Consider the following 72,089-nt stretch of genomic DNA (forward strand, 5'->3'; position numbering starts at 1 on the left):
GCTTTTATTTGTATGAGATTCTTGCCCAGCTCCCAAAGACCTGCTCAAGCTAAGACTAGTTGATACCTGTATGTAGTTTTTTTTTCGCATGCCCTCCAACCGCCACGAATTCTACTGTGTAATATCATTAGAGCACTATTCACGTCCAAAAGGAAATGCAGCCGGTAATTGGCCTGCCTAAGGTTTGCGGCCCGGCGGCAGCTCCCCTCCCCCGCTTCCGTTGACAAGTTAGGGGGAGGGGTCTACAGCAACATTACACACCCTCCGCACAGTGGCGTTGCCAGAAAGCTTTTCGTGTGAGGGGGGGGGGGGGTGGGTGGAGGGGAAGGTCCCAATTGACCGTGGAGGGGGAAGGAGCTGGGCCAGTGCCATAGTAGCAAAAATTTTACTGTTAGTAAGCGTTAAAAGTGCCCGGCGTGCCCCCCTTGACTAATCCCCCCTCCCCGCAATCGACGCAATCGAGTTATCAGAACGTTCATGACACGCATGTATGACATAACATGAATGACATGCCCCGAAGCTGACATGGATGTCGTGACATCATCATCATCAACCTATTTTGATGTCCATTGCAGGACGAGAGCATCTCCAGCGATCTCCAATACCCCTGTTTTGTGCTAACTGGTTCCACGTGTCTTGAAATTTTCTAATTCCATCACGCCCACCTTATTCTCTGCCGTCCTCGACTGTGCTTCTCTTCCCTTAGCACCCATTCTGCAACTCCAATAGATCAGCGGTTCTCTCTTACGCATTGCATGGTCTGCCCAGCAGGACTTCTTCCTGCTAATGTCAACTACAATATCAGCTATCCCTCCCTTTTCGCTCTCTAATCCACATCGCTGTCTTCCCGTCTATTATCGTCACGCCTAACATTTTTCATTGCGTCTATCGTTGCGTGGTCCTCAACGTCTTCCCCAGCTTCTTTGGTAACCTTGAAGTTTCGGCCCCATATGTTCGTAACGGTAGAAAACAATGATTAGCAGTAAGCTCCATGGTCGTGATTTAGTAATGCCTGCCGTAAGCTCTCCAAATATTTTTTTTATTTTTGTTAATTTCCTTGATCAGATGCTCCTGCGAGTAATTAACCTCAATAAACGTATTCATGCGCAGGTTCTAGAGGCTGATTGCCGATCATGACATTTCGTTCTCTCGTCAGGCTGTGGAACATTACTTTTCTCTTCTGAATACTAACCTTCAATCAGGCTCTTACACTTTCTTCGCTAAGGTCCTCAAACGTTTGTTGCAAATAGTCTGCAGCGTTGCTGAGTATGCCAATGTCATCTACAAACCGTAAATTGGTGAGCTATTTACCATTATCCCTCACTCCTAACCATTCCCAACCTGACTGCTTCCACACCTTTAAGTATTCAGTGATAGCATTGTAAAGATTTTGTCATTGATCATGCGAAGCCGTTTGCAGATATCTGGTTATGCAAAGTCGGCGCGTTAGTGTCGTCCGTTCAACATCAACATTCGTTGGAAACTTCAATTTTGACCGCTGTTCGGAGTCAAAGCGCTGCTGCCTAGATGCCCGATGTAATCATTCCACTACAATTAAAGCGCACGGAGCACGCGTTTCATGCATAGCCAATATCAAAGCGTAAACTGTCAGTGTTCATTTATCATATACTGTAAGCTTGTTCACTTCCGTAAAATTATGGTTTAAATTAGAACGACTGGGGTGTTCCAAGGGTGTTCTATTAATAAACACTCTTTTCTGTTAAAAGGGGCGTTTCAAGGGTGTAAAGATAAATACAACCGCATTACACCCATAAGGGTGTGAACATGTTAAGAATAGATCTAAATGGAGAACGGCTATCTGTGAGCCATTAACACAAATTTCTAGAGATCCTTTTAGACAGTAAGCACACCTTTGTACCACACCTGAAGTATCTTAAGGCAAAGTGCCTCAAGACTATGAACCTGCTGAAGCTCTTGTCACGTACATCATGGGGAAGCGACAGGAGATGCCTTTTAAAGCTGTACAAAAGTCTTAAGATTAACACGGCTTGACTACGGAGCAATAGTCTATAATTCTGCTGGACCTAGTGCTCTGAAAATGCTAGATCCTATTCACCACTAGGCATCCGCCTTGCTACAGGCGCCTTTAGGACTAGCCCTGTGCAAAGCCTCTACGTCGAATCAAACGAATGGTCATTGCACTACCAAAGGACATATTTAACTTTCTCCTACACTCTAAGCCGCAAAGGAGGAAAACGGGAGCAACTGCGGCAGTTAGTCCTCGGGATGAGCGGTTAGGTGCCGTGTCACGTACCCGAGCACACGACGGTTGGACCCTCCCGCGTGTAGCCGTGCGCGGCTTAGCCGTGTCTGGGGAAAGGGGGATCCTGGGGGTTGGTCTGATGCTGGGTGTTTGGACCTTTAAGGCCCCCCGGCGGAGGCAACACACCCCTTTGGCCTCTGCTTCACATAGAGGGCACCCCCGGACTGACCCACCCGGGGGAAATCGGTAGTTGCCTTTTCCTGTCTCTCTCTCGCTTCAGCCTTCGTCTTTCTCTGACTTTTCATCTTTCCTGTCTCCTTCTCATTTCTTTATTACTTCCGATCTTCCTGGCAGCAAGGGTTAACCTTGTGTGAGTAGCCAACCTGGGTTATGTCATATTTGGTTATAGTGGTAGCGTACAGCTGGCGTTTGTAGGCCCTGTTTTACAGGCCCTGCAGCGTCCCCCTGTTGGGCTCCATGGTGGGTGGCTGGCGCTACTGCCGAAAAATACACTCCCACTTATGGCTAGTTCTTTCCCTTCACTATCTGATCGCTCCCTGAAAAGGGGGCGCACCGAAGAAATCTGAATTTTTTGGACGCCAAAAAGAAACTTTCCCGCGATTTCGTGTAATCCATTCTGAAAAACAAGGAAAACAAGCACGAAAAATCTCACCTTTTGTTGTTTCAAAAACCCTAACTCAGGCATTTGCACCAGGTTATAAAGCATCAAAGATGGCTAGCGGTGGAGCTCCGCGACAGAGAGCAACACAAGAAACTGCCTAACCTTCTATCATTTGGAGATGTCCCAGTGACAGTTACCCCGCACCGCACGATGAACACCACCCGTGGTGTAGTTTCGTATGATGACTTGATGGAGCTTACTGACATTGAACTATTAGAAGGCTGGAGCGATCAAAACGTAGTCAATGTTAAGAGAATTCTGCTAAGGCTCGATGGAAAAGAGATTAAAACAAAACATCTAATTCTTACCTTTGGTTCACGTGTGCTCCCGAGAGTATTGAGACAGGATATGTGAAGCTCCGGGTCAGACCATATGTCCCAAACCCTCTGAGATGTTTTAAATGTCAGCGATTTGGCCACAGCTCATCGAACTGCCGCGGCAGCCAAACCTGTGCAAAATTCAGTGCTCATGAGTACTCCGCTGAATCGTGTGAAAACACTCTCCACTGTGTGAACTGTGATGGGGAGCACGCCACGTACTCGCGGTCATGCCCATCTTGGAAAAAAGAGAAGGAGATTGTAATGATCAAAGTAAAGGGAAATATAAGTTTCAAGGAAGCACGCAGGCGGGTGTCCTTCCTGCCAAAGAACACCTTTGCCGAAGTGGCGCGTCAGGGGGCAGCGCCACAACGGTCTCCGGCGGCTGACCGTCCCACACCGAGTGAGGCGGCAGTGACGCCATCCGCCCCCCCCCCCCCCCTCCCGGCGGCTGCAGCTAGCGCTGCTACGCCAACCCAGCAGACGGGGCCATCTACCTCCGGGCAGGTGACCTCAAGGGCCTCGTCCAACGTACCGAGGCCTTCACGCCAAACAAAGCGCTCTGAAAAGCGCGTGTCCAGCGCCTCGCAGGAGGCGATGGACACAACCACCAGCAACACGGCGCCACTAGCGCCTAAGGAGCGGCGAGGCACTCTCGATCTCTCCAAAAGAGACAAAACTCCCGTCACCGCGCCTCAAAAATGCCCGTGAGCTAATCCTCGTCTCTTCAACACACAGCACCCAACATATGTAGCATAATGAATACACAAATACTACAATCGAATGTGAGAGGACTTCTCCATAACCTCGACGACATTACAGAACTCCTACATAAATACAATCCCAAGTTGCTGTGTGTTCAAGAGACACACCTAAAATTAACACACATCAGCTTTCTAAGGCAATATGCCATTTTCCGCAAAGACCGTGATGATGCACTCACCTCGTCAGGGGGTGTAGCCATAATAGTCGATAAGGGCGTAGCATGTCAGCAAATAAATCTCCGGACCCCCCTCGAGGCATTTGCAGTACGAGCTGTGCTATTCGGTAAGCTAATCACGGTTAGGTCGATGTACGTCTCTCCTTCTTGTCAACTTACTAAAAGAGAGTTCGAAAGCTTCGTCGATGAACTTCCTCCGCCATATATAGTCGGTGGTGATCTAAATGCACATAGCCCCCTGCGAGGTGACACGCGTTCCGATGCTCGTGGGCGCCTGATAGAAAATTTTCTGTTTTCTTGAAGTACATGTTTATTGAACAAAAAGGAACCAACGTACTACAATGTTACACATAAAACATACTCGTCCATAGTCTTGAGCATAGCATCCAGCTCATTATTTCCGTACCTGGAGTGGTCTGTTCTCAAGAACCCCTGTGGGAGTGAACACTTCCCAATTGCATTAAATCTAACAAAACCGGATACATGCTCGCCCCATTTCCCTCGATGGAACCTCGAATCAGCAAACTGGGAACTGTTTCGAGAACTCACATATTTAGGCGAGGACGACATTTCTGATTTTAATGTAGACGATGCTGTGGCATACCTAACTGGTTTTATTATTGACGCTGCAACGAAATGCATTAAACAATTAACGGACTGGCAAAGAACCGTCGCATCCCATGGTGGAATGACGAATGTCGAAAAGCACGCAAAAATCAAAACAAAGCTTCGGGATTGCTTCGCAATTCTCCAACAGCTGAAATTCTTATTATTCGCTGTTAGTCCCTCACTTTAGGCGGCAGCTTCACTGCTGTCGATTATATGATTTGAGCGTTGGCATATGCTTGTTATTATTACCCACTGTTGGCTCAATGGTTGTAGCCTTCAGCTGTTAAACACGAGGTCGCGGCTTTGTTTCCCGGTCGTGGATGCTGCAGCACATTCCATGTGGAGGTGTAATTCAACGAGATGTATTTACGGTTGCGTACCGTGTGCATTGGGTCACGTTAAAGAGCCCCAGGTGGTCAAAATTATTATGGTGGTCTCCACTGCGGCGCCCCTTGTAAAAGAACTCAAAGCTGAGTGAGTCAGCAGTATTTCAATATGAAATTGGAGCACGCACACAGCAACCTACAACGTATGTGTCCTTTGTTGTCTTCCGTCCTGGTTTGTTGCGTGTACGCTTGAATTCCTAATAAAGTTCCACTGTAGAGTGGCCGGTGGGGATGGGGAGAGGCCGCCCTCCTAAAATAATATCTTGACTACTTCTTCCCCCCCCCCCCCCCCCCGCACCTTGTCGCACTTCTTTGAAACTTAACATATAAAGGCATGGGGCACTCCTCCTACACCAAGGTGGGCGTGGGGGACGAAAGCCCTGCGTTGTCCCTTGTGAAATGTGATGTATTATTTTTTTTTGCTTTTTATGTTATGTGATTAATATGAATTGCCTGTCCCCCAATTTCCCAGAATCTGCTAAAAAGAATTCAGCAGACAACTTTTCATGACCAGCCAACCAAAATAAGGTCTGTTAAGCTATTTAAAATTTTTAGCATATGTATCATTATACTGTGTAAAACTTGGAATGGAAATGCCACTGTATACATATACCTTGGTTAAGACTGTCCCAGGCACAGTTACTGGTCAATTCAATAATGAAAATTTCTGTGAAGTCTACTTGCTAGAATCTACTTGCTGAAATCCAATGTCTTGACATGTGCACTTGTTGGAATACTGGCTACACAGTAACAATCCCTGTTCTACAACTGTGCATTGTTTCAGGCCCCATCTTCCTCAAAACTGTTTTGTATGTAATAGTTGGACATTTTAAAAATCTGGCTGTGAATATTGGAGCACACGTTACGTATTCCATGAAGGCATGAAAAGAAAGATTGAAAACATCTGGTAAAGAAAACTAAGTTACCAATTTTTTTTTTCTTTCAGCTCATCACACGCCTTCTCAACATAAGATCTCAATAACCTGTGAGAAAATTTGCAGGTTTTTTTCGTTTTAGTGCACCCAATACAAGGGAGCAAAAAGAAAGGAACAGGACACACACGAAGCATTAACTGCAAACAACAGTATTTATTTCTGGGACAGAACAACACTTTATGACGTAACAGTTCTGCGGAAAACCCGCAAGGTGGAGAGAAGTAATTAATCAAGGGAAAATGAGACATCCACCCAAATGAGCTAAGTGCTACAAAGGAAACCCATACGGGTTCCTCGAAAGAAAAGTTCGCAGTTGAAGAAAAACCAAACACGGGTGGATGTCTCATTTTCCATTGATTAACAACACTTTATACGTGGCATTTATCATCATGAGCACGTGTATACAAACCATGATAACGGAAAGCACCCCGACAATAAAATGTTGCAAACAAAACCAAGCATTCATATAATGCCTCAAACATGTACAGGAATTCCATTTCTTTCATGGAGAATGACAAAGACGATTTATTTACACATGTATCGCCAAATACCCCAATCTCAGTGCTTTAAATTATTAAGACTGGTTGTTTGCAATGATGTCTGTTTCTTTAAAGCAGGGAATGCAATCATACGTCGTGACAGTTAAGTGCAAGAAAACCATCCACCAAGAATTTGCTCACTTAATTAGAGCGTTACCTGACACTCTCATTCATGCAACTGCTGGTTTGTTAGATGTAATTTTTTCCACAGAATAACATAACTCAATAAGTGACACAGGTGCTTTTTTATTATACTTATTTCGGTTCTTGTTTCCATATGTGTTTCTAATTGCACTTACAGTTTCTTTTTGCTAAGGTAGCCATTCAGAGCAGCAAACACTACTTTCACCTTTCCACGCAGCCCCATTTTCTTCAGTTTATATGAAAGGCGGTGGACATACGAGATAACAGCAATATTTGTCTTCCTTGCGGACTCCGTGCTAGCTGCCATGGAGTATACAGCCCTTCCTATCTGTGCCTCTCTGAGCAGCCTTTCAACAACCGACAGCATCACATTGATCGAGAACCTTGCCTCGTCTAATCATGCTAAATGTTGCTGAATGCTTAGCGTTTCACACATTCTTGCTATTCGCCTTTGAAAAAGCGTAGAATGCCATAAACCTATCCACCTGAGCGAGGCAGCTTCAAATCACAATAAATAAATTTACACAATGGCCAGACAAAAAGTTCCCACTTTTCCACCCGAAAAAAAAACGGTTTCTGCTATATATATTATGCAAAAAGAGGAATACACTTGGACCCTTCTCTGAAATTAAGTGAAATCACAGTGGCAGTAAAACAAGAACACAAGTTTCTTGGAGTAACGTTCAAGAAAAAGCAAACGTTTCCAGCTCTCATGGCAGATAGAGTGCACAACATTCTCAAAGTATTATCAAATAAGCACTGGGCTTCCTATCACCTATGTTCGCTACTCATTTACCGTTCTATGGTACGCTGCATTTTAGACTATAGTTGTATCATTTATGGTTCAGCATGGCAGTCCTACCCATTTGGCATCTTCATCCTGTGCCCAATCTCGGACTATGACTGTCAAATGGCACTTCATAACATTGCCGATGCAAATTTTACACAATGACTGCAACGAACCTCCTCTATGTCACGGAAGAGTGCTGTTAACCGTGTCATATATGTTTTAAGAATTAAGTCATCACCTTAACACATATGCTACAACATTTACAGTGTAACTCATGCTCATTAATTATTCAAGCAAACCGCACACAATCAAACCACTTGTTTTACGAGTTAAATACTGTCGTGTATACGGTATCCCTGACGAGACACCCAATGTCACTAAGACACCACCAAGACTGCCGCCACGATCTTATATGACATAGTCTTGTGATCTTTCACTAATTCTGTCTAAATAATGAATGCAACATAATGCAAGAATTTCCGCCTCTCCAGGAGAAATGTAACAACTTAGAATTTTACCATGATGGCTCGAAAACAAGAAACCATGTGGGCATCGGGTTCGTGAAAAAAGAGTGCATAATGAGTGTTAGAGTGCCTGTCTTTTTCCATATTGAATGCTGAAGTCTATGCCATATCGGAAGCAGTACCAAAATTCGTCATTAATCAACACAGAAAAGCAATCGCCTACACTAATACATAATTAAGTGCATTAAAGGCTGTACACCTAAAATAGATGTATGAACTTCTACTTCTTGGTACTTTAAACATGCTTGTTTTAAACAAACAAGATATAGATTCATCCAATTATGCCGAGTCCCAAACCAGTTTGGGATACTAGGCAACAGAAAGGCAGATAAATGTACATGCTTAGCAGCATACAGAGGCATACAAAGGAGTTAAATATGATAAAACCACTGAATGAGTCTCCGAACGATTTGTATGGTGGTGCCATCAAAATGGCAGCACCATTGAGATTACTACAAAGGTAACAGTTTTCATCTAATTGAACCCGCACTTGGTGAATGGAAGATGCGCCATCACCAAGAATGGTTTATTGATGTTTTATTATGGCGACTTTAAACACGGCAGGCACGTCTCAAACATAACTTTTTACTTAGAAAGAAAGAACCGACATGTAACAAATGCTAGGAAAGGTAAACAGTAATGTATGTCCCAATGAAGTGTCCTTGTATCACAACACAGACAAGCTGCACATACCTCTACACCCTACCTTGATTCTAAGAGATGACCCACTTGTACACGCCTGTCGTGCTAAACATTTTACAGGAAACTGATGTCTTAAATAAATCTTAGAACAATGCAGCTCTTACTATTCATTATCTAACACCTTGCGGCTCACGCAGCATAGCCTTAGTCACTTTTGTGCCACTAAAACCCAATTAACTAACTCATTCATTTTCTGATTCCACTTGACATGGTTTGCCAAGAGCTTTGCCTGTTCTGTGAGCAGGCAGCTCTGAAGTGTCCTATAAAAAAGTGCACATCACCTTGAAAAAGGTCCCTACCACAAGCTATACATTGTGGCACCCTGCAAATAATGCAAATTGTCAGGGTGTCTCCCCATCAGCACAGCTGAACAGCAAATACTTCAGTGTCACTAGACATTTTGTGTGCTTCGCGCTGAACAGCTCAATAAAGTTGCTCCTGCTGTCACTACTCTACTTCCTTGAGCCAGTGCTTTGTGCTTTTCAGCGGCAGCATCGCATCCATCTGAAGAGCTTCGCATAACTTTGTATTATACACTTTGCCTCCCGCGTTTCGGCACGGAGGCTGGCCAGCAGAGCAACATGGTGCCATTCGGCCTGGTAGTCTCAAGCATTCTCTAACTCACATCTGGCTGATCTTATTCCCCACCAGCGGCTGTGACAAGCCTTTGCTACGTGTGCCACAACAAAAGCTCCCCGCCGGCGCTCAGCATGATGAAAGCATATGTACAAAACAGGTGCAGAGAGCTAAAAGAGAAACTATTACATGAGGGGCAGTTTATTTAATGTTTGTTGGGAAGTCCAGGCAGAGTCCGTGTTAATGTAAAAGAGGGGTATGAGCACTCAGGTGGTCGAGGCTGGGAATTCCACAGTGGAGAAGCAGCGTGGGGCATCGACGTATAAAGTGTGGGCAGGAGCAGACGTTGCAGAAGTGGTGTGTAACCAAAGAAAGCACGGAAGCATGTCGCGATCCCATAGGTCATGGTGTCCTGGCGTGTCCGGGAACCACGCGCCAGACTGGGGACGCAGCCGTGGGCGGAGTAATGCTGCTGTCATACCCGACCAGGATAAAATTGTGCACTGGAAGCGTTGTCTCAGGTAAATGTTGAGTGCACCCTCATTGGACGATGCTCAGTGGTGGCAGGAAGCAAGTTGACCTGACTGCATACGGTGTTGTGGGGCCTAGTGCCAGTGTCGTTGCCGGAGGACGTTATTTTAGGCCCTTGGCCAGATGCTCAATCGAGTTTCAAGGCCATTCAGGCATTACTGAACTTTTTAAAAACTACGGGCCTGGATTGCAGACTTTGAGCATGCCAAATTGCTTGCGATATGTTCTACATCTTCCTTCTATCGTCATCGTCACCTATCATGCACCTCTTCCCTCTTTCTTTCCCTCTTCCCCTTCCCCCAATGCCGAGTAGCTGGCTAGAGGAATATACCTCAGGCCGGCCTCTCAGCATTTCGTATCATTAAACTTCTCTCTCTGTCTAGTGCCAGTGTGGTTATGCAGTGCAGTGGATCCCGCTGACCAACAAAAGTTTGGTCTTGGTACAGCGTGGTCGCTGCTGTGGCCGAGCACTTCCTGCTTATGGTGCGCGCGTTGTCACCGTAGCGAAGGTCGTCAGGATAGATATATCTCGTGGGTGTGGACGGAGGCGGCATAGGACGGGCAGTCACTGCTGCCCTCTTGCTGTCGTTTGCAGATTCGGTGGTGCAGGATCGAGCTCAGGTATTGATGCCGTTGTGACCGGTGTGCCTACATATGATTGCTCACCCAGTAGTTGGTGTTACACATCAATGGCTCGTGAAGAAGTATGTTTTGGGTTACAGGAGGCATGCACTCTGCAGGAAGTTAGGACGGCACGCCTGTGGTTGTGGAATGACTTTGGGTAGCTAATGCAAAAAACCATGAGGGCAGGGCGACATGCTGGTTGTCTGTCTGCTGGCCAATGTGGCATATGCAGGCAAAGTAGCTGCGTTGTCCTCAGTCGCCCTTTCCTGGTGGCAGCCTCACTGAAGACGGCACCTGACGTTAAAAAGCTGGCAGCCGATGCCGCAGGAGACTTAATCGTGTCTGTTGTGCAGCAGTAAGCCGAAATGGATGAAGAAGGCGCCCTTTAGGCCATCGAATATGCTCCCATCAAGGAGCAGGAGATGGAGAGCCGCGATAACACCTGCTGGAATCTCCCACTTGCAGAGCCGGTACCGTCACAGCTGAGAATACAGAATATTGACGAATAGCTGGGCCTAGACTTGTACGAACCGCACGAGAAGGCTGTGAGGGCGGCAGCTGCAGAAGCCAAGAGTTGTAAAGCGTCGTTGAGCACTATTCTTCATCAGCTGACTGGTTCACGTCTGCACGCAGGGTTCGGCGGCAGCACTGCAGAGCCTGTTGCTTTTCCCTGTGTTCGAAGTCACCAATTGTACGAGGCTGGTTGATGGAGGCAGTGTACCACAGAATTTATTTGTACAAGGAATAAACAGCACCGGCTGGTCAGCAGAGCAGCATGGTATCATTCAGCCTGGTTGTCTGAAGCATTCTCTAGCTCGTGCCTGACCGATCTTCTTCGTCCTCGGCAGGCATCGCAAGCCTTTGCTACTAGTGCCGCTACAGGCACCAAAACACCATGTGGCAAAAGGTCCGTCTGCGGGCTTTATTGGTGCCAAGCGTGATACTGTTCAGATATGCCATGCATTACAGTCGAAGCTTCGCTAGCTCAACCCCATGTGCTTGGCCCTTTCCTTCGTCTTCTTCCAGGCGTGCCACAATTTCCAACAGGCCCATCACTAATCGGTCAAAAACCATTCACTCCTTTCATCAAAAAGGTCATTAGTAGTTATAATGCAAACATCACAGACTTGTTAACCACATAATAATTCGAGTTCTATTTGAACAAGTTGATAAGCTTGAAGTTGCTGCATGCTGGTCATCGCATTATGTGTAGAAATGTGTGAACCTGAGCCTCTTGAGTCTGTTCATTTCATCAGCAGGAAAACGGTAATCAACGTCCTTCACTGAACGAATTATTTCTAATGACAAGTGATGTTTTACTATGAATTAAATATGTGAATGAAACCTGTAAATTGGCCCTGGTCAATGAGAAACAACCCCGACGACTTCAAATTGGCAAGTTCCTACAGTCACAGATGTGCAATGTAACGCAGCAGCATACACATCACGAAAGAACTTGATAATACAAACACTACACACAAAAACTTGTTCTCTCCAGAGACTTCAAATGCATATAAGGTTACCATATTTCCCATTTTGGGTCAGTGTTTCTGCCATGGTACAGGTCCAGCATGTAGGGCTTAAACTGGCCTGCAGCATCCATCATTTGCAACTGCCCTGAACATTTAACGCAAAAGCAGTATGTATGGCGATCAAAATGTTCAATTTCCATAATTCTTGTTAGTACATAAAGCTTGCCTCTTGCAACAAAGAGAGACTCAATTCTGTAAAACTCTGGTCCTGTATTTTGTTTCACAAGGACGCTTCCACATCTATAATGGCAATGATCAAGGGTTGCATTGTGCACTTGAGCAGTTGTTGGCAAAACCTCTCTTGCACACTCTGAAAGAGCATCCCACACAACTAGCTTGCTCTGTACTGTCGAAAGACCCTCATACAACTGGTAGCTCTGCAGTTGGTAGCTTTGCTTCAGCTGGTGCCGCATAGCAAGTGTAAATGTAAGGTTCTTAAAATTTTTTTACGGCTGTGGCCAGTTTCTTGAACTGTTGATGCTTTGCCTCAAACCTCATCGACCACATATGTTTAAGAGGTCCCACCTCACGCAAAAATCTTGGGTAGTGCACAAGAAAATGCAACTTTGGTATTACTGAATCTCGGCCATAGCGCTTCACAAATTCAGTGAGGAATGCCTGCACCAGCACCCTCAAGTATGCGAGGCTTTCAGCTGGGATTTCTGGTGAAAACACAATGTCAAGGATTTTTCTGAACTGCAACAGCAGCTCCCACTCCTCATTGCTCTCTGGTATCTTTACTCTCAGGATCAATGTAATGAACCTGAGCAGGCACCACTTATTTGAAGCTGTTCCTGTTAAACCATCATTGCCAGGGATGAAAGTCGTGTTGAACGGCACGGGCTTGTTTTTCAAGTCATTAGGTACATATTCAAATGCAGACAGATCAGACAAGTCTTGCTTGGAGAGCAAGCCAGAAGAAAGACGTCCTCTCAGAGCATGACGCAGCACACACTCTGCTCCTCCTTCTAAGATGTCATGCGTTATATCGGGGGGTAGCTGACGGGTTACGTCAAAGTATGGAAGTGTTAAAAGTGGGGATACATCATTTACTCCATATAGGCGTTCGTTGGTAGTGCTGTTAACAGCAATGGCTGCAAGATGCATCTTGTGCCTTTTTGCAGCACGCAGTTTGCACATGTCTTCCGATGTTTTATCTGTCAGCTGGTTCTTAAACACCATACATAATCTGCACACTCGGCCACGGCTGAAACAGCAGAAGCCGCCAAGGCGATTCAAAGACAAATTGTCGCCACAGATGCCAAAAACTAGCACTTGAGCACATTTTTTTTGATCCTCTGTACTCGAAGTTGCGGCCATGCTCATACAATTTATTCAAGTCATCTAGCAAAGGCTGCAAGATGGCTGTCAGGCCATAAGTCTTGACATAGGTGTAGCGCACCAGCAACAATAAATAAATGTTCGGCAGCTGTGATCTGTACTTCACATGAAGGTTTAGCAAGCTACAGTATACAGCCAGTAGCTTATGCATGCCTCGCTTTGGTCCCAAAGGGTTTGTAACTTCAACCTCATCTGTGTAGAGGAGTAGCAGTTTGGTGCAGTCACTCCCTTCTCGCATTATGTCTTTGAAATGTTCTTTGTATATGTGATGTGTGTGGCACGCGACATGGTGCGGTGGTTGGGACGGACAGAAGCAGACGACAAGGAGTGCGCGTGCCGAGGCGAATTCCGTGCTGGAGGAAAACGAAGACGCCGAAGAGCGTCCGGCACGTGAAAGCGTGGCGCAAGAAAAGAAAACAAGAGTAAAATGCCAACCAATAAGGAAAGACCACGGGGCGTCAGGCAGCCACTCGGAAAATGACTAATCGGCCAGAGCGAAAGAAAAAGACGAGGCGCGCTGGCAGAATGGGGAGACGCCGGGAGAGTTCCAGGAAGCGACGCCAGGAGAAGGTCGGCCACCGGACTGGGAGTTGACGACGGGCCGTCGGGTTCCGGACCCGAGCCACCAGGACTTCACCCGACCGGGGCCTCCTGCCAACCCGTTCCTGACTGTCACCAGTCTACCCGAGCGTGCCGCCAGCTGCTCAAGGCCGGCGAGCTTCTGCGCCCGTGGGCAGGACGAGAGCAGTCGGGCTACGGGCCCGAGTTCTACGTTCAGCTGCCCGGCCAGAACGCCGCAGCCATCTATTCGTGCCGCTTAGCCGCCTGCCTCTATCTTCAAGCCAGAGCAAGGGCGCTCCGGTCGCCCGGTCAACCATACTATACCCCGAGCTTCGGTGAGACCGGTGCAACTCCTTTCATCAACTTGTCGCCGCGTCTCCGCGTCGAGACTGGTATGCGTCCCTGCCGTCGTGGCAAGCCCGGACACACCACTAGTTAACTTCATATTAACCCCAAGTGTGTTTCTTACTGCCGTGATGTCTATTTGAGTGTTTAATTTATGCTTTCTATTTCCTTCTATTTATTTTAAGGCTCTTTCTAGTTTCATTAGAAGTTTGTGTATGTGTTCTCGAAACCAACGGCTTTGTCCTCAATTAGGTTCTCGGAGGCTCCGCCTAAGAGAACCGTTGAAACCTTTGAGTACACGAACCTTGCATCACAGTATATAAGGCCATCATTGAAGTCTTTGTACACAGTAGGTTCTGAAGCCATGGACTCAGGTGTGGTCAAATGAGACACAATGTCTGGCGCTTTGCACAAAGCGTTCAGCAGCTTTGGTAGCGGCACATAGTGATACGCGGCATTCTGGCCAACCAGTTGCTGCTCTGGCTCAACAAAGGGGAAATTCTCTTTGGCATACGTCTCCCTTTGTCGTCTGCCCTTAATACCATTTAATAGTTGTGACACAAAGGAGCATTGGAGCAGACACTTAAGCTCAGCTGCTGTCTGTGGTGCTTTCATAGCATGAGTGATTTCTTCAGAATAAGCTTTGAGCACCAGCTCAAAGACGAACTACAACTCGGTAAACAGCATCTCCACAGCAGTATGAGACAAACTGTGCTGCCCAGTTACTTTTAAAAAAAAGTTCCAGATAGTTGACTTCGTCTGCTGGAGAAACTGATGAAACCCGTGAACTTGTGGCTTTTGCTTGTCTGATGAATCACTTGACGGCGCGTGGTCATCAATGTGGCAAAAGTCACTCTCTGAAGCTTGCCGATTTGGAGGAGATTCCCCGTGCTGAGATTCTACTGCGTCATTTTCCTGCACTTGGAATACACGTTGGAAGTTACTCCCGTTTTCTTCGAGCACAATCCTGTGACTACGATACAACTGCGATCGGTAAGAAGAAAAGTTCGCGTACGTACTCGCACAGCCGTTGATACCACAAAACACACTAAAATTCGGTTCGGCGCTGTGGGTTATGCCTATGTGGTTCACAACTTTTGTCAGCTGACAAGAGAAGTGCGGGCACTTAGGGCAATACTTAGCGTCTATCGTTGTCTTTACAGAAAGGCACACAGCAGGTTTTTCAAGTTTGCCTCAGACCACTGCCTAGACGTAGTTCTGCATTTACGTTTTTCCTTTCAGTTATTGCAAGGTCGCCAAAAATATTTAGTAGTCTGGTGATATATTTTGCATAATAATTTGTCATTAATAAAATGGAAATAATGCTTCATACAACACGGGCCGGCCCAACACGTGTTGTCAACTACTCTACCTCGGCGAGGAATATCTTCGCTTCACTGGCTACCGATGCCATATAGGTCTGTTTTCACGCGCTCGACCACCTCCTGTCTGTCAACACCTATATCGCGAGCACTGCTTGACCCGCTAAAGTAGTCACTTATTCGATAGCGACGCCGACATATCTTATAACGCTTATCGGGCTATCTTATCTGCTTCTTGCTGTGAAGGTGTGTGTCAGGCCATGGCATGCAAATGTTTGGTGACGTTTGGCGACAGGAACGTCGTCGTGCCTTTTGTTGGCCCTTGGAAGCGCGCACAGCTCTTCGAATGCCTGAAGCGTGAGCGGGCATTCGCCGGTATAGACTTCGGCAGCGCAACACTGACGGTAAGTGTAATTTCAGTATATATTTGCAGTGTCTCCAGTCACGTTCCATTGTTTGCCTTCAACTCGGGAGATTGTGAGGGTTGCATTCAGTTACCTACGGCTAGCTCAAAGTTAAAACATTCCATGCGGTTGTGATTACTGATGTATTACGCAGTGTCAGGCAAAGCTAAGATGCAACCGATGGCAGAAAGAAAAGTTAGACAGGTTACAGCGGAAAGAGTGTTCTAGACGCTGTTTCTTGTCCTGAACTTTTTCCTCCCGTGGTGGAATCTTTGCGTAATAAGATGAACCTACTGGCCCAGCAACAAGCATTGATATGGTAGGAAAATAACTGACAGGGTTTCAGACAACAGGAGCACTGGCTCAACTGAACGCTTTATCGCATTGACAAGAATTTATATACATATACAAGAATGACACGTGTCGTATGCCAGATAGGCAAGGCACATCAAGACAACATGCTGCCCATGAATTCTTCATTGTAATAAAGGGCAATAAATATTTGATGAATGCAAAAGGTACGACCTTAGTGCATATGGCATGTTTCTACTATGTCCTCATGCGCCATGCTTAGCTGGCATGAACCACGTGTCTTTGTTTGCATACCAGCTCTTAATAAAGTTTACTGGCCTAAACCGACAATGGTAAACAGTCGCACAATACTGTTAAGAACTGCACATAATGATTTTAAGGCGTGCAAAATATATGCACTCCTCATAAATAAACCTAAGTGGCGAGTGAGACTTTTTTTCGAAAGTCTTGTTAACATTTTGACATTTACATATGCTGTGACTTCATATATAAAATTTGACCGCTATGGATGCTCTGTGAACACAGCCTGCAGAACTTTGATAACCATTTGATGCAGAGTTAGATTTGTAAACCTCGAGCTGCTTTCCTTTAGCAATTTTTGTTTCTTTTTATGAAACCTCAAAGGCCCTTACTCAAAATTATACTGCCCACAGTTACTAGACTGTAGCTTTCTCTCCCAAATGGAGCATATTTCATTTAAATTGGTCCTTGGGTTATCTCAAAACCTTTTCTGGATATTACGTGTCTATGACCACTGTAGTGGGCCCCGAGCTAGGGCTTCCTCATAAATTGGCATTTTTTTTTCGGACGCTTAAACTTGGGTCAAGGCTGCGTGGAAGTGTTTGCTCATTTGCCACAAACATTTTTGACAGGTTTTTGATGCCGACTTTGGATTGCATGTCGATGTGACCGATGACTTTATCATTGAGGACAAGTCGAAGTTGGAGATAAAAGAAGGGAGCCAATATGGGTAAGTATTGTGCTGTATTTAGGAATTGACAATTTGAAGAGAACGTCCTTTAGGGGTGAAAAGATAAACAGCATGCCCATATGCTTTCGTTAAATTGATGAAATTTTTTACATGCACCTAACATGTTAAGGTTTTTATGAACAAATTGTGCAGTATCAATCATTATTCTAAATGCATTGCAGAATTGTTGATGTTATTGATGTGGAGGTCCTGCCAGCTGCACCACATGAACCACCTGCACGAAGAGTTTACACCCTGCCGTCTGTGCCTGTAGATATCAGGTTAAGCATTGAGAAGCACCAGCCAGGCCGCTACTTTGCAAATCGACGCAGAGTGGTTGAGTGGCTGTACCACGACCTCTGCACCTACACAATGTAAGCTGGCTAACCCTTACAACTTCAGCTCATAATGCATTGCTCAGTAGGGTGCGTTATAGTATATATATACATATATATATATATATATATATATATATATATATATATATATATATATATATAGAGAGAGAGAGAGAGAGAGAGAGAGAGAGAGAGCAATGTTTAATGATATGAAATGCAGACAGGTCGGCCTGCGGTACATTCCTTTAGCCAGCTATTCTGTGTTGGGGGAAGGGGAGGGGGAAAGAAAGAGGGAAGAAAAAGGCGCATGGTGGGTGACAATGATGAGGAAATATGTAAAACATACAGTAAGCTATTTGCACTCTGCATTACCACTACAGGCCACGTTTAGCAGCATGCTGTGGAATACTAGTGGCACTGCCCACATTTGAGTATGGTAACAGCTGTTAGTTCGATCATACTTTGATTCGCCTCTGACGTGGTGAAATTACATTCAGTGAACTGTTAATCTAACTAAACTGTACAATGACGAAGGAATGTAAAGATGTTATGAATGTTTCTACTTAATTACCCAATTTCTTAAAGCAACTTTCTGAAGCTATTCTTTTTGTATACATGAGATTCATGCATTTGCCGACAGGGAAAATTGTCATCCGTTCATTTGTGGCATGAAGCTACTAGAAAGAGAGCTTCGCAGTTGACGAAAAATTCTTCCTATGCGAAAAAAACTCCTGGACTGTGCAAGTGCAAATTAGGTGGCATACTTGACACGGTAACTATGCTGCCCATTAAGTTGCTGTTTGAGAGCTTACCCCCGAATGCAGAGATCTGACTTGGCTCGAACGTGACTCCTGGCAGTCTCAAGACAGCTGCGCCGAGCATCTTAAATTGTTCTCGAGCTTGCGAACAACTTGGCTGGGTCGAAGTCCCCCCAAGTTTCAAGTCTGCTCCCGGGCTAGCTTGAAACTGACTTCGTGCGTTATTCCAACATGGCAGCCTCCTGAACGGACGTTGCGCGGAGGTTAGTTGCTTTCGAGTTTGCTTGCCATGCCATGGATACAACATCTTCAGAGGCGCAGCCCTTGCTGAAAATTCCGCGACCCGCTCTACGTGACCAAGGGAATCCGATGTAGCTGTACGACGACGAACAATTCCTTGGTCGCTGCAGATTCACGAAGAACGCCGTGCGACAACTTCTCGCTATGTTGCCTATTCGGAAAGGACAGCATGTGTGCCTCTCATGCTGCAGTTGCTGATGGCTCTGATGTTTTACGGTGCTGGCACGTTTCAAGCAGTCACCGTGAGTCTGGTCCGCATTCCTTACTCAACAGTGTGCCGCGCAGTTGGAAAGATGACCCTGCTCATCGCGAAGCACCTGCGCCCGATGCTGGTGCGCTTCCCGCAGTCGCGGATTGATTGCGAGCGTATTTTCTCATCTCTAGTGGTTACACATGCCCTCACTAGTTATTAGCGCTCACGACCATATTTACGCTCAGCATGCCGAACTGTCACGCACTAATCTACCGAATACGAAACATGCACATGAGCATAATAAAAAGTAGCCCAAATGAGCCAGTCATGCAGACCATGTGCGCTTACCAGTTTTGTGCCGCTCTCACGTTTCTTTCGCAGCTTCCTCTTTCTGCTATTGCTTCAGGTTGTTCCAGCATTTTTTCAATTGCAGGTGATCGCGCCGCATAATCCCGTGGTTGGCATTATATTGTTTTGCAATTTCTTTCCATGTCTCGTTCTTCTTGGTCAACGACGCGACATCAGTTTCCTTGCATTCCACAATATGCTTCTACTCGTTCACGAGTGCCGTAAGCAGGCTCTTTTCGTCTTCCGTAAAACGGGGTGCCGTCTTGCGTTGCGGTGCATTCTCTTGGGAGGAGAGTGTGTGAGCACATTTCAGTGTCAAAGCCCGTTGACAGGACAGCAATTTCGTACCAAATGCGGCGCGCGGCCGTCGCGCGAGCCCCAGAACTTCTTTTCCTAGAAGAGGACACTTTCCTAGCAGACGACACGCGCTGCCAATTTGCGATGTCTATGGCTGTGCCACACTCTCCCTCTTGTTGTTCTCGACAAAGATTCCATGCGAAGTAGACAAATCGTTTGCACGTGTCATGTTATTTATTTATTTTGTTTTTTATTGGGTGTTGTCACCCATATGGGTGCGGACAGGGGACTCTACGGCGCTCGCTACTCCTCGTTCGCAGCACATGTTGCAGTTTTTCTTGTTTATGACTCCGACCCAGCGCATTCGAATAGGTTGATCTTTTCTTCAAAGGGTCATGTAGCCCCACCAGAACAAGAGCCGTTGCCTTCCTGCTGCAATGCCTATAGGCAAAAAGGGACGCGCGAGCTCCCTCAGAAACCGACCGTATGCCTCGTCTCGGCCTCTTGCATCCGGTTTCCGGGCAAGACGGCGCACGAACGCCTTGCGGCAATCGAGAACAAAAGCTGTTGAAAGGCCACCATACGAACCAACCATTTCGTTCGGTTCTCTACGGCCAGTTATACGAACGCGCAACAAGACCTCTAAGTTAAAAAGAAGCTAAAACCAAAATAAATGTGACTTTAACATTAATTTGCACTCAAATACACTGTCGCCTAAAAGTGGAGCACTGACTTGAAAAAAGTGTGAAACCTGCAACTCAAAAAGCGCGCCAAAACACCGAAACTTGAAGACCACTTAAACCCGCCGGTAACCGGCGCTTTCCGCAAGCAACACTGCGCATCGCAGCGGCGGACGTCGCCAGATGGAATAGATTTACCCAAACTAAGCTTCAGCACTTATGCCCTGGTAGAAATTTGGAAAAAGATACGTACTTTTTTTGCTGTACAATGTGCTTTACGCTAACAAATTTATTATTAACCTCGAATACAGACGTGCAACCTACATTTGCATTGAAGCACAGCCTTGACTCGATGAAGTAAGTCAGCTTGAGCGTCTATGAAACGCGAAAGCCGGCTTGGGCATTTTGAAGTCTGCTTCTTGCTTCGGGCAGACTTCATCAAGTACAACCACGATCTAAGTTAGATCTGTGCATTTGATGGTTAGAGTTATTTAGGTGGAAACGTGTTATAGAGAAAAGTGCATAACAGTTGTGTTTTACCAATACTCACGTACGGGGCAGAAACCTGGAGGCTTACGAAAAGGGTTCTACTTAAATTGAGGACGACGCAACGGGCTATGGAAAGAAGAATGATGGGTGTAACGTTAAGGGATAAGAAAAGAGCAGATTGGGTGAAGGAACAAACGCGAGTTGATGTCATCTTAGTTGAAATCAAGAAAAAGAAATGGCCATGGGCAGGACATGTAATGAGGAGGGAAGATAACCGATGGTCATTACGGGTAACGGACTGGATTCCAAGCGAAGGGAAGCAGTAGCAGGGGGCGGCAAAAAGTTAGGTGGGCGGATGAGATTAGGAAGTTTGCAAGGACAACATGGCCACAATTAGCACATGACCGGGGTAGTTGAAGTGTGGGAGAGGCCTTTGCCCCGCAGTGGGCGTAACCAGGCTGATGATGATGATGTGTTATATCCAGGTTCTCGCTTGAACTTGCCGCTCGCATACAAGTGAAGGAATTGTAGGCGGCATGGTAAAATCTTTGTTGGTGACAAAAAGTAATTATAATAATGTTTATATATTCCTTTTGTGAGCAGTATGGTGCAGTAATGCTGGAAGCTATAGCAGGCAAGCATGAAAAAGTGTTACGTTGAGTAAACGTGTACTTGAGTGATGAAACAGCTTTTTTAATATCGGAACAACAGCAACTGTCATCAGTGTTCGTGCGTTTTTGCTGTTTTGTTGTTCTTGATTGTTTTTTCTACACCAAACAAGTTAGCATGCTTGTTAGGTGTTAACAGAAATGAGGCAACCTTCAACTTCTATTATCTGATCAAGTGAATAGCATTACTGCCAAGACATTTTGCATAGAACTCGCAAGATACTCTGTAAAATAATCATTTTATATTTTGTGCACCAAAATGTATGTCAAGGTCAGGGTGTCGAACCGGAAAAAGTATGGGTTCAGTTCGGGTTTAGCGTGCTCCCTTTCACTCCATCTTGGATAAAGATCTAAAACGGTTTGTGGACCACTTGGCAACACCGAACCGGTCCAGCACAATAAACTTATCTGCTACACATTACACAATGCTATTGACTTAAACATGCTAACCTTAAACACTCCAGACAACACTGCTCAAGTGACTGCACTCGTGAGTTACCCAGGACTTGTATTTTTAGGTTTCATTGCATTTATTTTTCATTTCCAATCATGTTGTGCCGAGCTCTTGGGACAACCAGAAGTTTTGTCAGGAGGTGGAAGAAATTGTCCCGTTGGCAGACCGGAAAGGGCAATCGGTGTAGTTATATAAATATAAGCGCAATCATTGGAAATAGCTACAATGGGCATGCTGATAAACCCGGCCATCTTTTGAGGACTGCATTGCGTGGCAAGCACGTGCACCAATTCGATGCATCCACTGGCAATTCTCCGAGCTCATTTCCCTGCATTTCTTTATATTGCTAATCATACTGAGAGTGAGTAAAACACTAGAAATTTACTCTGACGTTTGGAGAGAGCAAAATTGGAGCCTGGTCGAGTATACAAAAATAATTAACCGTCAAATATGAATTGAAGTGAAATAAAACAAATAGTTTCTAGAGTCTGTTCGGTAACAAAACTTATCTACATACATGCATTCTACATGTGACACGACAAGGCATCATCTAGTGCAAAATCACAACGAAAGTTATGATTAATAATGAGCTGTACTTAGATTCAGCTAGTGGGCAGTGCAGTGCTTGTTGAGTTGTAGGCTACAGGATTGCGCATCATTTTGAAGGAATACAAACATGTTAAGGTTGGCGAAGGAATAAATTGCTTTGTCTAAGCCAAAACAGCGAATTGACAAGCACTGCATAAAGGGAAAGAAGCACTGGCGCAACGGTGGGTAATTATTTTAGATAAGTTGTCCTCCTTCACATATATATTTCAGGAATCTAATTGTCAACCCCACAGCAGCAATGCACCAGAATCACTAAGATGCGTCTCCATTTGGATCGGTAGAGAGCTTTAGTTTAGAGGACGCAAGCGGCTTGCATATGCAAAAACTAGGGGCGACGGTACTGTGCATGCGCGGTACCGTGGCCCATAGTTTTTGTGTATGCAAGCCGCTTGCGTACTTTAATCTATAACTCTACTCTCTCCATGAAGAATGTAACTAGTGTTGTTATTTAAACTTCGAGCTGCTTTGTTGTGAACCCATAACCAATATATATATTGACACGTGTACTTATATTTATCGGGCGACCACGTTTCGCCGTCTAACAAATCTTATCGCACAGCGCGGGACGCGCTTGCATGTATCCGAAGTTTCTGGAAAGTTATCGATGCTTCTATCCGCAGTCTGTTGTCGCGGAACCTTGTGTTATCTGATTTATTCGCCTGACGCGAATGGTGTAGAGCTTTGTGGAAGGCACGCGGGTCCCAACGAACATTCGACGATTCTGTATAAAAGCCGACGCGCTTGACCCGCTGATCAGATTTTCGACGATCGCCGACTGTGTTCGCCGCTTTCGTTGTGCTATAAGTGTAGCCTGTTTTGTGGGCACAGGTTCGCCCAATAAAATCTCTTTGCCTTTCACAGTATCGCCACTGTGTTCTTAACGTCACCACCACGTGACATCTGGTGGAGGTGCTTTTCGTTCATGTACCGGACGCCCCCGACAAGCCGTGATCCAAGCCCGGACCGCAAAGAGAACACCAACGTAGTCCCGGAGCATCGAGCAAGCCGCCGTCTTCAACAGCTGCCCCCGGAGCACGGACTTCTACCGGAGAAGACCAAGAAGATTGTGGACAAGGCAACCCCAATGGCAGCCCCAGCGTCCCCCATCGTGCTGCAGCAGCCCAGGGAACCTCCGACGTTCCGCGGATCAACATTTGAGGACCCGGAAACCTGGCTCGAGACGTATGAGAGGGTCTCTAGGTTTAACAGTTGGGACAGCGACGACAAGCTGCGGCATGTCTACTTTGCACTGGAAGACGCCGCCAGGACCTGGTTCGAGAATCGAGAAGCCACCTTAACGACGTGGGACCTGTTCCGAAGCGGCTTCTTGCAAACGTTTACAAGCGTCGTGCGAAAAGAGCGAGCCCAAGCACTACTAGAAACCAGAGTGCAGCTGCCAAACGAGACGATCGCGATCTTCACTGAAGAGATGGCCCGACTTTTCCGGCACGCCGACCCGGAAATGTCAGAAGAGAAAAAAGTCCGCTTCCTGATGCGGGGCGTCAAGCAAGAACTTTTCGCAGGACTTATTCGTAACCCGCCGAAGACCGTAGCTGAGTTTTCGGCAGAGGCATCGACGATCGAGAAAACTCTGGAGATGCGCACCCGGCAATATAACCGCCAGGGGCTCACGCCGCAGTACGCCATCCAAGGACTGGATTCCGGCGACCTTCAGGAGACCATCAGGGCCATTGTGCGCGAAGAACTGCGCAAGGTCCTGCCTTCGTCGCAGCCCCAAGTGGCTTCGATCGCCGACATCGTCAAAGAAGAGGTGCACCGATCGCTTGGAGTTCCCGAGCTGCAACCACAATTACCGCAGCCCCAGCCAGAAGCGATGACATACGCCGCCGTCGCACGCCGTCAAGGTCCCCCTCCGCGATCACGCCAGGGCCCTGCAACGACGCAATTCCGTCGTCCGCCACCGCCGCCGCCAGCACGCCCACCCGTCGCCCAGCGTACCTACGCGAGGAAGACGGACATTTGGCGAGCCCCCGACCACCGCCCGCTCTGCTATCACTGCGGAGAAGCCGGCCATGTGTACCGCCGATGCCCATACCGCGACCTGGGATTGCGAGGGTTCGCCGTCGACGCACCGCGCCCTCGGGAAGGTCAACGCCCTCGTGACATCGCCGACTACCTCGCCGCTACTCAGTGGAGCCCTCGACGACCGTCCCGTTCGCCGTCACCAGGCCGCTACCTGTCGCCACAGCGCCGACCATACACTGGCCCAGCCCGGGGTCGGTCCGTCAGCCCATATCCGGAAAACTAAAAGCAGCAACCGATGGAGGTGCGGTTGCTGTTCGTCGAACTGACGAAGATCCTCCGCCGCCGACGAAGACGCCGAAAAGGCTACCTCGACGACATAACAACGACGTCACACCGCCGTCCCGACGAAGTCTGGCAGGAAAGAACATGCCGACGAAAGACCACTTGACGACGCCGCGTACCAACCACAGGTCAACTCGACGCAGCCGTGATCCGACGCTGAGGCCTAACTGTAACGCAAGACAAAGAACCACCGACCTCCACGTGCTTCTCGACGGCCATGCAGTTACCGCCTTAGTAGACACAGGAGCCGATTACTCCGTCATGAGTGGACCCATCGCAGCCCAATTGAAGAAAGTTAAGACTGCATGGGAAGGCCCGTTAATTCGGACCGCTGGAGGACACCTCATCACGCCGAGTGGAATCTGCACGGCAAGAATTACCATTCATGACCGGACTTACCCTGCCACCTTCGTTATCCTGCAACAGTGTTCACGAGACGTCATTCTCGGCATGGACTTCCTGAACCAACACGGCGCAATCATCGACCTGAAGTCGAAGTCAATAACGCTGTCGGAAGATCAAGCGATACCGCCGGAGAGCCCTCGTAGTCACCACGCCTTGAGTGTGCTCGAAGATCAAGTAAGCATCCCGCCTCGTTCCAGCATTGTTATTTCGGTCGGCACCGAAACACCCACTGACGTAGAAGGCGTCATCGAAGGCGACCAACGTTTGCTGCTCGACCGTGAAATTTTCGTCGCAAGAGGGATCGCTCGACTGCACGGAGGAAACACGAAAGTGTTGCTGACAAACTTCAGCCAGGAGTTCAAGCACATCAACAAGGGCACGGCGATCGCATACATCGAGGAAATTCAGGAAACCAGCGATGCCTTTGTCATCTCGGATTCTGTTGCATCTACCCCGACGACCGTGGTTCCCGAGCCAGACTTCGACATAAATCCAAGTCTCCCCGTGATTAAGCAGCAACAGCTCAGAAGTCTGCTTCGACGATACAAAGACTGCTTTTCGACGTCATCGAGGATTCGACAAACACCAGTCGCAAAGCATCGCATAATAACCGAAGAGTGCGCTCGACCACTACGCCAGAGCCCTTACCGAGTTTCGACGCGAGAACGCGAAGCTATACGACAACAAGTCGACGAAATGCTGCGCGACGACATCATCCAGCCGTCGAATAGCCCGTGGGCGTCTCCAGTTGTTTTAGTGAAGAAAAAGGACGGAACCCTACGTTTCTGCGTCGATTATCGTCGACTGAACAAAATCACGAAGAAAGACGTATACCCCCTCCCACGGATAGACGACGCATTGGATCGGCTCTGCAATGCTAAATACTTCTCATCGATGGACCTCAAGTCTGGCTACTGGCAAATAGAAGTCGACGAAAGGGATCGCGAAAAGACCGCCTTCATCACGCCAGACGGCCTCTATGAATTCAAGGTTATGCCATTTGGACTGTGCTCGGCGCCTGCAACGTTCCAGCGCGTGATGGACACGGTGTTAGCAGGATTGAAGTGGCAGACGTGTCTTGTTTACTTGGATGACGTCGTTGTCTTCGCCGGAAATTGCGACGATCACCTTAAGCGGCTTGCGACGGTATTAGAGGCCATCAAGTCATCAGGGCTCACTCTGAAGCCGGAAAAGTGTCGCTTCGCTTACGATGAGCTTCTATTCCTAGGCCACGTCATCAGCAAATCTGGAATACGCCCTGACCCGCAGAAGACAGCTGCCATCGCAAAGTTCCCGCAGCCAATCGACAAGAAGGCAGTGCGCAGATTCCTTGGCATGTGTGCCTACTATAGGCGCTTTGTCAAGGACTTTTCACGTATCGCTGAGCCACTGACACAGCTAACTAAATGTGACGTCGAGTTCAAGTGGGAAACGCCGCAGGCCGACGCATTTCAAGAACTCAAACGACGCATGCAGTCGCCGCCCGTACTTGCGCACTTCGACGAGCACGCCGATACCGAAATCCACACTGACGCCAGTAGCCTAGGCCTCGGTGCCGTGCTAGTCCAGAGAAAAGATGGTCATGAACACGCGATAGCTTACGCTAGCCGGTCGTTGTCAAAAGCGGAAGGCAATTATTCTACGACTGAAAAGGAATGCCTCGCCATCATTTGGGCTACAGCAAAACTCCGCCCTTACCTCTATGGCAGGCCATTCAAAGTCGTCAGCGACCATCACGCGTTGTGTTGGTTAGCTAACTTAAAGGACCCTTCAGGACGGCTGGCCCGGTGGAGCCTCAGACTACAAGAATATGACGTCACGGTAATATACAAGTCCGGAAGAAAACACTCCGACGCCGACTGCTTATCACGTGCCCCCATCGATCCCCCGCCGCAAGACGACGAGGACGACGACGCCTTCCTTGGAATAATAAGCGCGGAAGACTTCACTAAACAGCAGCGAGCAGACCCGGAGTTAAAAGGCCTCGTCGAATACTTGGAAGGGAACACCGACGTTGTCCCTAGGGCATTTAAGCGCGGGTTGTCTTCGTTCACGCTACAAAACAACCTGCTCGTGAAGAAGAACTTCTCACCAGTCCGCGCCAGCTACCTTCTTGTTGTACCGTCAGCGCTGCGTCCAGAAATACTGCACGCCCTACACGACGACCCAACCGCTGGGCACCTCGGATTCTCCCGGACGCTGTCGAGGATACAGGAAAGGTATTACTGGCCGCGTCTGACCGCCGACGTCGCCCATTACGTCAAGACATGCCGAGACTGTCAGCGGCGCAAGACACCACCGACAAGGCCAGCAGGGTTACTACAGCCGACCGAACCTCCTCGTCGACCATTCCAGCAGATTGGGATGGATTTGTTGGGGCCGTTTCCGACGTCAACATCCGGGAATAAGTGGATCGTCGTGGCGACGGACTATCTCACCCGCTTTGCTGAAACTAAAGCTCTACCGAAAGGCAGCGCAGCCGAAGTGGCGAAATTTTTCGTCGAGAACATCCTGCTGCGACATGGTGCCCCAGAAATCCTCATCACCGACAGAGGAACGGCTTTTACAGCAGAGCTCACCCAAGCCATTCTGCAGTACAGCCAGACAAGTCACAGGAGGACAACTGCCTACCATCCGCAGACGAATGGTCTCACGGAGCGCCTGAACAAGACCCTCGCCGACATGCTAGCAATGTACGTCGACGTCGAACACAAGACCTGGGATGCCGTCCTGCCGTACGTAACATTCGCTTACAACACGGCGGTGCAAGAAACAACACAGATCACGCCGTTTAAGCTGGTTTACGGCAGGAATCCGACGACGACGCTCGACGCCATGCTGCCGCACGTCACTGACGAGGAAAATCTTGACGTCGCTAGCTATCTCCAGCGCGCCGAAGAAGCCCGACAGCTCGCCCGCCTGCGGATCAAGAACAAGCAGAGGACCGACAGCCGACACTACAACCTCCGACGACGCTTTGTCGAGTACCAGCCCGGTGACCGTGTTTGGGTTTGGACCCCTATACGCCGACGAGGACTGAGCGAGAAGCTCTTGCGTCGCTATTTCGGACCGTACAAGATCATCCGACGTATTGGCGCACTCGACTATGAGGTCGTGCCAGACGGCATTTCGCTGTCACAGCGACGCCGCTCACGACCTGAAGTTGTCCACGTTGTGCGACTCAAGCCGTACCACCAGCGTTGACGAACTTTGGGACTTCGCGTAACTGACCTTTGGACTTGCTTTCTTTTCGTTGTTTTGTTAATTATGTTTAATAAGTGTCCTTTTGTGTTTCGCTCTTATATTTGTAGCATCGGGACGATGCTTTTTAAGAGGGGGGTATTGACACGTGTACTTATATTTATCGGGCGACCACGTTTCGCCGTCTAACAAATCTTATCGCACAGCGCGGGACGCGCTTGCATGTATCCGAAGTTTCTGGAAAGTTATCGATGCTTCTATCCGCAGTCTGTTGTCGCGGAACCTTGTGTTATCTGATTTATTCGCCTGACGCGAATGGTGTAGAACTTTGTGGAAGGCACGCGGGTCCCAACGAACATTCGACGATTCTGTATAAAAGCCGACGCGCTTGACCCGCTGATCAGATTTTCGACGATCGCCGACTGTGTTCGCCGCTTTCGTTGTGCTATAAGTGTAGCCTGTTTTGTGGGCACAGGTTCGCCCAATAAAATCTCTCTTTGCCTTTCACAGTATCGCCACTGTGTTCTTAACGTCACCACCACGTGACAATATATATATATATATATGGCTAAGGTTTTTTTCAGGTTCAGGCACACTTGAGAATATTGGTTCAGGTTCAGCTGTGGCCGAACTCCCAATTCGGGTACGGTTTTTGGTCCGGGTTTGGTTCGACACCCTGGTTAAAATCACTTATGCTACCTCTTTACATCATATAAAAAGGAAGAAAATATCTGGCAGCCGTTTTTTGTTACATGCAATATCTCTACCAGTCAATACCCTTTGCCTTCTCTTCCTTTCCTTTGCTACCACTTTTGCCTTGAGCAGGCGCAGCAGTTATGTGGCCCTTCCTCTGGACAGAGGTGGGGTGCACTCTTCGCTGCTGTATGACAAGGAGGATCTTTGGGATCAATGACCGAGTGATCAATTTTCTGATCCCTGTGCTGTGTCACTCCTTTTACTTTATGGGCATGTCATTGCTGTGAGATATCTTCATGCTTGCACTTCATCCTGCATGATTATGTGTGTGATGTGCTACTGTGACACGTTTTATTGAGCTGCCATTGTGGCTCTTGTTTTCCTGTAAAAGCCATAAGAAGACTGTTTTTCAGTTGTGGGTATAGAAAGGAGATTCAGCAGTTGAGGTAGTAGCTTCCTCGCAGCAATACCTGCCCACATTTTTGTGGGCAGGTATCGCCCACCTTAGTAAAACAGCAGCAGTCTATGTCTACACCACATACATTGTTTTTTCCTTGTCCATGCTTCAAGTACAGGATTTCGAGCAATATAAGTCTGTAAGGGGCTAGTTGACTCATTTTTCACTTGATTGGTACTTACATTGGTGTACATGCATAACAAAAGATAATTGGATAAAAGTTGCGCTTGAGCACCCCGATAAGCCACACTACCCCACATAAAGACAGAAGGCAACAATGTAGCAATGTTTTAATATAGTACAAATCATAACATGTGATGTAATCAATGAGCAATGGTGAGTCGTCACCCCACCTACTTTGTTAATACTACCAAGCTTAGAACAACAGTAAGTTGAGTTACTTGGTATGGATTGATAATTTGAAAGCAGACACAGACACAAGGGAAGAGAATGAGGCAAAAAAAAAAGTATACACATAAGTTATCTACGCACACTTGCGTATGGTAGTGCCACCTGTCGATCAGGAGCAAGACAGTTGCTGTTTTCTCTGGTTTATCCTATTCTGTTGGATGTTTCACATACACATTATCATCATTACTCACCAACTTGCCCAACTGTCAGCCTTGCTAAACGCCATTACTCAGTACGTTGTGATACCGCGTGCAAGTATACCTGCAGCAACGATGGCTGCGTGTTTACTTCCCGCACGGTATAAAAAGAAAGTTTTTTTGCTTGAAATAGGTGCGGACGGATTGCTCGTTTCACTTCCTTCAATAATTTTGCGTTGCCATCGTTTTCATGCAGATATGAAGTGTGAATCTATTCCCACACCGTAATTTGTCACTGTTTTGTAGAGCCAGCCGCCTTTTTTTTTCTTCTTTTTTTAGCGAGCGTTTGCCTTCTAGAGAAGCTCTATCGTCAATACCAGCAGAATGTATTTGCAGCGCGAATTCATAACAAAGATGTATAAAAAAGGCACAGAAATATGAAAATTAACCACAGGGTTTGCTTACACAGCATACAAATCAACTGAATAAGACTCTCGGTTAAAATACTTTCCACTACAGGCCCTTATTATGCACCGATATGTTGCAAAGGCTAGCAGTGGGCGATACCGTAGCAGATGCTCTGCACGTGATCCTACTTTCTACATAATCGGGTGCTGACGGTAGACAGCGCCATGGTATGTCCTCGGCGCCAATACCACAACAGTGTGGCAAGAATATCACACCAATATAAAGTTACTTTCAGCTGCGGCCGTTTCTACGTAGAGCAGACAGGTCGTTGTATTATTCAGTGACTAATAGAGCATAAAAGATCTCTGATGTAGGCCTGCATGTGTTTCTGATGGACAGATGGCACTAGCATACTGGAGCATGCACAAATGAGTTTGGTCTCTTTCTTTTCTACCACAGAGTGTGCTTTCAGTTGATATTTGGCATTTGTGTTGTCTCATTGTCCTCTCTTGTGTCTATGTCTGCACGCCTACCCTTTTTTCAAATTATACTTCCAAGCGTTTCTTGTACCATAAAGAACTTAAGCATGTTTGAAAAATCCGGTAGCTCAGAACACAAATTGCTGTAATGGCACTGACATGTACTGCGTTTATCTAGGAGGCAATGCTGTGTAGGCTAGGGAGGCTTTCTTCACTGCTTGCATTTGTGACCAGGAAAGTGAAAAATATAAGTTCAGTGTTTTCGGTGTAACTCACTGCATTTTCTTAATTTGTCATCAAATGCACCTTAGAACGGTGCAACTTATATGCAATCCTATATTTCGAAAAACTGCCATTTTGAAGGGAATGTGACTTATACAAAGATGCGACTTATAGACCGAAAAATGCTCTATGTGTCAAGTAATTCTATTAAGTCTCGTACCTGTGCGTCAAAAAATGTGACACATCTATTACGTGACAAGCTTCACAGTTGGAAAATATTTACCACATCACGACCAAAGGGAAGTTTCTGCATCCAGTGACCACAGTGCACCGCTAGGTGTTGCAGCCAAAATAGCAGGTCAGTCTATGTCAGTCTGTAACGATATGAAATTTCACATAAGATTATACCAGAAGTGTTGTTTTAATATACCAAGAAATTTGTTGTTCTGCAGAATGTGCTGATAAACAACTTCCCTGCAGGACAAGCCTAGTGAAATTTCCATGACTGCACTACTTTCGCAGCTTTTACAGCATTGCCTCCTTTGTGTGAAGCGCAGCTCAGTGCTAACTTGATGCTAGCTTCTAGTACTTTAAATTCTTGTGGAACCCACCAGAGTCTTAATAATACCATGCAAGTATCAATGCCATGGCATTACTTTATAACTGTGCAAGGGCGAAATGCATACTCCGGTCAAAGTATTTGCAGGGTTGTTCATTCAGGAGCCACATATGTAGTCCCTTTTAAAGAAGCTTGTGTGACGCGTAGTGCATGCGCAATTATGAAGTGACACACTTTATGTGCTTTCCAAGTTCCTTCCATGTTTCTGGACTTGCACATGTGTGACGGAGTGAAGGTGACGAAACAAACTTAGCAGCACATATGAGGTTATTGTTAGGAATATATAGTAACAATGGGGCATCAGAGATAAAGCGAAACCGTGCTAGCTCCTGCAGTCATCTAGCTAGCACTGCATTTGTTTCATATCTTTTAGTCTCTCATACCGAGCAGCAGCAGGCTAGTGAGCGTATTTCTGTATGCTCCTTAAGGTTGGATTTCCCTGGGATAAATATTTGGGAGTTCTTTTTTTGCATGATATGACTTGGTCTTTGCCCATTAAACTAACATGCAAGAAGCTCTTCGACGCCTCGATTATTTGCAGTGCATGCTTCGATCCGCACCAAAACACACTAGACTATTAACCTATATAACCCTAATAAGCGCAATATTGGAGTGTTCCTTCATCACATGAAATCCCCATCATAAAAAAGATGTCAAATTGTTAGAATCAGTAGAGAAAAAAGCTGTTAGGCTTATCTGTCGTCGTTATGATAGATATTTTTCACCCTCTTCGAACCTTTCTAACCTGAAGTTTAGCACACTCCAGAAACGTCGCACTTTGATTGTTTGAAGTTTTTGCACATTTATGATAGTTCGCCATGTTATTCTCGGCATTATATTTCATTTTCAGCCTCCTCAAATACTTGTCAATATCATGCTCAAACTATTTTTCCGCATAGTTCTCATTTAGACTTGGTTTTGTGCAGTTTTTTTTCTCATATGATTCAGTGCTGGAATTCTTTGCCTAGGAATGTACATGAATGCACTTTAGATGAATTTCTTACAGCTATTAGTTGTAATGTATCTGTGAAATTCATTCTTCTCTTCCTACTCCTGCTATAGCCAAATGTTTGGCTGCAATATATACAAATAAATAAGTAAAGAAAATAAGAAGCTATGGTAACATATCTGGAACAGGCTTCTTCAGTTATATTATTACGATATTATCACGAGATGCTCAAAAGACGAGCCGCCGCGAGAACGACAAAGTGGGGCTGTGCCCTTGGCGCGAGCGAATGTCGGCCTGGCGCTCTGGCTCCAGTGTAAACAGCCTGTAAATAATTTCTTCCGTCTGTGTCTTTCTACACGTAACATTCTGGTAGAGGTGCGGTGTCGTTCTACACGTAACAATACGCATGCTTCATTTATGTGCTGTACTGCCACCTTGGATGACCTTCTGGCATGTAACTGTTGAGGCCACTGACATTTCGAAAAAGGCTCTGCATGTGCAACTGCCAGTGTGGTTATAATTAGTGCCTCAAATATTTTTTTACTTTCTATAGGTACCCAGGAAAGCTATATGAAGAGGCAGCGAGAAAACTCATCACAATGTTCCCCAGCCTGGCTGACTCAACAGGAACTGGATATGTAAGCACATGTCACATTTTCTGTGCTGTCAATGTGCAAAATAAGTGTACAGGTCCAAAAGTTAGCTGACACACAATGTGTAATATAAATTTTTGTTGTTCAGTGTCATACACTGTATTACACATTACAGAGCAAGGCAATGCCCTGGCACCAGTTGTAATGTTGGCAGTTACATAGAAGAGGCAGGGCAACATGCTAATCAGTTATTGCGCTGGCCGCAACAGTATGCCGTAGGTGGCAGCACCGTCATTAATAGTCTGGATAGCACTCAGCAGCACGCATTGAAATGTACATGATGGTGCTTCACTGTGTTCAATTTAGGCGTATTTCCTGCTGATTAATTGCGTTGACTGTTATTTCTATTATGTGTAAAAAAGTTTTAATAGTTGCTTAATTTATTTCCGGGACTCCTGGCGTGTGCAGCTGCGTTTTAAAGCAAAATATCAAAGGAGAAAGCTAAAGACGCAAGATGAGGCCGCTGGTTCTCTGCCTCTCAAAAGAACCAGGAACACTGAGGAGGTCACACAGAAGCGAGTCTCTCGGCCATCTCTTGTATGTGGCGAAGTGTCTCATTATTTTGAGGACAGTCCTGCTGTTTAGGTAGCACTCCACTCTGAACATTTCATGAGCTGTTCAGTTGTAAAGACAACACAACTACCATAATATCCTACTTAATGAATACCAAAGTATTATGCAGGAAGGATTGGTGCCACCAAAATTTGAGAGTATGTAATTAAGCTATTAAGAATAGTTATGTTCTAATCATGTAAAATGAAAAAAAGATTATTTGAATGGTTATCTGTCATTTCGACTGAGAGATCTTCATCGAGGACGTAATTACTTTCATATAGCAATCTGCCAGAGCCACATTGGGGGAAGATAATAAAGGGGCTCATAAGAGTTATTACGGCGTGGGGCTAAAACAAAAAAACTTGGGTTGCTTAGTATAAGCAATGACCAGATTGGTGCTCCTCTGATAAGTGCAGGTGTCAAAAAGGCCAAGTGATGACACATGCAATGAAGTGCAAGCATGTTTCTTTTGTAAAACAAGAACGGCAATTATTTGGACATTTGAAGAAGCTTGCTTTTGAAATGTCGGGATAGCATATCTTCTTCCATGTCAGAAATGCACGCTCCTTTTAAAGTTCTAAGCGGTACATTATTCTACTTCCTGTTTTCTGAAAATAGGCCCCAGCCAAGTTGCAGTGTGTGCTTGCATGTGTGGGTCCTTCCCCATTATTGATGTCCCCATTCGGTGAAGAACCAACAGCAGTACCCCTCCCAGTTCCCGTCTTATAAGAACTAAACACCACCACTTTTCCCCCCTTTCTATTTTATTGAACACATTGACTTCCTTCGCCCTACTCTATACACCAGCTTGTTCTCATATTCCTCCATTGCATGTCTAGGAGAGTGACCTTTGCTTATATAAACACTGCTAAGCAGACCAGTTGCTGCTTTGAGGCAGACGAGTCCCCTTGTCAATCTCGGTAACATTCTTTGTTTGACCATTGTTAATTGCTTGAAGGCTGCATTTTCTTCTTAAGATATCTTCATACGTTAGTATCTGAATGTAATGCAAGAAATATGTTTGTTTTACGAAAACCTTGTGTTATAAGCTGAATTTTATTATTTAGTCGAATCCGACGATATCGAACCCGTTTAAATCGAATTATTTTATATACCGAACAATTTCTGGACACCGTGTAGTTACAATGAGTATATATAGCAAAAATGACGCTTACATCGAGCAAAAATAGCAGCAACTCCCGATATATCGAACGTCAAGCGGCAGAAAAGTGCCCCCAGAAGTTGGCTTTCCCTCGCCGTGGTGGGCAAACCCGGCGGTGCGGCTCCATCCAACCGCTCTCCCTACCAAGAATGCGCTGCCTTGGACGAGCAGTCACCAGCCCCCTGCAAAAAATGATCTTGGCCCTCCCGCAGCGCTTGATCAGACAGCCAATCAGAGGCCATTGTGCCCTCGTCGTGCAAGATGGCGGAAGTGCCAGTTGTCTCGCTGCTTTTCTGTTTAATTGTGTGCGCGCCTTGTGTGCCTTCTGCCGCAGTGTTGCCGTGATGAAGCGGTAGAATTTGCCTTTCGTCGTCAAGCTCGAAATCTTAAATCGACTCGAACGCGGTGAGAAGTCGGATGTCCCCGCAGCATGCAAGATTTTGAGGAGCACTCTCAGCATGACCTTGGAAGAATAAGGGGGAGATTAGGGCTAAAGTGGCCGAACTCGCGACCCGATGCCCGTGGTGCCCGACGCGTACGCACGGCCGTGTACGAGTGGTTCATTCAAAATTGCTTCAGCCGTGCCGGCACGGCTTCTGCGTGCTTGGTGATGACTGTAAATTCTGATGAATGCGACGAAGCCGTTGGTGGTGTTGCCGAAGTTTGGAGTGAGCTGTCAGAATTTTCGGAAGCTGTTGACGAATCGACGGTGGATAAGTTGGTGAGTGCAAATAATGGTGTGGCGATCACGGGAGAGCCCGAAAACGAAGACTACATTGCCGACATTGTACCGAGCACAAGTGAAAGTGGGCACAATGAGGAAAGCAACGACGGTCCTTTGCCCACATCCTCCGAAGTTATTGGTGCGCTCGCACTAGTCCGGTGCTTCTGCAGGAATGCGGAAGGTTGCGGCCTAAGCTGCTCCGACTGCGACTCCTTAGACAATGTGGAGAAGTGCGTGCGTCGCAGGCAGCGAAATTGCTCAAGCAAAAGAAAATGGAGGACTTTCATGCGAAACTAAGCTAGGTTCACCACTAAAGTGATTTTACAAATGTTATGCACTTTTATGACATCCAATTATTTAGCGGGCTTATATTGAATTACGCTCTATATCGAACTGATAGGCGTTTTTTTTGCGAGTGCGATATAGCCTGGTTCGACTGTATGTATTTTTGTTGTCCAGACTGCCAAGGTTTATTATGAAAATAGATTGTAGTTTTTAGACCTTGTTCCTTACAGCCATGCCATTCTTTTGGTGTGTGGGGTGCAACATTTCATTTCATTTCATTTATTATACCCTCAAGACCACAAGGTATTACAGAGGGGAGTGGGGTAAAAAAAAAAAGTTACATAACAAAGAAAGCAAAGAAGGCAGCAAGTGATGTAGTCATACACATGTGAAGCCCGAAGCGATGGTGTTGATTATGGCCGTACGAAATTGTGCTTGGTCTTCAATTGCAATCAACGCGGCGGGAAGGTGGTTCCATTCTTGGCACGTCCTAGGAAGAAAAGACTCGTGACAAGCTCTAGTGTGACACTGCAAAACTCCAACTTTGTGATGATGATCAATGCGAGGAGAAATGTAGGTTGGGGATGAAATAAGATTATCGCGCAGATATGAATTATGGAAGTATATTTTATGAAACAAAGCCAGGCGAGAGCATTTGCGACGAGCAGAAAGTGGTGGAAGTTGGAGGATGTTTTTCATAGAAGTTACGCTAGCCGTGCGGTTATAATTGCTTAGGATGAAACGCGAGGCATTATTTTGAACACGTTCGAGAGAATGGATTAGTGTCTCAGCATATGGGTCCCAAATTGACGAAGCGTATTCCATTTTACTCCTAATTAGCGTCTTGTATAAAATTAACTTTAATGATGGCGGAGCGGAAGAGAAGTTTCGGCGGATATAACCTAACATGCGATTACTTTTATTGATAACGCTGTCGATGTGTAAAGTCCAGGAAAGAGTAGAGGTTAAATGGACACCTAGGTATTTGTAGGATATAACTGCTTCCATGGCAGTATTACTAAGGTAATAGGTCGGAAGAGGAAGTTCACGGCGGGTTACACGCATGGTTTTGCACTTAGATGGGTTTAGTTTCATTAACCACAAGTCGCACCAGTTACAGACAGCGTTAATGTCGTTTTGCAGAATGTTAGCATCATCGGCGTCAGAAGTTTCACGAAGAATAACGCAATCGTCGGCAAAGAGATAAATGTTAGAAGAAATTTCATTGGGTAAGTCGTTAATATAAATCAAAAAAAGGAGAGGGCCTAACACTGAACCTTGAGGAACGCCAGATTCAACAGGGCTAGATGTAGAGAAGTGGTTATTAAATGCAACGAACTGGGATCGATTAAGAAGAAAGTGCTCTAGCCATGTAAACAGATTAGGGTCAAGATTTAGTTTACTAAGCTTAAAAATGAGTAGTTTGTGACATACCTTGTCGAAAGCCTTTTCAAAGTCGAAGAAAACACAGTCTGCGCATGAACCTTTATCAAGAATAAGATGAAGATCGTGAGTGAACGAAAGCAGTTGTGTTTCACAGCACAAATGTTTGCGGAAACCGTGCTGTGCACGTGTGAAGAATGAGTTATCATCCAAGTGCTTAACTAAATGAGAAAACAAGATATGTTCGAGTACTTTACAAGGAATGTTAGTGAGGGAAAAGGGGCGGTAGTTATGAGGTGAGCATTTGTTGCCGGACTTGTGAAGTGGAACCACCTTCCCAATTTTCCAGTCTGCAGGGAGCTGATGGGTGTCCAAAGATTGCTGGAATATTTTTGAAAGTAATAAAGATGAGTAAACAGAAGTGTTTTTCAAAAACTTTGCGGTAATCAGGTCTGGACCAGGGCTTGACGACATCTTTAGATTTTTAATTACATTTTCTACACCAAGTGGCTCGATCCTAATAAAATCCATGGCCGGGTAACTGCAGCTATTTAGGGTGGGAAACACAGGATCAGGACATACAACGAAATTACTGCAGAATACGGAGTTTAGGGTACGGGGACATTCAGCGTCGGGTATTTTTGATCCACTAGAATCAGCTAAGGTTATTGTATCATCTTTGGAAGGGTTTATGATGCGCCAAAACTTTTTTGGGTCTTCTGTAAGCATTGTAGGCAAAGTGTGTTCTTGAAACATACTTTTAGCGAGTTTTTTAGCTGCTATGTAAGCTTCGTTGGCGTCCTTGTAAGCGTCCCACTTAGATGCCACGCGACATTTTTTTGCGATGCGGTACAAGCGTTTTTTACGATTGCAAAGCCTCTTTAGGTGAGAATTAAACCAAGGCGCCTTAGAGTTCGACGATATAATACGCGACGGAATAAACTTATCAGTTAGTTCATGTACTTTGTTTCTGAATATGATCCAGTTATGGTCTACCGTGCGATCTTCGAAGTTACTTAAGAAGAGGTCGAGGAAGTTTGATAATTCCAAGTTTATATCGTTAAAGTTGGCCTTGTCGTAGTCATATATTAACTTTTTTTTAACAGCCGGCTTGGACAGAGGAGACATAACGTTAAATGAAAGAACTAGATGGTCGCTTACACCAGGTATACGTGAAACATTCGTAATAAGGTCAGGATGAGAGCATAATATCAAGTCTAAGATATTGGCAGTACCCTTTGAAATTCTTGTTGGTTCAGAGACTAGTTGAGTTAAAGAAAATAAAGAACAAAGATCAAGAAATTCATTACACTTTGAAGAATATGGATAACAAGCAGGTGGACCAGCATTCCAATTTATATTCGGGAAGTTAAAGTCCCCCATTAATATAACAGGTGCTTTTGGATGCAGCACAAAAAGTGTGTGTAGTGCGTCATGAAGTTCGGCAGTGAAAGAAGACGGGTAAGAGGGAGGGCGGTAACAAACAGCGAAAATAAATTTTCGATGGCCTAGGTCAACGCAGGCGCACACTATTTCTAGGTTGCTGTGAAAGGTAACGTGATGACAAGGTAAAGATTTCGAAATGGCAAGCAGTGCACCTCCACCGTGGCCAGTCATGCGATCACAACGGAAGATATGAAAGCGGGATACGTCAAAAATTTCACAGTCGTACACCTGAGGATGCAACCACGTTTCAGTTAGAGCGATTATACCGGCACCGCAGTTGTCGACGAGAGAGTTAATTGCTTCGCGCTTGTTAATCACACTTCTTACATTAGCAAGAAGCACTGTGGCATGTGCTGATGAAACAAGGCCGCTACCCCTCGCGTGTTCCTACGTAGCAAAGGGACTGCCAGAACTGACAGCTGTGGCCGCGCCATTAGGCAGTGCATGCGTGATTTGCTTGACGCAGTCACTCGTTGGGTCGTACAGGAAGGATTGCCTACCAATAAAAAGCTTATTAAACCTTATCTGAAACGGGGGAGAATTGGGCTGGCGCTTACCAAATTCGATAAGCTTTTTCCTTGCGTGCCTTGTAGCGGGCGAGAAGTCCTCAGAAACAAAAACGTTGTTAGCTTTCAGCTTGCTCCGCGAGGAAAGTATGGTTTCCTTGACCTTAAAGTTGGTTAATTTCATTATGACGGGGCGGCACTTCCCGTCTGAAAAAGTTCCGATACGATGCGCGCGTTCAACCGAGTTCGGTGGCAGATCACGTTCCATCGCAGACGACAAGGCAGCGATTGTTTTCTGTTCGGTCTGCAGCCATGATTCCCGGGAGTCAGGTATGCCATAAAAAATTAGGTTGTTACGCCTTGTTCTGTCCTCCAGATCATCTAGACGAGCTATAAGGGTGACCTGCTGTTTTTGCAGACTTTCCGCTGATTGTTGCACTTTGACCAAGTCACTACAGACTTTGTCAAGCGTTTCGGATTTCTTTTCTAGCGATTCCAGGCGACGGTAAATGTTAGTTAGCTTGCTTTCAATAACTTGTTGGCTTGTTTTGACGTCCTTCACGTCCTTTTTTAACTCAGCCTGGCCTTTGGCAAGCTCACCTGTTGTCTTTTTTATGTCTTTTAGCATTTGTAGGACAGAACAAACTTCATCGGACTGAAGTTCATTAGCACTATTAGAAGCAACGACATCTTGGCTAGATTTTTGTGGTTTTGGAGGCCCTGGGTTTTCCTCGACATCGCCACATTTTAACAACAGCAGACTCATATTAAAGCAGTCGCACACAATATCAAAGAAAACAAGTGGGCAGGGGAGCAGCAATAGGGAGCGATTGTCACTCCGTCTAGCGTACAAAGCCAAATTGTTACGCACCTGAGGAGCGAAGAAATGATGCATATGAAGCATACTGTCATAAGCGCTGCTCCACTGCCCACTAAAGGGGTAGACCATCCGCGCGTTGCTTTTGAAGAAGCCGGGCATGGGCGTTTCTTCCGGTGTAGTCGTCCCAGAAGCGATGAGCTTCCTGTCCAGCAGCCAACTGTGTGAAGGCGGCTTGTAGGTCTCAGCACGTGTGCTGTCGATGAAAACACGTTGGCCATGATCAGCAACCGCGCAAGCGCCAACTTGAGGGTAGATATGCAGGGGCGCAGACGGTGAAACATTCGCCAGGATCAGCAACACCTGAGGAGCGAAGAAATGATGCATATGAAGCATACTGTCATAAGCGCTGCTCCACTGCCCACTATATATTGCATAAATGCATAAATGGCATGAAAATTATATTGCATAAATGGCATGAAAATTCTGTATTTCATAACCGTGCTTGCCTTTCCAGGCTCATGACATGGGCGATGCTGAGGATGACATGAGCCTGCTCATGCATGTGGAGTCCATGCAGAAAGAGGCAAGGAAAGCCTCTCCGGACACCACTACCTCTTAGATGCTATGATGCGCACATTTGCCGAGAGGAGAAAGTGGATTTCGGAAGAAACGCCAAGTGTCCAGGACATTGTCGAAAAATATCCTGCCCTTGCTGTTGGCTCCGTGGTACGCATTTGTTGTGCATTCTTTTCTCACACGATGCACATTTTAGTGTGACCTAATGCATGCAGTCTTCAATGATTAATGAGATAATTGCTGGAGAACTTATAAGCTGCAGTGTTTAAGGACTCTGCATTGACCATGTCGCCAAAAACTGTCTGCATGAAGCCAAAGCGGCTCTTCTGTTTTTGTTCACTTTCTGTAGTTTCATCGTATACCCGGGTCAATGACCGCATATTTCCTGCTTATGGATTTTTACATAATTTAATGTAGTGAGCTGTCTGTAATACCTCAATTTCTGCCAATTTCTGTAAATCTCGGCGTTAAAGCATCAATTCTACCCTTTCTTCTATTCCTATCCTACTTGTCGAGCCACTGTTAAAGATCTTGTGATAAAGGAGGTGGCATTTTATTTGATTCACCAGGCTCAGTTTTCCAATTGTAGATATACCAACATCAAAGTCATGCGAGATTATTCACCATTCCAGTGTCAACTCAAGGAACCAGTTACCAGAGCAATTGAAGCTCTTCTGTAGTGTCTGACACCATAAAGCTGCCTGGAATTCTTGCTCTTAATTTCTCGCTTTCTAACTTTGTACTTTTTAGGTCCTCCAGGAATTTAAAGCAATCACTAATGTGAGCCTGATTGATGTATTGAGAGGAGTCCTTGACCCAATAGCCCACAAAATTCTTCAAAGTGCGCAGAAGAAACGCCACCTTGAAGATTTTCTCATGGGGCTGGAGAAAATGAAAGATGGCATACCCCAGCCGGAGCAGAACGGTATGGTTACTTTCAGCAAAGGTACATTAACTTCTTGTTGTTCCACATGAAAACACTTGTATCATGAGAAGCCAACAAACAATGACACCAAGGACAACGTAGGGGAAATTATTTGTACTTACTAATTGAATTAAAGAAATGTTAAATTAATGGCAATGAAAGTTGATGAAAAAACAACTTGCCCTAAGTGGAGAATGATCCCACGTCTTCGCACTACGCGTGCAAAGAGAATGACAGGGATAGACAAGACAGCACAAAGCACTAACTTTTAACAAGATTTCATTGCCATGCAATGCCAAGGAGCATTTACAAACCATGAAAGGGAACATACGCAGCGGCTTATGTGGTGGTAGAACAGGCAGCCGACTTGTCCTGCTTTCCCCGACGCCTCTGTGCACATTTGTATAGGGTCATTTCATGCAAAACGCCCCAGACACGGAAAGTGACCATCATTGATTTTCTTGAAAAAAAATTAGGCTAGACGGCTGTTGTGTGAATAAGGTTTCACCAAAGTATTTTTGTTGCAGAAAATGTTTTGCTTACATGAGCGCTCTTTGAGATTTCTGCACAGAAGCAAAAGTTGGTTGGAGGTACATATTTTTTATTCAGGTCTGAAACTAGGTGCAATAACAGATTGTATTGGCATCCTTCTTTCATATGACGTCATAATTGAATGCATTTTAGAATTTTCCGTGTTTATTTGGCTCGGTAAAAAGAAGCAATAGAAGTTACGGTTTCAGAAATCTTTTCCATAAGCTTCGTTGCTTTTGAGCTACCATAATTTTTCTCCCGTTCTGCCTCTTGCTATACCGTATGCTAAAAATAATTTGGAATTAATAATAAATATATTTTTTTAGAAAAATACCTGCGAATTCAAGTTGGCAAGATAATTAATTTATTGTGATATTCAAGCCAAATTTAAGCATTGAGACCCTTTAGATCAAGATATTTCAAATATCGCAATATACGCATCGACCCCTTAGCTTGTGATTCAGAAATTTTCGTTTGAGTAAATTTTGTCTGAAGCGAGAAAACCATTTTTGAAGTCAACAACCAATATCACCAGCAGGCGCTGTGTACATGCCACTGCTGTCGTCGTCTTTGTGTTGTCGTCTGGTCTTCTCGTCATCTGCCACCCAGCAATCAACAGCTCGTATACGGGGTGATCATTTTCAGATTTATGTAACTTTTAAAAATTGTCTACTGCACATACCATAATTCTAGTCCTTGAGCTGAATTGTTCAGAGAGGTGGACATTACTTGCATCAAAAATCGAAACACATCTTCAACAAAATAACAAATGTTCGCTAATCAATTTCCTAATTGAAATACGTATTGAAATTTACACGCTGTAGCTGGTGAGATTGACAGGCATATCCACTTCGAATGAATTTCCAGAATGCCACCAGTTTCGATATGCGTCATCAAACTCTCCGTAAAGATTCACTGTTGGTCCGCTTACTTTTCTTTAACAAAATGCTCTTTTATGCATTGAAGTACAAAAGTAACTGTATTTCATCCCATACTTTGGGAAGTATTTCGAAATCGGTGTCATTCTGGAAATTCATTCTAAATGAATACGTCTGACAATCAATATGTGCCGTACAATAACTAATTAGGAAGTTAATTAGTGAGCGTTCGTAATTTTGTTGAAGATGTGTTTCGATTTTTGGTGCAGGTCCAACTCTCTGAACAATCGAGCACAAGGACTGGAATTGTGGTATCTGCAACATGGGATTTTTGAAAAAATTCCATAAAACTGAAAGCACGAGGTCGCGGGATCGAATCCCGGCCACGGCGGCCGCATTTCGATGGGGGCGAAATGCGAAAACACCCGTGTACTTAGATTTAGGTGCACGTTAAAAAACCCCAGGTGGTCGAAATTTCCGGAGTCCTCCCCTACGGCGTGCGTCATAATCAGAAAGTGGTTTTGGCACGTAAAACACCATAATTAAAAAAAACTGAAAAATGATCACCCCGTATACTAGCCGTCGTCTGCTGGGCGGCAAATGACAAGGAAAAGGGCACACAACGCGGAGACGACGAGAGCGGCGGCATGTACACAGAGTGCCTGCTGGTGATGTTGGATGTCGAATTCAAAAAATTGTTTTCTCGCTTCAGGCAACATTTACTCGAACGAAAATTTCTGAATCGCAAGCTAAGAGGTTGGTGCGTATATTGAGCTACCTCACATACTTTTATCTGGAGAGCCTTAATGCTTAAATTTGGCTTGAATATTGCATAAAATTCATTTCCTTCCAATTTTGGAGGTATTCTTTTCGAAAGATATATTTATTAATAATTCCAAATTATCTTAAGCATACACTATAGCAACAGGCAAAAAGGGAGAAAAATTATGGTAGCTGAAAAAATAACGCAGCTTATGGAAAAGAATTTATGAAAATGCAACATTTATTGCATTTTTACTGAGCCAAATAAACATGGAAAATTCTAAAATGCTTTCAATTATGACGTCATATGAAAGAACGATGCCAATACAATTGTCTAAAATAAAATTTGCTATTGCACATAGTTTCAGACCTGATTAAAAATATGTACTTACAACCAACTTTTGCTTCCTTGCGGAAATCTCAGCGCTCACATGATCAAAACATTTTTTGCAACTAAAATACTTTGGTGAAACCTTATTCACACAATAGCCATCTAGCCCAATTTTTTCAAGAAAATCACCGATGGTCACTCTAAGTGTCTGGGATGTTTTGCATGGAATGATCCTATAGCAATCTTCTACTGAGTGAAAACCGGTGCCATATCATGGATATGCAGCACCTGCTGTCACTTAGAGTGAAACATTTTTAATTAGCTGTGTGCAGTGCGTTTCCTACTAAGCTCATGCTGTCATTGGCGAGAGAACCATGTGTACGTGTATGCCTTGGGAGTGTCTGTGCAGTAAGGTTTTTTCATACGCGCTCTACTCCTGACCATGCATCAGTGTAGTGACAATGAGCTGCTTCCGTTTCTACAAGCGATATGCACTTAGCAGTCCTGCACAAGGACTCAGCAGCACAGAGTCTTTTGGTTATGATCTGTTAAAAGCGTGTAGTGTGCCTGCAACTGTGGCAACAGCGCTTAGTGACTTAGTCATGCGCATGCTTCCCAAGCTTGAGGCAGGTGGCAAACACTATATCTCAGCATCGGCACCCCTGCCTGTGGTTACCACCATTATTAAAGAGCAGAATGAACAAAAGCCTGTGGCTACTACAGTTTTATGCGTTGCATATTGCAATCACTCAGTTCAGCCCTTGGGCGCGGCCGCGTAGCCACCATTGAGGGTATGAGCCATTGTTCATTGCTGCGCGTCTCATATGTCGGTCTATTCTCTTTTAAGTTTGCTATGTTTGTTATTAAGTTGCTTCTATTTTTATGCGCTGCATATTGCAATCACTCAGTTCAGCCCTTGGGCGCGGCCGGGCAGCAACCATTGACCTTTAGCGCAACCACGTGACGTGACGTCACGACCGCCGGAGGAAAAGCTGGGCCCCAACTCGCGCAATATGCAACGCATTCTTGGCTTAACCAAGCTAAGCCTGGCCATTCTTTAGGTTTTGTATATTCAAAGTTAGGGGATACAAATTGCTGTGCATATGTAGTATATAATGTAAATAAAGGACTGCAAAAGGAGAACAAAAGAGAGCAAGCAGGACGTTGGACTTCAGTATGCGTCAAGAGGCTAGTTCATCTTTCATATTTGCCGTATTTATTAATCTTTCTTTTCTACCACCTTGTTATTTTTCAGACTTGATGCTCACCGCGGCCATATTTGTGCTGCCCAGCCTGGTGAAGGAACGGATTGAGGCGTTTGTGTGCAGTGGCGTGAGTTCTTTCATTCTTTTAGGGCAAACAGAACACATTAGAATGCTCACAGCTGCTGTAAGGTGCAATGGTTTTGCCATGTTCGGTTGTACCTTTGTATGTAAACAGGCTATCAAGGTTGATAATGGTGTATGAGCACAGAATAGGCACCTTAGGTGTAGCCATGTGTCGGATATTTCAAATGCAAGGCATTTTCTAAAACCAGTGATTTATTATAAGCATGAAAGGCCTACTTTATGCCTGTTCTGAAGTTCAGGAAATGCATATTCCCACAGCAGCAGCAAAATAGATACATAAGATAAACAGCAGTGCAAGGGGAAGCAACTTTTGCATTCATTATTTAAACGAGATGTCTTGATGTCTCATTAATAGGGCATATCCTAAACTTCAGAATAGGCATAAAGTACGCATTTTATGCTTATTATAAATCACTCATTTTAGAAAATGCTTTGATTTGAAAAAGCAACACGACTATACCTAAGGTGCCTATGTGATGCGATTGATGTGAAAGTACAAAGATGCCAATTTGAAAGTAGGCATAAAATACACTTACTGTATTTAAAAAAAAAAGAATGAAAACTCGTGCAGAAAATTTTTTGCGGCATTTATTTAGATGAGAAAAGCATCTCTAAAACAATTTCTCAGAGAGCTAAGAAAGCAATTCATGGGCACCTATGAATCCGTAGAAACTGTGCGTGCTCGATACAAAAGGCTCCTAGCAAAGTCGAGATCAGTGATCAGGCCCTGTTGCCTTAGCAATCATTACTTCTTTTTATAAAATTTATATTTTTTACGTCCTCTGAAAAAGAAATTCAGCGGAGAAGCTAAATTATGCAGACAGCTGAGGAGCATGGGGCTGTGCTCTCCTTATGCTAAAGTTGCTTGCTGTGGTGGATGAACTGTGCAAGTTCACTGGTAACACAGGATGTATTTCTGCAGTGTTTGTTCCAGCTCTGTACTTGCATAACGTTTCCAAATAAGTGGTAATTCTGTTTGTGTTAGTGTACTCTTGCAAGGCTGCCTCTCAATACATTTTTCTGGGCACTGTAAAACTTAATGTTAAGTGCAAATTACGAAATTATCACTGCTAAAATCAGTATCAATAAAATTAGTGAGCTGATCAAAAAGGCACCGAACGTTCATCTGATGATATATGTTCACTGAAAAGATTATATGGGGTAGAAATTAGCAGAAAGACAAAAAAATGTTTGCCAGATTTTGGGGAAAGAAATTTAAAGTGCCTGAACCCTAGTCATGTATTTTATTCTGAATACACATTGCTTTTTCTGAATGGTATTACTCCTAAGGCCACTTGCAATGCATCACTCTTCCAGAAGCCTGAAGCGGTGCATCTTGTGCCAACCGTTACCCACACCGACAACATACTGGAGGTGCAAGAGTTTACGGTCCAGCTGGAAGCGCTCGAGATCCAGGCGCCCAACCTTCTACAAGCGGTCGCCACACAAATGGCATTGTATTGGACTTTCAATATTGTTTTTTGTGCGAAAGCACAGAAAACTTTCGACCTTCTGTGCTGCCTGATTGGCATAAGCAGTGGCATCCAAGCGACACCACTTGTCCGTGTGGCACAGACCTTGCTGCAGCAGTAATGTTGCTTCGAAAATAAACTATTTTTCACTCCCCCACCCCACTTTTCTGTTGTGACATAGTTTTGACCAAGTTGCAGCATGCAACCCTCAGCCAAGGCACACACTCAGAAGGCTATATATGGAACGTGTGAGGATGAAACATTAATCCCCAGTGGAGGAAGAATTCATTCCTGGCAGCGCAAAGCTAGTGCAAAAGCTGGTCCAAAGGGAGAAAGTGGTGCTCCCCACTGGATAATCTGCGAGGATAAACTGTTAGTCTGGGGGGGGGGGGAGGATTGGAAAGGATAAAGATTTAGTCCTTGTGGGGCGTATGTACAGGGATACATGTTTAGTCCTACAGCACGAACTGTTAGTCTGAGGGGGAGCATCTGGAAGGATGAACATTTAGTCCTTTGTGGGAGCATGTGCAAGGAGCATCTGTTAGTCCCCTTGGGAGCAACTGCTGGAGGAGGAACAGTTGGTCCTTTTGCAGTTACTCTCGAAGGGACGAATGTTTCGTCCTTGAGGGACTAATGGTTGTGGCAATGCACTTACTCCCCAAAGAGACTAACCTACCTACCCTTTTTAGTCATTTCTTGCTTAGAGTGTACGCCCTGAAAGTTAACTCAGATGTTAAACATCCTTGTCATTCTACTATATGCGACTTGTCCACTACTAGGCTGTTTCGTAACCGCCCAGCCGCTAGGCCTCCTCTGTCCCTCCGGTTGGACGCACTCTAAGAAAAAACAGGGGTCCCTCTGTTACACAATGTCCTAATGGCTCCTACACGGCTTCCACCGCCTTGGAAGTGGCAGACTATCCAATGTGACATCTCTTAGAAATATCGAAACGAACCCTGGAGGCACACATATATTCGCATTTTCTGGAACTCGAGGAGAAGTACTTATGTGATGAAGTTTACACAGATGCTTCGAAGTCGCCAGCTGGTGTTGCTTACGCAGCTCTGGTACCCTCATTTTCAACATCTGGAGCACTAAACCCACTCCAGTATCTTTACAGCGGAAGCATACGCCATTCTTAAGGCTATTCGACAGACACGGCTCACAAATATCGCTAAGGCTGTTATGTTCACAGACTCATTAGGTGTAGTGAGAGCCCTAATTAGCCTACGAAAACCCCCGCAGTCTGCGTCAGCAGGCGTTTGGTGTGTTGCGACACCACGTACCCGAGCACACGAGGGTTGGACCCTCCCGCGTCTAACCGTGCGCGGCTTAGCCGTGTCCGGGGAAAAGGGGATCCTGGGGGTTGAGCCAATGCCGAGTGTTTGGACCTTTACGGCCCCTCGGCGCCGGCAACACACCGCTTTGGCCTCGGCTTCACGTAGACGGCACCTCCGGACTGACCCACCCGGGGAAAATCGGTAGTTGCCTTTTCCTGTCTCTCCCTCCTTCCAGCCTTCGTCTTTCTCTCACTTTTCATCTTTCCTGTCTTCTCCTGGCTTCCCTTTACTTCCAATTTTTCCAGGCAGCAAGGGTTAACCTTGTGTGAATAGCCAACCTAGGTTATCTCATATTTGGTTATAGTGATAACGTTAAGTATGGACAGCTGGGCTAGTTGGTTATGATTAGCATTATGAAACATAGTTCCAGCGCACATTTGGACAAGGACGAGGAGAGAAAGACAACACGAACGCCGGACTTCAACTGAATTTTATTCATGGAAAACAGGGCTTTATGTACACAGGGGGAGGGGGTGGGGGACTGCTAGTGCGCAGGACTACTCAAAAATATTTCCTTGGTCTAGGCAAAGGTCATCAGAGGTGTCAAAACAAAAATAAAAAAGGAAAAACTCTTCCCTCTCTTTTTTACATCACTCAGTAGAATCTTGTTCATCTCCCGCCCTACCTTGCTGGTTCGACACCCCCGTTTGCCCTGAGATAATCAATTTCTTTTGTCCCGAGTGCAACAGAAGGTGCACTGACACAGTAGTCGTTTTGTTAAATTTTTTTTTACACCTCTGATGACCTTTGCCTAGACCAAGGAAATATTTTTTAGTGGTCCTGTGCACTAGCAGTCCCCTACCCCCTCCCCCTGTGTACATAAAGCCCTGTTTTCCATGAATAAAATTCAGTTGATGTCCGGCGTTCGTGTTGTCTTTCTCTCCTCGTCCTTGTCTAAATGTGCGCTCGAACTATGTTTCATAATGCTAATCATAACCAACTAGCCCAGCTGTCCATACTTAGCGATATACTTTCTAGTACATTGGGCCCTTTCTCCCCTCCTCCTTTATGTGCAAACCCTTCCTCGACCCTTGTCAACCTTTTAGCAGTGACCACATGCCGTGCAAGAGAGCTCACGTTTGCTCTGGACCACCGTCTTGTCCTACCTGGTGTTCATGCCCTGTTTGCGCCGTGCTTCCCATCTGCCCGACATTCAAGAAGGATAATGAAGATTATGCGCTCCGAGCTGTGGCGACAGATCAGACACCTGCAGAACTGCCTGCGCACCTACTCCGCTTCGTTAGTGCCTGGACAGAATGGTGACCCACTTTTCCGAACGCTGAACAGTGAGGCTACAAGGACTGCCGAGTTTTTGTGGAGCATGTGTCTTAGAAATCTGTGTGCGTTGAAGAAAGCGCAAGTGCGACAGCATGTTGCTCCAAAGCAAGTCACCTGCATCGGTGAGTGTGACTTGCCTGAAAAGGTTGCAGCTGTGCTAAGCCATGATCCTAAGTTTTGTATCGAGCCTACAGAAGAACCGGTACGAATGCTGTCTATAGTCAGAAATGTGGCCGCGGCAGCCAGTTCAGATGAACAAGAGCGATGTTTAGCTGAAGGCGTAGAGTCACTGCAACATAGTGGTGCGCCTTTTGCTCCAAAATTACCTGTCAGATTCACTGTTAACTACTTGAAGAGCAAAGACCTTAACCTATTAGTTGGGGACAAAGGGGGCGGCTTTGTTGTGATGCCAAAAGGTCTGTTCCTACAGAGGGCAAATGAGGCTATCGCAAAAAACTTTGTCCCAGTGACTGTGTCGTTAGCTAAAGTGAAGAAAAAGGCTATTGCTTTATGTGAAGAGCTCAACCTATAAAAATTAAGAAAGAGCATCAACGCTGCTGACATTGTGTCTTTGAGTGTTTTCTTCACTGTAAAGACCCACAAGGAATCTGATCAATTCAGGGCTATTGTCACTGAGAAAGGCTCCTGGCAGGGCATCTTGTCAAGGTATCTGCAGAAGCACCTTAGTACCATTCCGTTAGAAGACCCTTTCCTGGTAAAAAATTCTACGGAGGTTACCGAATATTTTTCTGGCTGTGAAACCTCGTGTCAAAAGAGGTTTGCATTTTCTATCGATGTAGAAGGTTTTGTTTTACTCATTGCCTCATCCTGAGCTTTTCAGCGCGGTTAGAAGCCACATTGAAGACATGGCACCAGTGGCCTTCCAAAACATGACTGGGTTATCAACCGACAATTTTTAGAGCTAATTTCCTTTTATCTCTCATCCACCATTATCACTTTTAATGACAGCTGTTTTATCCAAAAAGAAGGAGTGTGCATCGGCTCTTGCCTAGCACCACTTTTAAGCGATATTTTCTTAGCAAGTATTGACAAGCGCATTCAAGCGTCCCTTTACAACGCAGGCGTGCAGAAAGTTTTTAGATATGTCGACGATTACCTCGTGGTAATGAATACGACTGATGCTCAGGATAAAGGCAATAGTATAAGCAACATTCTCGATATTTTTGCTAGTAACGCCTTTGGAATGAAGTTCACGCACGAACTGCCGCAAGATGGTCGCATCCAGTACCTCGACTTGTGTCTTATTTTTCATGGAGCGCGCGTGTGCTGGCAGTACAAGCCACGGTCGAAAAAACAAATTCTGAATTATCAATCGGCCCACTCCAAGCTCGTAAAAAGAGCTATAGCAAAAAACTGCATCCGCTCTGCTCTAGACAAGTCATGCGAACATCAAGTTCGTGACAGCGTCGACGCCCAGCTAAGGCGTCTGGAGAAGGCCGGGTTCCACGGAGAAATCGTGGCCTCGGTGGTAGCGAGCCAGATTCGCGAGGCAAAGGCTGGTGGGAGGCGCAGGCCGAAAAAAGACGCACGCCCGCAAAAGCGCCCTGTCGTAGTGCCCTATTGGCACCAGGTTTCTCACCGCCTCAAGAAGGTTGGCGACAGGTGCGGGGTGCGTGTTGTGTTCTCAGCACCGGAAAAGCTGGGACGAATGTATCGCCTAGTAAACGAATCCCAGAAGAAGCCAGCCTGCAAAATAAAGCACACCAAAGCCGTCGTTGAATGTGATGTCGGCGTTGTGTACAGTATTCCCCTCGCCTGTGGGAAATGCTATATTGGCCAAACCGGGCGCTGTCTGAATGAACGCTTGCTAGAGCATCGCAGGAATGCTACATTACTAAGTGGCGCTGGTCATTTAGCCGACCACATTCGCCGTTGCTCGCACAAGCCAGCATGCAAGGCGTTTTTCGAACGAACACGCGTATTGCGCAAGTATAGCAATCAGAAACACCGGGAAATATTTGAAGCGTTTTGTATCTACAATGAAAACGATTACTGTGTCAGTGCACCTTCTGTTGCACTCGGGACAAAAGAAATTGATTATCTCAGGGCAAACGGGGGTGTCGAACCAGCAAGGTAGGGCGGGATGATGATGATATGTGGTGTTTAACGGCGCAAGGGCCAGGTGTGGCCAAAGAGCGCCATGACAAGTGGTGATGTTGACGATGTATTATGGAGATGTGACTTGGCTGTAAAGTGGCCTAAAAATAGTTGCTGTAAAGTGCATAAAATCTGCGTGATATAAAATTATGGCGATGATTAATGACGAATACTATGAACAATAAAATCCATCGTAAAAGAATGACACAGAATAGAAAATATATGAGATAATAAAAAATACCTGGAGCACTGTTGCCTCACCGGAGCCCTTGAAACACAAGAGCCTAGAGGCACGTGCTGTACAAAAGAACTATCACAGCGCTATCCTCTATAGAGAGGAGGCGCTACGAACGTGTGGGGCTAATAACATTTAATACAACATCTTTCAAAAAACCTAGGACGGCGTTGGTGTCAAAGAGTGGTTCTGGACCAAGTAACATAACGGGATGAAGGGGGATGTGGTGCCGGTATGCTAACAGAAAATGTTTCTTTCTTTCGGATTCGGCTTCCCGACACTCCAGTAGGACGTGGAGGACGGTCAGCCTCTCCCCGCATCTACCACAGTTTGGAGGCTCGTTTCCCGTGAGTAAAAAGTTATGTGTGCCAAAAGTGTGTCCTATTCTTAGACGGCAGAATAGGACATCTGTCCTGCGGGACTTTGTTACAGGAGGCCAGAAACCTAATTGTGGCTTTATTACATGCAGTTTATTATTTATTTCTTCGTCCCACATGCGTTGCCAATGCTTTCGTAGTTTCCTTCTTAAGAAAGGCTTCAGGTCTGTGACAGGGACCGAAGCAGTAGAATTAACTGCATGAGATGAAGTTGATGTGGCCATCTGGTCGGCTAGAATGTTTCCCTCGATGCCCCTGTGTCCACGCACCCAGCATATAATCAAATGTTGGTTAGATATATATGCTTTACACAGTACGGAATAGAGTTCATTAAATACTGGATTTTTGTGATTACAGAAAGACATCAAGGCCTTCACAACACTGAGGGAGTCTGTATATATAACTGATCTCTGGAGTTGTGATTTATTTATATGCTTTACGGCCGACAGCAGTGCGTAGGCCTCAGCCGTAAATATACTAGTTTCCGGATGCAGTACGACGGATTCCGAGAAGGATGGACCGACGGCTGCATAGGACACCCCGTCGTGTGACTTCGATGCGTCTGTGTAGAACTCCGTGCAGGAGTATTTGTGCTGGAGTTCCCGGAAATGCATTTGAATTTCAACCTCTGCAGCGTGTTTTGTAACTTTCATGAAAGATATATCGCATTGTATCAGCTGCCACTCCCAAGGAGGTAGCAGCTTGGCTGGTTGCATTAGGCGAAGGTCGAGGAGTGGGACATGCATTTCATGACTAAGGTCCCTCACACGCAGCGAGAAAGGCTGTCTTACGGAGGGACGATTATGAAAGAGTGTAGCATATGTCAAATCATTAACGGTAGTATAACACGGATGCTGAGGATTAGAGTGGACTTTCAGAAAATATGTTTGGCTGATGTATGTTCTCTGGAGATAAAGTGACCACTCGTTCGATTCGGCGTATAAACTTTCAACAGGACTTGTCCTGAAAGCGCCCGTGGCTAAACGGATACCTAGGTGGTGAATAGGGTCTAGCATTTTTAGCGCACTCGGGGCGGCAGAGTGATAAATCACGGCACCATAGTCTAGGCGTGAACGAATGAGGCTTTTATAGAGTTTCAATAAAGACATCCTGTCACTACCCCATGTACTCTGGGATAGGAGTTTCATTATGTTCATCGTTTTTAGACATTTTTCTTTAAGATGTTTAATGTGGGGGACGAAAGTGAGTCTGTAGTCAAGTATGACACCTAGAAATTTGTGTTCTTTGTTTACAGGTATTTGTTGTCCACCCAGTTCTAAGCAAGGGTCTGGGATCATTCCTCTCTTTCTTGTAAAAAGAACGCAAGTGCTTTTGTTAGGATTGATCTTAAATCCATTCCTGTCTGCCCACATTGAAACTTTGTTCAGGCCATGCTGTACCTGTCTCTCGCACACTGCGAGGTTACAGGATTTGAAAGCTATCTGAATGTCGTCCACGTAGACAGAGTAAAAGATGGCCTGAGGTAATGAAGCGCGAAGCGTGTTCATCTTCACGATGAAGAGCGTGCAGCTGAGCACGCCTCCTTGGGGTACACCCGTTTCTTGCGTAAAAGGACGTGAGAGTGCATTGCCTACTTTTACCCGGAACGTACGATTTGACAGATAGCTTTCCATTATGTTAAGCATATTACCGTGGATGCCCATTTCTGACAGGTCTCTTAAGATTCCGTAACGCCACGTTGTGTCATAGGCCTTTTCCATATCGAGAAATATCGATAGGAAGAACTGTTTATGTATGAATGCCTCCCGAATATTTGCTTCAACACGTACGAGATGATCGGTTGTGGACCGCCCTTCTCGGAAGCCGCATTGATAAGGATCAAGCATTTTGCTCATTTCAAGGAACTGGATCAGTCGCCGATTAATCATTTTTTCACATACCTTACAAAGGCAACTTGTGAGGGCTATCGGGCGGTAACTTGCAGCTGAGGAAGGGTCTTTACCTTGTTTCAAAACAGGGACCACAATAGCTTCCTTCCATGCGGTTGGAAGGTACCCTGCATCCCAGATGGTGTTGAAAAGTGTGAGTAGTGTAACTTGCGTGTCATCGTGTAAGTTTTTGAGCATTTCATATATGATTCTGTCAGATCCGGGTGCAGAGCTCTTGCATGAGCTCAAGGCAGCTTTCAACTCAGCAATACTGAATGAGCAGTTGTAGGATTCACTCTGTGGACATTTTCTTTTGAGTGGCTTACATTCTTCTATTTGCTTATATTTCAGGAAGGATTTCGAATAATGTTTTGAACTTGACACACTCTCAAAGTGCTCCCCAAGTGAGTCTGCCTGATGTTGCAGCGTATCACCCTGTGTGTTTACCAGAGGGAGTGAATATGTTTGTCTCCCTCTAATTCTATTTACGCGGTTCCAGACTTTCGCCTCATCTGTAAACGAGTTGATGTTCGATAAAAACTTTTGCCAGCTCTCTCTTCTGGCCTGTCGTCGGGTTCTCCTGCCTTGAGACTTAACTTTCTTAAAGTTAACGAGATTCTCTGCAGTGGGCGAAGCGCGTAGCAACCCCCACGCTTTGTTTTGATTCCTACGTGCGACTCTACATTCATCGTTCCACCACGGGACATGCCGTTTGCATGCCGAGCCACTTACTTCACGTATGCATTTAGATGCGGCATCTATAATAAAAGCTCTAAGGTAATCCACAGCAGCATCAGTTTGTAACGAGGACATGTCATCCCATGATATGCTAGTTATGGTTCGCAATTTCTCCCAGTCGGCTGTGTCAACCTGCCACCTAGGAGCCTGTGGTAGATATTCGTTTTCTTTAAGTGTTCTTAAGAGTATGGGGAAGTGGTCGCTTCCGTAAGGATTGTTCGCAACTTCCCACTCCAGTTCAGGCAGTATAGACGGGGAAACTATGCTGAGATCAATTGAAGAAAAGGTATTATTTGCAAGACAGTAATAAGTGGGTTTCTTCTTATTCAAAAGGCACGCACCAGAAGAAAAAAGGAACTGTTCAACAAGACGACCTCGCGCATCTATACGACAGTCACCCCACAGGGAGCTGTGCGCATTGAGATCGCCAAGAACAACATAAGGTTCTGGCAATTCGTCTATAAATGACTGGAATTCATGTTTGTTTAATTTGTAGTGTGGGGGTACGTAAAGCGAGCGAATGGTGATGAGTTTGTTTAGGAGGACAGCTCGAACTGCCACTGCTTCAAGAGGCGTTTGGAGCTGTAAATGTTGACATGCAATGCTTTTGTGGATAACTATAGCTACACCTCCCGATGACGCGATAGCATCATCGCGATCTTTGCGAAAAGTTATATACTGTCGGAGAAAGTTTGTGTGTTTTGATTTTAGGTGTGTTTCCTGTAAACACAGCACTTTTGGATTGTGTTTGTGTATGAGTTCTTGTACGTCATCCAGGTTTCTAAGAAGACCTCTGACGTTCCATTGAATAATTTGTGTATCCATATTTATTTTAAATAAGTACTGTGTCTACGGAAAGGGAGGTGATGCCTTAGGTTACAGAGCTCTTTCGAGGCCCTGTAACCGGGGTTTTGTTTTTTCTGGAGCGCTCGAGGGAACCTCGCCGCTCCTTAGGCGCTTGCTGCGCCGTAGGTATAGGTGTTGTGTCCATTGCCTCTTGTGAGGCGCCGGACACGCGCTCTTGCGAGCGAGAAGTTTTTCGTGAGAGGCTCACCTCGGAAGGCAAGACCCCTGCGCCCACCAGACCTGAGGTCGATGGGGCTCCCTGTGGGATTTGGCTGCGCCGGCTGTTGCCAGCGCTGGGAGGGGCCGGGGAGGTCGAGGCAGCCTCAGCTGCGCCTACCTTCGTGGCCACTATCGGTCCTGCGGGATCGCTGCGTGCAGCGCAGGTTGCCGCAGATAACTCTTGTGGGACCGGCAACCGAAGGGTAGCCGGGCCTGGTTGCTGGTTGGATGGAGTAGGCTTACCTACTTCCACCCTGGGGGCAGGAGCCAAAGGTGCCTGCTCGCTGCACGCGGGCAGGGCACTCGGCGATTGCCGCTGCGACGTTGCCCCCCGACGCGCCGCATCAGCATAAGGTGTGTTGTGGAATGGAGAGCACCTTTTACGGGCTTCCTTAAATGAAATGTTTTCTTTGACTTTGAGGGTAATTATTTCTTTTTCTTTCTTCCAATTCGGACAGGAGCGTGAGTAGGCTGGATGGTCACCACTGCAGTTCACACAGCGAGGTGTGCCACTGCAGTTGTCGGAGGGGTGGCCCTGGACTCCACACTTTGCACAAGTTATTTGACCACGGCAGCTCTGCGAGCCATGGCCGAACCTCTGACATTGGAAACACCGTCTAGGGTTGGGGATAAATGGTCGAACATTTAACCTGATGTATCCTGTTTCGATGGTTTCTGGCAGTACGCTGGATGAAAATGTTAGGATAAGATGTTTAGTGGGGATTTCCTTGTTGTCACGTCTAATTTTAATACGTTTTACGTCAGTAACATTTTGTTCTTTCCACCCTTCCAGGAGTTCAGTTTCTGTCAAGTCTAGGAGGTCTGCCTCTGACACGACTCCCCGTGAGCTGTTCATTGTTCGGTGTTGTGAAATAGAAATTGGTATGTTACCAAATGTCACAAGACTGCCAAGCTTCTCGTACTGATGTTTCTGAGGGATCTCAAGGAGAAGGTCCCCGCTAGCCATTTTCGTTACCTTATAACCTGGCCCTAAGGCTTCGGTTAAAGATCTTGCTACTGTGAATGGCGAAATGAATCTGGCTTGCTTTTCAGGATTTTCACTATGGACAACATGGTACTTCGGGTAGTTCTCTTTTATGCGGGTCAAACATGTGCTGAAGTCTTCGGTGCGTCCCCTCTTCTGAGGGTGACGATCAAGTAGGCGGGGAAATGCGGGTGTTCCCATGGTATTTCGGTTTGTGTTCGGCAGCAATGGCGGCCACCCACCACGGAGCCCAACATGGGGACGCTGCAGGCCTTAACGCGTAAGGCTGCAGGCGCCAGCCGTACATTGCTACTATAACCTAATATATTATACCCAAGGGAGGGCAGATACACAAGGTTAACCCTTGCCGCCGTGGAGAAAGGAAGTAATAAGAAGTGAACAGAAGACAGGAAAGATGTAAAAGTGGGAGAGAAAGTCGAAGATTGGAGAGGAGGACAGGAAGAGGCGACTACCGATTTCCCCCGGGTGGGTCAGTCCGGGGGTGCCGTCTATGTGAAGCCGAGGCCGAAGAGGTGTGTTGCCTCCGCCGGGGGGCCTTAAAGGTCCAAACACCCTGCATCGGCTCAACCCCCAGGATCCCCTTTTCCCCAGACACGGCTAAGCCGCGCACGGCTACACGCGGGAGGGTCCAACCCTCGTGTGCTCGGGTCCGTGGTGTCGCAACACACCAAACGCCTGCTGACGCAGACGCCCCTGCGGGGGTAGGGCGGGAGATGAACAAGATTGTACTGAGTGATGTAAAAAGAAGAGAGGGAAAAGTTTTTCCTTTTTTATTTTTGTTTTGACACCTCTGATGACCTTTGCCTAGACCAAGGAAATATTTTTGAGTGGTCCTGCGCACTAGCAGTCCCCCACCCCCTCCCCCTGTATACATAAAGCCCTGTTTTCCATGAATAAAATTCAGTTAAAGTCCGGCGTTCGTGTTGTCTTTCTCTCCTCGTCCTTGTCCAAATGTGCGCTGGAACTATGTTTCATAATGATAGTGATAACGTACAGCTTGCGTTTTGCGGGACATGTTTTTACAGTGCCTGTAACATCCCCAATAAGGGCTCCACGGTGGGTGGCTGGCGTTATTGCCGAAAATTAAATTCTTCTATGGCAAAGTCCTTCCTACCCCTCCCTGATCGCGCTCAGAAAAGAGGGCGTACCGAAGATGTATTCAAGTTCTTTGGTCGTGAAAGACCCAACTTCTCACAATTTCACATCATTCGCTCGGAAAAGTCAGATACACAAGTACGCACTATCTCCCCATTTCTAGTTTCAAAGTCTTTAACTGAGGCTCTTGGGCAAGGTTACAAGGCAACAAGAATGGCAAGTGGAGATATCCTCTTGGAGCTCCAGGATCTGAAACAATTCGACAAGTTACCCAGTCTCGTGTTATTTGGGGACGTTCAAGTGACAGTGACTCCGCACCGCGGTGTTGTCTCAGACGATGATTTCCTTCAGGTGACAGAGGCAGAGCTCTTGGAGGGCTTTAGTGAGCAGAATGTTGTCAATGTAAAAAGAATAAAGATGAGGCGCAATAGTAAACGAATTGCGACCAAACACCTAATAATCACCTTCAGTTCAAGTGTCCTGCCTGAGTCAATCGAGGACGGATACATCAAGCTCCGTGTTAGGCCGTACGTGCCAAATCCGCTCCGATGTTTCAAATGCCAGCGTTTCGGCCACAGTTCGCAGAGCTGCCGGGGCCGCCAAGCATGTGCGAAATGCAGTGTCCATGAACACGCCACTGAAGCTTGTGAGAACACTCTCCACTGTGTAAACTGTGATGGGGAGCACGCCGCGTACTCGCGGTCGTGCCCATCCTGGAAAAAAAGGAAAATAAATTGTAACTATCAAAGTAACAGAGAATATATCATTCAAGGAGGCACGCAGGTGGTTTTCATACCTGCCTGAGAAAACCTTTGCCGATGTGACGCGTTAAGGGGCGGCGTCTCAACGGCCTCCGGCGGCTGTCCGACCCACAGGCAGTGAGTTGGCAGTTACGCCATCTGCCCCCGCGGCGGCTGCAGCTAGCGCTGCTCCGCCAACCCAGCAGAGGGGACCATCGACCCCGAAGGTGGGCGCAGCCAAGCCTGCCCCAACCTCCCCGGCCCCTTCTAGCGCTGGCAACAGCCGGCGCAGCCAAATCCCTAAAGGAGCCCCATCGACCTCCGAGCTGGTGGGCGCAGGGGTATTCCCTTCCGAGGCAGGACTCCCTCGGAAAATTTCTCGCTCGCAAGAGCGCGTGTCCGGCACCTCACAAGAGGCAATGGACACTACACCTATCCTCACGGCGCACCAAGCGCCTAAGGAGCGGCGAGGCTCCCTCGAACGCTCCAGAAAGGGCAAAACTCCCGTTACAGGGCCTCGAAAGAGCTCTGTAATTTAATCTCCGTAATCTCTATAATCACTACTTCTGTTCCTGTACACACAGAACCCACATTACTTCTAATATGGTTACACAAATTATTCAATGGAATGTCAGAGGTCTTCTAAGAAACCTTGACGATGTGCAAGAACTCATCCACAAGCACAATCCATAAGTGCTGCGTTTACAGGAAACACTTAAAATCCAAACACACAAACTTCCTCCTACAGTATGTTACGTTTCGCAAAGATCGCCATGACGCTGTCGCATCATAGGGCGGCGTTGCCATTCTTATTCATAAAAGCATAGCGTGTCAACGTTTGCAGCTACAAACGTCTCTTGAAGCAGTGGCGGTTCGAGATGTTCTCCTAAACAAACTCATCATCATTTGCTCACTTTACATACTCCCACACTACCAATTAAACAAACATGAATTTCAGTCCTTTATAGATGAATTGCCAGAACCTTATGTTCTGGGTGATTTTAATGCGCACAGCTGTCTGTGGGGCGACTCTGGTATAGATGCGCGAGGTCGTCTTGTTAAACAGTTCCTTTTTTCTTCTGGTGCGTGACTTCTGAATAAGAAGGAACCCACATATTACTATCTTCCAAACAAAACCTTTTCTTCAATTGATCTCAGCATAGTTTCCTGCCCGTCTGTACTGTCTGAACTCGAATGCGAAATCACGAAAAATCCTTACGGAAGCGACCACTTCCCCATACTGCTAAGAGCATCTCAAGAAAACGAATATCCACCACAGGCTCCTAGGTGGGAGATTGATACAGCCTACTGGGAGAAATTTCGAACTCTTACGAGTATCGCATGGGCTGACATGTCTTCGTTAGGAATTGATGCTGCTGTGGAGTATTTTACAGCCTTCATAATAGATGTCGCATCTAAATGCATATCAGAAGTAAATGGCTTGGCATGCAAACAGCGTGTTCTGTGGTGGAACGACGAATGTAGGATTGCTCGCAGGAAACAGAACAAAGCGTGGGTGTTGTTACGCGCTTCTCCCACTGCGGATAATCTTATTAACTTTAAGAAAGTAAAGTCTCAAGGCAGGAAAACGCGCCGACAGGCCAGACGAGAGAGCTGGCAGAAGTTTTTATCGGGCATCAACTCATATGCAGATGAGGCCAAAGTCTGGAATAAGGTTAATAGGATAAGAGAGCGACAAACATATTCCCTCCCTTTGGTAAACCACGGCCGCCTCGATCACGCGCGCACGGGGCTTGCTCCGGCCGTTCCATTCGGACGGAGACGGCGTAATTGCGGAGAGTGGCGCGGCCGCTCTTTTCGCCGCACCGCGGCGCGCGTGCCCGACCCCTCGCCTCCCCTGTTATGGCTTCGCAAGAGGCGATTTGCGGCGCCTTGGACGTATTGCGTGATGAAGAGTGGCGGAAAACCGCGATGAATACAAATTTATACAAGAACACCAATTACTCCTGCGGCTAGGTATTTATTTTCTTACTAAGCTCCAGACGCTGCGGCCGCATGTTGCCCGAAGCGGGCGCTCATGATGCCATGCGAAACGAGTGCTCCCCGGAAAACAATCATATCTGCGGGTTTTGGGCGCAGCAGGCCAATGAAAGCATGGAAGTATGGAAAGGCATTGCTTCTTTATAAAAGAAGTGCCACGTCTCACGAGGCAACGCAGTAGTAATTTTTTTCTCCTGTGAATTCATGAACGTTTGTGCATGACGTACAAGCTCGGTCAGAACGTCTTTACCGGTCAAAAAACAGCCTGGAAGGAAAATGGCAATTGTACTATGAAGAAAATGGGCAGGCGATGTTGCACGCTGAGTTGTCAATTTTATATTCCTTAGGCGAGCTCATCACTGTCCCTCCTGTAAGAGAGAATCTGCTCACCAGAGTCGACAGCCGCGGAGGGCAACGTCCTGTCGCTCTGATTAGTCTGTATACTTGAATATCATGACTATATTCGTGGTAAAAATTACCAGCATAACAAATTCAGTGTATGCAGGAATTTATTTACAATAAAAAGTTGTCAGCTCGCGCGCGCTCGAGCTGTTTAAACGCGCAAAACCTTTCGACTGAGCGGCTTAGTGATTAATTTTTTGCGATAGGCCACTCTGTCCGTAACAAGAGCAACAATGTTTGATAGGAGGGGCTTTATGAATTTCTTTGCCGCTATTGACGATGTGACCGAGGCATGGTCTTCTCTTGCCTCGCATATAAATAGAGGACAGCTCTCCAGATGCGGCAAAATCATTGCCGTGATCTTCTTGCACACATCGTTTGTGCCAATACGTGGCACTGCGATGTCGATGGCCTTCTTTACTTCTACAAGAATAGCTACAACCTCGGGCTTTGGGAACACCAAACCCCCTCTAGTTCAGTGGTTAATAAGTCCCATCACTGGTGATATTGATGGTTCCGAATCATTCAGTCTCGGGCAGGCGCTGCACATCCTTTGTTCTTCTATCGCTTTCACGACGAAACCGGCGACGTATGCTACTGCAGCGGTTTCCACTGTTGAAGGCGGCCGCTGCACTGAAAAAGAAAAGGTAAGAACAAAGTGCTCATATATCAGGACTAATTAAGGAATATGGAGCTCAAACCCCGGCTTGAAAAAGTGATAAGCTCGAAAGGCTATTATAACTGCATGCGCAATACATGAAGTCTGCCTACTTACAGGGCATCACTTTCAAGGGCGCCAGCAAACTGTTGACATCATCCACGAAACTCGGTGGTTCAGGAGTTAGTGTTCCTGTATATGCTCCCGCAGGGAGCAGAGTTGCGCATACCTTTTCCGGCGCCGCTCGCACCGCTATTGGCCGAGCGCGAAAAATGACGTCAAATGATCCGCGTCGCTGCGAAGCCAACTTTACGGGCGCATCGCCGACTCATGCGAACTCGTCATTTCCGTCAGTACCATCGCCATTGCAATCAGCGGACCGTCGATCGTGCGTTCAGAGGAGCAGCTAGAAGCTCTTGCATCTTGAATCTTTTTCTACTTGCAGATTTGCTGCTACTAAATAGTAAGCACTACTAAATAGTAAGTACTACTAAATAGTAAATAAAAGTAAGCTTTGCTTAAAATGTGCGCATGTCAACATTTGAAATGCGCTTATATCTGTGTCTGCACCGCATGTATCGAAAACGTGCAGCTGTTGTGAACGATGGTTAGTGATAAATGGCACTCTGTTAACGGTCACTGACATAACTGCAGGCACGATAGCTCTCTTGGCGACGGTCATTAATCGGCTGGTTTCGGCAGCCAAAATGCGCTAAGTGTCCACCTTACGTGTGTGAAGCTCTAAACACTCTTTAAAACATTTCTTGCTTTCTGACCATGATAAGACAACTTCATATGCATGCTGAAAATCATTGCACCGCTTTATCTGGCAACGGACTGCGCGTTTGCGAGCGAACTTTGGAGCTGTTCGAGCCACGGGAGTATTTTATTTTGGGGAATCGAAGGCGGTCCTACCCCCTATTTGTACGTTCGTGTGTGTGTTTGTATATGCGTGTTTACGTAGGTACATACAAAGTTTCGGTTGGTTGGAAGCCCACCCCCTCCGGCTGCACGAATGACTCGTTCGAGCGTAGCCTGTATTAAGAAGTGCCCTTTGCTAAGCGCCTGCGAACAATTGGCGCTTGTAGCTCGCGACCACTAGAGAAAAAGGCGGAACACCGCGCGACATTTGGCTCCTGCGCGCGCGAGGAGTGGCTTCGCTGCAGAGCTGGATCACGGCGGCGGACCTATGCGCAATTCTGCTCCCTGCGGGAGCATATACAGGAACACTAGTTCAGGAGTGGGAGAACAGCGCCGCTCCGCGGCGCGCGAGGAAACTTCTCCGATTACACCTCTCCAATGGGGTGCGCGCTGAATGGGACAGCCGGAGCAAGTGGTAAACGCACAAGGCGATGCCCTGCAAGACCAGGCAGATTCACTTGGGGAGCATTTTGAAAGCGAGTAAAGCTCAACAAATTATTCACAATCCTTTCTCAAATGCAAAGAAATAGAAGAATGTAAGCTATTCATCAGAAAATGTCGACAGAATGAATCATACAACCGTCCTTTTAGCATTGCCGAGTTGAGAGCTACCTTGAGTGCATGCAAGAGCTCTGCACCGGGATCTGACAGAATCATGTATGACCCTTCCTAAGTGGCAAGTTACCGCCCGATAGCCCACACAAGTTGCCTTTGTAAGGTATTTGAAAAAATGATTATTCGGCGACTCATTCATTTCCTTGAACTGAGAAAAATGCTTGATCCCTATCAGTGTGTCTTTAGAGAAGGGCGGTCCACAACTGATTACCTTGTACGCATTGAAGGAAATATCCGCGATGCATTTGTACATAAACAGTTCTTCTTATCGATATTCCTCGATATGGAGAAGGCGTACGACACAACGTAGCGATACGGTATCTTGCGAGAGTTGTCGGGGATGGGCATTCGTGGAAATATGCTAAACATGCTAGAAAGCTATCTGTCCACTCGTACCTTCCGCGTCCAAATCGGCAATGTATTTTCGCGACCTTTTATACAAGAAACTGGTGTACCCCAAGGAGGTGTGCTTAGCTGCACGCTCTTTACCATGAAGATGAACAGGCTTCGGGCTTCATTACCGCCAGCCATTTTTTATTCTATTTACGTAGATGACATACAAATAGGTTTCAAATCCTGCAACCTTGCCGTGTGTGAGAGGGAAGTACAACAGGGCCTGGACAAAGTATCCAAGTGGGCAGACGAAAACGGATTTAAAGTGAACCCGAACAAAAGTTCTTGTGTGCTTTTCACAAGAAAGAGAGGGCTCATTCCAGATCCGAATATCGAAATGTATGGTCAGCGAATCCCTGTGAACAAAGAGCACAAGTTCTTAGGCATCATACTTGACTCTAAAACTAACATTTATTCCACACATAAAGTATCTCAAGGTGAAATGCTTCAAAACAATGAACTTACTGAAAATTTTATCCCACACAACATGGGGCAGCGACAGGAAATGTTTGATGAATCTCCACCAGAGCCTAATTGAATCACGATTTGACTACGGTGCCTTGATCTATCATTCTGCCGCCCCGAGCACGCTAAAGATGCTAGATCCGGTCCACCATCTAGGAATCCGACTGGCCACTGGCGCTTACAGAACAAGTCCCATTGAAAGTTTATATGTAGAATCAAATGAGTGGTCACTCGATCTGCAGAGAACATACATCAGCCAAACATATTTTCTGAAAGTCTACTCTAATCCTCAACACCCGTCTTTTAATACCGTTAACGATATGACATATGCTACACTATATCGTAATCGTCCCTCTGTAAGACAGCCCTTTTCACTTCGTGTCAGGGTGCTTAGTGCTGAAATGAATGTTCCACTCCTCAAACATCGTTTAATGCTTCCAGCTAAGCTGGTACCGCCTTGGGAGTGGCAGATGATACATTGCGATTTAACTTTCATGCAAGTTACAAAGCACGCCCCAGATATAGAAATCCGAATGCATTTCCTGGAACTCCAGTACAAGTACTCCTGCACGGAGTTCTACACAGACGCATCGAGGGGGTGCCCTATGCAGCCGTAGGTCCATCATTCTTGGAACCCGATGTACTGCATCCGGAAACAAGCATCTTTACGGCTGAGGCCTACGCACTATTGTCGGCTGTGCAGCATATAAGGAAAACAAAACAAAAAATCTGTTATATATACGGACTCCCTAAGTGCTGTGAAGGCCTTGATGTCATTTTGTAAGCATAAAAATCCAGTAATCAATGAACTATATTCCGTCCTATGTAAAGCGTATATATGTAACCATCATGTCATCATATGCTGGGTGCCGGGTCATAGGGGCATCGAAGGTAACGTTCTGGCGAACCAGATGGCCACATCAATTGCATCGTATTCTGTTCATCCTACCGCTGCAGTCCCTGTCACAGATCTGAGGCCCTTCTTGCGCACGAAACTGCGAAAATACTGGCAACGCTTGTGGGACCTGGAAACAAATAATAAGCTGCATGTAATAAAGCCACAATTAGGTTTCTGGCCTCCTGTAACAAAATCACGCCGGACAGATGTCCGATTCTGTCGTCTAAGAATAGGACACACATTTGGCAAACATAACTTTTTACTCACCGGAAACGAGCCTCCAACTTGTGGTAGATGCGGGGAGAGGCTGACCGTCCTCCACGTCCTCCTGGAGTGTCGGAAAGCCGAATCTGCAAGAAAGAAACATTTTCCCTTAGCATACCGGCAACACATTCCCCTTCATCCTTTGATGTTACTCGGCCCAGAACCGCTCTTTGACACCAACGCAGTCCTAGGTTTTCTGAAAGATGTTGTGCTACATGTTATTAGCCTCATTAGTTCGTAGCGCCGCCTCTCTTCAGAGGATGCCGCTGTGATAATTGTTTCGTATAGCACATGCCTCTAGGCCCTTGTGTTTCAAGGGCTTTGGCGAGGCAGTAGTGCTTTAGGCAATTTTAGCATTTCGCAAAATTTTATGTATTGCATCATTCTTTGTTAATGCATTTTAGTGATCATATTACACGTCATTAATCATTGCCATAATTTTATTACGTGTAGATTTTATGCAATTTACACCAACTCTTTTAGGCCCCTTTACAGCCACGTCACATTAAATTCACAGAACCCGTCAGACCACTACAAATTCATTACCACTAGCATGGCGCTTTTTGGCCATACCTGGCCCATGCGCCAATAAACCTGAAACATTATCATCATGCTGTCAGTGCGTCTTGACGTCGGAATGAAAACGATGCCTTCATAGGCTTTAATGGGGTCGACAGATATCTCCGCTCCCGAAACAGCTTCTCCTTCTAGTGTATTCAAAAGAAAAAAAATGAAAAAGTGGGTGGAAGTACAAAACGATCCTCTCCAATAAAGTTGCGCAGCGAAGGCGAAAGCGGAGAAGCCGTCTTACGTTCAGGTTATACACCAACAAACAAGTAAATATTTTCTACCAGTGAACAGGATAAAACGCCGTCTTTTAACTGTGCATTCAAAATAAAACTGTACCAACCTGTTCAAAATCCCATTAAAATTAGATTTTGACTAGTGTTGCGGTAAATCAGTGTTGTTTGTCGATTATACTTTAGGTGTTTGACCTCGTAATTATTTGTGGCGTTAGTGGTAAAATAATTAAACGTTGAATTCATAGACAGCGCTAAATATCGCCTGAAAGCTGCGTTTAAGTAAAAATAAGAAAACATACTCTGATTTTGTTGTTACATGTGACGAGCTACTATTCTAATCAATAAATTACAAGCATGACATCCAGAGCTCATACTGGCTTGGATTCATGGCCTTCCAGCATACACCACCTTGCAAATAAGCACATAACAGTTATAATCACTTTTAATATGTTTTAACCAATAAATAATAAATAAAAGCTTTATAAAGATAAATAATAAAATGTGGATAAACATATTTCATGGTAACAGAGCGCAGTTGAAAAAAGTTCGCTTGCATGCAGCGTGCGAACTGTCGATTCCGGCATATACTCTTCAACTCGAGTCAGGCACGTACCCAGGATTTTTTTCGGGAGGGAGGGGCAATCCAAGGTAACTTTTCTATGCAAATGAGGGGGGAGGGGTACCTTGACTAGTACAAATGCGAATAACGCCCACCATTCGCCATAAAGACGCGTAAACCCACAAAAGAGAAATGAAATAAGGTGTATCTCCCAGGTACGCGTGTGAAATACACCTCTCCTTTACTTGGCAAACAAGGAACAACATCAAATGGACTCGCGCAGGAAGAACCCTACAAAGAACAAGTAAACAAGCGAGAGTGTAAAATAAAGATTTACGTAGTAGAACACAACTTAAGACATTGCCCTGCCCCTACAGCGTACCTCATAACCACATCGTGGTTGTGGCACATAAAACCGCATAATTAATTAAATAAATCTTCAAACGTCTGCGGCACAGTTCATTTCACTTCTAAGGCCGTTTTGCTCATGAAACTTCCCTGCCAACTGAAGTGAAACTTGACAATAAATAGTTGCAGCGAAACAAACATCTTATTTCAGTTCAATAATCAGGCCTTCGCCATTCCACTATTATAGGCGAGGGAAAACGTATAAAATTTCGCGCTAATAATATTATTTTTGTGGTTATAACCTTATTTGGTTAACAGGGAAAGTTTGAAGTGCGAAGTATTTGCAGCCTAGCGGAGGAACAGTGGCTGGCGGTTATGAGGGCGTGGGCGGAGCTTCTCTGCAGTGTTCAAGTTGTATCCGACTATAGTAGCGTTTCTTCAATTAGTTCTGAAAGAATTATAGAGAATTAAATATTTGCTGAACAATCGCAGTTCTTTGGATCCCTCTAACAAAAGCCACAACCGACTCGTAATGTTATTTAGGAAGTTGCGTAACGATGCGCAGCCGCCGGTCCCGTAAAACCGCGTAGAGCGCAGGACGCTGCTATTGTAGACGTACTGCGCCCACAGCGGAAGGTTAGAAAAACACCTACATAAGCACAGCAGAGAAGTGGCTACGTCAGGCGGCTTGACTGATAACTGGAGAAGCGTCAATTCGAACACACGGAATTGTTGTCCACTTAAGGAGGCATTTTCTCTACTTTCTTTTTAAGTAACAAGATGTTGATCCATAAATATTTTCACAAACAGTAGTTAAATTTGTTGATTTTCGCTCTTCCTTCCTGTTTGGCTATTGCCGTTGCTCTCTCCCTTAGTAGATCGCTTAATTTCTCAACTCCTTGCGACTCTCGTTTGCTGTTGCCCATTTTGCACGAGAGTTACTGTAAAATTAGGGGAAAAAAAGACGAGGTAATGGGTGACAGTCATATTGCTTATGGGTTTAATGGTTATTGCAGGCTTTGATGAATGACGCTGTCTCGCACAATTTAATTTCCCCCTTATCTAACCCATATCAGGGCTATATGGTTCCGAGGATCTGCCAGCGTCGCGGCGAGCGGTCACTCGAGGAAATAATGAAGGAAAAGAAAAAGTTCAACGCACCTGGCGTTTTCTCCGGCCGCAACTCGTTCCACGAGCATACAGACGAGCTGACTACGAACCGAATCCCTTTTCTGGTCCCTGGAGGGTCTAAACAATGAAGATTGAACTAACGAAGCAATAGCGATGCGCGTGACCGTTGAATAGATGGTGACAACTGAACGCATCTCGAGTTAATCGCGTGGGCGCCGAATCTATGAGAAAACTGGCCTTCACACCTCAGGAGATACCGATAACTACCGCCATCCAACAGGAGTGAAAAGGGCAGCAAAATGTTGACCACCTAATAGCTGTCGAGTCCTAGCATTGATTTGGCGGCGCCTTAGGAATGTGTGTGAGGAGTGGTGGCGTGGTCGGGGAAGGGGGGTGTGTAGCGTATACGGAAAATATATCCGCTTGGGGGCCAGGGGGTCAGAGCTGCGCGCCTATGGGGAACCAGCGTTGGAGTTTCAACAAACATGCAGCGCCGCTCTCTTTGACGCGGCCGGAAGATTTCAGTAATACAAACAAATAGAAGTGACAGCTAACGTCAACCACACCGCGGTGCATGATGGTGAAACCATAGGTGAAACGCGGAAAAAGAAACTTCGAGGCCGGCGGTATTGCTGTGCTTTTAAGTGCCACAGCCAAGAAGGCTTTGATAGCAGCGTGTCTTTTTACACATTCCCTTCAAAGCCGTACGACTTAGAGCGGCGGCAGTGTTGGATACAAGCGGTTCGACGTGCTGGGTGAGTGTGCTGAATTTTAAAGCCTGGCACTTAAACAGGTGGGACTACGCTTGAACTTATGCGCTTAATTTGTTCGACAGGCCTGACGGCAAGCCATGGCAGCCGAATGCAAACACCAGAATATGCAGCCGGCACTTCTTCGGCAATGCAACGAGTAATTGCATGCACCATCCCGCTTACGTGCCAACAATTTTTCCTTCAGCATACCGCTGCACGCTTCCTTGCGACCCTTCGGCACCAACAGAGCGTTACCACCGGTGAGGTTTTTTTAAAGCAAAACTACGTGTCATCGTTGGGGGTTGTGTTAAATTGCATTGGTTAGGCATCGAGCGATCGCGTCTCGCGAAAGCCGCTCCGTCGACTTGCTGCCGAGAGGAGCGGAGCTTGCACGACGCGCGCGTAAGGGCCCGTCAGGCAGTTAGAAATTTGCGCTGCGTTCGGCTACTGTGCCAGTGAACAGGTGTTTGACAACCCTAAAGGCCACACTGTTCGTTTTATGGCACTCGTCATCCACCGTTCAAGGCCGGCTGATCCCGTTAGATAACGCGGACGATCGAACCTCGTCCTGGCCATGAACGATCGCGGCCGCCTTTATTATTTCTTGGGCTATTTCTGCATTGCAGTAGAAACGATGCAAACTGTTGATCTATACTAAAAGCCTCCATGTACGCGTCGACATCTCCATCTCAATACACCACTGCTGCTTGGTACGTTCGCATACCCCAGTCGCTTAATTATACACAGCTGACGGTTTTGTTTTATAGTTTCCATTTTATAGTTTATTGGTTTCAACGATACAAAGACTATAGTGGCTGACGAAGTGGTAGTTAGCTTTCAAAGTCCAAGAGTCGCCTTTCGACTAACCTTAAACGTCTTCTTCATCAACCTATCACATAAATGTCGCGTTGATGCAGTGGGGGATGTCGTTAAAAACCGTACATACAAGTGCACCGATTCTATGTTTTTTTTTTCTTACCAGATGGGCAGAGCGAGCTCGAGCACGTGCGAAATCACCTACGAATTGCCAGGAGCCATCACAACAAAGTGAAAGGAGGGCAAGTGGAAAACAATGTTGCATTTTGGTTCAGAAATCATAGAAAAATTTACTTTTTTCGTTTACACAGGACAAGGACACTCACGGTTTGGTTGGAAGCTTGTATCAGCAGCAGTCATGCCTTGAACCGCCAAATGGACACAGTAGCCTGGAGCTGGTACGTTAACCTTTTGCTGGAGCCTGATTCATATTTCTCATTTGCGACTTTCAGGTTTATTACAATCTTGAAGAGTAGCACATTGAGGCATTAGACCTTACAGTGCAAAAGGTGTGCTAGAAAGAAGAATCAGCCACACCGTGTTTCACAACACCAGCAGGGAATTTGCCATGCCTATTGCACCATGCCGCAGGACCAGACACTAGGGTTTGCTTTTTTGGGGGATTCGACACAGTGTCCTTAACACCCGGTGCAGTGAGAGACCCCTGTGGCGTTTCTGACAATGTTTTCTCGCTCCTGTTAAGTCTACTGCCTCACACGAGAGATAAGAGTACTGATGGCAGCCTTCCAAACAACCTTTTAATATTTCTATTCAAAATGAACATTGAGTGTCTTTTAGTGCAATTGCAGTAATTTTTGGCAATCATGAAACAACAGCAGCACGAACGTTTCATGCAGTTCTGGGCACGCTTGCGGGTGCTACAAGAAAGTGGATATATAAGCCACATATGCAAGTGATACGGGATACACGTCCAGAGTGTATTAAGGTCAACTATCCTGACTGCACACTCATTGTCGATTGCACTGAGGTGCGCACAGAAACACCATCAGAGGTGAGGCAACAACATGTCCTCTACTCCACGTACAAAAGTGGCTTTACATTGAAATTTTTCGTTGCGATTGCCCCGTCTGGCCTCACTGCATTCAAGTCCAAATCCTATGGTGGGCGTTGCTCAGACACACAAATCGTGGTGGAATCAGGATTCCTTGAAATAATTGGTCAACATGATGTTATTCTTGCAGATAAGGGCTTTCCTGGAATACTAGCAGGTGTAGCAGGTAAAAGTGCCCTACTGATTATGCCACCATTCTCGACTGGCGACCAGCCTTTCTCACCTGCAGAACTGCAAGAAACGTACAATGTTGCTCAAGTGCGCGTCCATGTAGAGAGAGTGATACAGCGCATAAAAACTCATGGAATTTTGGAGCACCGTATTCCTGTCAGTTTGATTCCTGCCATGAGTGAGATTTTTCATATGTGCTGCATTTTGGCAAATCTGCAAAGTCCAATAATTCAAAGCAACAGAAAGTAAGGTGCTTTATTTTCACTGATATACACAAGTACACAGTAACAAACATAATTTTGGCATAAGCACTTTTTAAAAAATTGTAATATTTAAAGGCCAACTTTCCCACCGAGATGTTGAAAAATATTCTGGTCATGTATGTTTTTCATCATTTCTGAGAATAAAAAGCGGACCAATCCATTCGTGTAAACATGTGCAGACTTATGTACCTAGCTTGCAAACGCAATACTGCTGTTTTGCAGGCTAGCGCAATACAGAAACAAATTACTGTGCTTTATTTTTAGAACATTAAGCGCAGTATGACACTGAAGAAACTGCTCGTAGGAGTGATGTTTTAGCGAGCTAACATAGTAGTGCCCAGGTCACCAGGAAAGCTAGCAGCTTTATCTGTGACTGTAAAATTAAAAACTTGGATGAGAAATTGTAAAGCAAGGGGACAGCACTAGGCTGAACAAATTTGCAAATATACCTAAAAAGATATGGTGTGGCTCTTAACCATCATACACAAAAGAAATGGGAGACATCAATTAAAATTAAAGAAGACATGATCAGGTCGACGGTGATCAGACCTCTTGTCTGATA

At 45.9% G+C, this 72,089-nt stretch overlaps 1 pseudogene; it reads left to right on the forward strand.

The window, feature by feature from the left end:
* The first annotated feature begins 17,466 nt into the window (after window positions 1–17,466).
* LOC126526248 (uncharacterized) lies at window positions 17,467–47,265 on the forward strand (annotated as a pseudogene).
* Window positions 47,266–72,089: the final 24,824 nt, after the last annotated feature.

This window comes from Dermacentor andersoni, chromosome 8, assembly GCF_023375885.2.
Source record: "Dermacentor andersoni chromosome 8, qqDerAnde1_hic_scaffold, whole genome shotgun sequence".
Taxonomy (NCBI): domain Eukaryota; kingdom Metazoa; phylum Arthropoda; class Arachnida; order Ixodida; family Ixodidae; genus Dermacentor; species Dermacentor andersoni.